Here is a 69,192-nt window from a genome sequence, read left to right as displayed (position 1 = left end):
ACCAGAGCACAACAGATCCCTGCCACGCCACTGATAACATGTATGCATCAGCACCCTTGACTAAGGTGGGAGATGCATCCACAGGAAACAGCACGGCCTGATTTACTCCTTATGGCTGGACACTCAGATACCCTCTGGTCACAGGGTGCTGCTTTCATCCCCAGGGCATAGCCAGTCACCTAACTCAGCTGTGTCTTTCAATCTTCCACCCAAGAATATTGACTTCCATGTTCATTCTTTACCTTGTTAAAACTCAAAGATACTTATTGTGGCAAAAGCCACCCCTTATTAAGCTTCCAAAGGATAGAACAGAAATACTGGATTATTGTCAGAGGAAACACTAAGATATACTTGAAAATACCCCTCTAGTGGTCCTTTAAAAAGAAGTAGCAGGAAATACTCAGTAAATAAAGATGGTCTAGGGGACCTTATCATAGGTCTCAGGAAACAAAGGTTCAATTCCTTCCACAAAACACTTCCTAGGTGAGAAGTCCCCAAGGCCCCACTACACAGCATTATTTAGGCCCTGGACACCTATTAAAATCAATTCTTTTTGCAATGTGTATTTGTTCCACTGTGCCTCAGCTTCCTCTGCCCAACTGTGCTGCAAGGATAACTACAGAAGAGTGTGAGGTATTCGGATACCCGAGGGGCTGGGCTGGATAATTACTACAGAGAGAGAACAGAGGCATACGTGGATGATGTGATAAGGAAGGAAAACTCTAGTACCAAAAGAGCATAGCTGTAAGAAAAGCAGCAGCAGTGCAGGCTCAGCATACACAAGGAGAAACACAGGACAGACTCAGGAAGCTTCTTGAGAGTCTCTGGCAATTGGTGTTGACTCGAGGAAGCACTCAAGGACACCTCTCCAATTGCCCAGGCCTTACTCTACTGTGTTTTTCAGGAAGACTGCAAAAGGAGACACTGCTGCACATGGCAATGTGCTGTGTTGTCCCTGCACTGATGGCCTTTGTCAGGGTACTTTTCCTTCTGGATGCTCCTGGTTTGCTGCCCTGTATGCTACTTGCGACTTGCACTTAGAGAATCATAGAATGGCTCAGGTTGGAAGGGACCTTAAAGCTCATCCAGTTCCAACCCCTGCCATGGGCAGGGACACCTTCCACTAGACCAGGTTGCTTCAAGCCCTGTCCAACCTGGTTTCTTTTCCAACCTCTCCTAAAGGTTCCTCCAAGAGGGACCTGGCCTGCCATGAGCAGTCTGCTGCTACTGCCTGAACAACCTCCCTCTCCCAGCTCAGCATCTCCAGGCTTCTTCTGAGTGATCTCTACAGCACCTTCAGCCAAAGCAGAAAGCTGCACCACTGATCACAAGAAGACCAAGGTCACTGGAGAGGAACAGGTAGCAAAATGACTCAAAGAAAACCCTGTTTCAAAAGAAAAACTCTGCTTATCCCAAAGAAAATGAGTGATCTACAGAAATGCTCACCATCCACAGCCCCACTCAATGCACAGAGGATTAAGGGCAGGAATGGTAGCTGATTGTTCACAGCGTGTCTCTGAATGCTGAGGTAAAGGCTTATACAGAGGAGCAACAGGTCTGTCCTTAATCCGCAGGCTGCCAAGTGACAGCAGTAGGAGAACAGCCTTTGGGATGGCAGCCTCGCACACACGTGGAAAAACAGGGGGAGACTGCTGGGAAAAGTTTCCCATAGCAGACACTCCCCAACAGCAATCAGTAAGCATGAGAAAGACGGATATAAAACCAGCCTCCCTTATCTTAACAGCTCACTTCCTGGGAAGGATGTAATGCTGATCCTTGTGGCCGAGTCTGGGGAAAAAGGAGATGGAAAGTTTTGGGCAGTGGAGCCACGGTACACTTTTAAAACAGACAACGCAACTGGAGTTTGAATGCTCTGTAGCTATCAGAGGAGCAGGCTAAGGACAATGCTGGAACCAGCTAACAAATACTATAGCTGGAGGCCACGGTGCCACCAGGACCAATCCTGTTTGCTCCAAGACAAACATCTGAGCAAGGGCTGAGCCCTGATAAACAGATAAAACAGAGCTAACTGGGGTAAGAAAAGGGGAGATCAAACAAGCTGAGCAAACAGGACAGCAGCAACCACCAGGTAAGCTCCAGGAAGTTTCATTTACATTCTGAAGGGATACATAGGAGCAAAAACAACTAGGCAAAAGAGGAGAGGTACACAGTAAAGCTCTGGTTGAACATACAGAAAAAACTGGATTAAGGGTAGGAACAAACCAGTCAGAACCGGTCAGGACATCTTTGAATGTCCAAGAAGGAAAGCAGCCAAGGCTGCTGCTACCATGGTCCCGCCAGCTGGAGACTCTGGCTTACAGTTCCCTGCATTCCTTTCATTTTCCAAACCCACTCAACTGAAGGGAAGAGATATCAGCTAGATCCCAGTTCTCCGAATGAGGAGATGGTCCTCTTCATAGCTTTGAGTGTAAAGAATGACAGGGCAGTGACCTTGGCAAATCCCTGTTTTCATTTCTTCCCTTCCCACTGAATTCTCTGGCCTGGCTGGTTCCTGCTTAGGCCAAGCGGGCTAATAAGAATTAAGGACACAGATTTTTACCCCATGACTACAGCCACAGGAAACTCAGGGACACATCTCCCACACTGACCAGTCAGGCTGTTCCCTGACAGTGCAAAGGAAAGGGTGCCTTTAAGCAGGCAGAAGAGACCTTACCTGCGGTAGTGCTTTTCTTCAACTGGCTGCCCTCTTCCTCCTTCTTGGCTGAGCCCCCAGGGACTTCCCAGCCTTGCTTTGAATTCTGACAGCTCCTGACAAGATCCGAGCTGGGGATCAACTTCTTCATGAATCCACCAGATGAAGCTGGATTAAGAAGCACAGACAGGTTTGGGGTAAGCAATTTCAACCCTCATCTCCCAAAAATCCCTTTATTGCCCAGCATCTCTGGCACTAATCACTAGCTACCTTCATTTCGAGCCCTAGATGACAGGGAGGGGCACAAACCCAAAGGAAACAGGGAGAAACCACCAATTACAAGGCCAGAGTAGGAGATGGGTGGAAGAGAAGAATAAATGGCTTGGAACCACCATGGGGTTTTCTCACCATTACACACTTATGCAAGAGACAGTAAGTGAAATCTTGCTAGAAGAAGGGCACCCTGTGAAGACACAGTCCCTCTCCTTGGGGAAGCATGTCTCTCCAAATAAAGTCACCACAGGGCCAAAGGAGGTGCAAAGAACAAAGGTTCCTGAAAGCAAGGCACTATTTCAATCAACACGTTACCTGTGCCTTGCAGCACCTAATGTCTGTCCCCTGCCTAACTAGCAAAATGAAGGCAAAGCTTATATCCTTCATACCAGAGTCCTGCTTTGCTGATGGGACAACTAATGGGCTTGGCTTTGTCTCCTTGTGTTCTGGACTCCCTGTTCCCACCTGGGAGCTACCAGTAGGTTTCTCAGTGCCTCTTTGGTCTCTGCAAAGAAGAAAGACAAAGGTAGGAAACCATCCCTCTTGCAGAATGGTCTACAGGAAGAGTTCTAGACATCCTAGGCTGGTTCTCCAACTGGTCTCACTTTTCCAATCAGAGTCCAGCAATTTGAAACATGCTTTCCCTCACCCAGAAATGAAAGCCTTTCCCTTTTCCATCAGATTGCTGAAAACAGAAGCATTAAAACACAGGAGCTCTTTCCTCCTATGTGCACGCAGACCTGCAGCAACAAACACAGATGCAAGCCTGGACATCTCCATTAGCCTGTCATGGAGAACCACCAGCTCCAAGACACTCACTTGTATGCTACAGGCTTCAACCGAGATCTCCAGTCTGATGGGCTCTCAGACTTGTCTTCACCAGCACTCATGCTTCCTAAAGAAAGGAACATAGCAAGATAACAGCAGATTCAACCAAAAGAAACAAGGAGATTTAAGTCTCAGGAGGATCTTAGGAGCTAAGCCATGCACTGAGGCAGATACTTCGATGTTACTGCAGCAAACCAGAGACAAGGAAGCTGGGTGAGCCCTAGCTGCAATCACGGAATCATCCTGAAGTTTCATCAAGTTCTCCCATGTGGAAAAGTGTACTTGAGCCTCTGAAATCCACCATGATCCCAATGTTTGTTGACAGCTAGCACAAATTCAAATACCTGGAAGTCATCAGAGTAGAAAAACTCACCATGCTAGAGGGAGCAATTGCACAGGGATAAGTGGAGCCCCAGAACTCGGAAAACTCTTATGTGATGGTACAGATAGAAAGTATAAGAGTCACTGACACATTCATTGTACTGGTCCAGGAGAAAGGCGCAGAGATGGCGTGCTGGGTCCAGACAGAGCTGTATGTGAATCAGTCATCCTCACCTTTGATGCCTTTTGACTCTGGCTTGTGCACAGAGTTAACAGGTTTGCTGCTGGCAGCTTGGCTCTTGGGCAGAGGGTCTGTAATCTTTTCCTGTTTTAGTGCTGTGTACCCTATTTTGCTGGGCTGTGCTTTTGGAGCTGGACTCTGCCACTGAGAATTGGTGGGAGAAAATTTGCCACTGCAAGAAAGAACAACCTAGTCAGTCTTTTTGAAAGGATGGACCTTTTTGTTGGCCTCTGTTCCAAAGACTTGGATTAGCTCCTCTACATGTCTTTCAATCTCAGCCACAAAAGCAGGCAGGGAAAAGGGAAGAAAGACTGGGACTTCTCCAAGTTACCACAATGATCATCTTGGGACTAAGAAGGGAAAGAGGAATAGTACTCACCTGCTGGATGCTGAGAAGCCAGTGGAACTGAGTCCTCCTGGCTTATTTGGAGAGGTGTTTGATCCAGCCAGAGCCTGTATAATATGGTTACGTGCCTGTTCCTTCGCAGCATTCACTGGACGGACCTCAGTAGTGGTTTTGGCAGAGGAAGTTTTAGCAGGGCCATGAGAAAGGACTTGGGTTTTAGTGTCAGAGGGTTTATTGCTGGAAGACTCCAATGACTGAAAGAAATGTTCTCGGGCTTGCTGTGTTTTTGTTGTGGAGGTTGTCCAAGGAGGTCTTGGGGGGGCACCTTCACGATGATCTGGTTTATTTCCTAACGGGGTACCTTTGCAGTCATCTGATTTATGTACAGCTGAAGAGGACCATGGAGTATTTACACTTTTGAAGCCAGAGCTTCCAGAAGATGAAACAGATGGCTTGGTTGAATTAGCAAGGCCTTCCTGGCTGGGTTTCTTCAACACCTGCTCTGGTTTCTTGGGTTCTGCTGCTTTCTGGAAAGCCCTGGCAGCAGAAGGGGCTGGGGTACTCTCAGGTTTGCTCCCAGTGCTGCGGAGACCAGAGATCTGGACACTGTCTGGCTGCTGGTGGCTGATACAGATGAACGTGTTGGGCTCAGGCCCAGGTTTGTAGCTTCCAGGAAGAAGCATGTTCCAACACTGCCTGCACCTGTGGATACAAAAATCTCAGCAAACATCCTCCAGAGCACTGGGAAGCCATTGCCATGCAGCTGAGAGTGCAGGCAGGATTCCACTGTCAGCAGAGGGAGGGTGAAGGTACCACACTGGCAGTGAGCAGACCCTGTGTGCACATTCCTCAGGCACCAAAACCAGGAGCTGCTGATAGCAAGGTCTGAAGTGGGAAATGTGTGGATGAAAACAGGCCTGGGCAAAGGGTTTCCCCTATGGACAGGTCAAGAGCAGGTCCAGCTTGCCTCCACTCTGACAAAACGTCCCACACCAGTCTCTCTCCAGTCCCAAAGGAACCCTCTGCAATCAACACATCCCAAATCCGAAGAGCTGTACCTGAAGCAGTTCCTGTGATAGAGCTTCCCATCGACCAAGCAGCGCTGCACCAGATGTACATGGCTCCCACAAACCCCACAGCTGCTGCTTGGGATATTCCCGCTGTCTGCCAGGACCCCTTTCTGTGGGGAGAAGCAGTGGTGAGTAGGCAGCACTGTGGCCCTACATACAGCTATGGAACTCCCATAGTCAGGCGAATGTTTGGCATGATAGCTGGCTAGGATAAAGAAGTGATACCCAGAAAATCCCTGCTCCCACCAAACCCTTGCTCATACAAAGAGGAACAGCCCTCAAGAAGGTAGAGTAAGGGGGACTGGTTCCCACAAAACCAGAGGACCAGGGTGTCTGGTGCTGAAGTGCAGAGGTCTCTGATTTGAATGAGCTGGGAAAGGGCTTTACCATTTCGAGAGCGGATCTTCCCTTCTTCCACCCTGTTTTCTTCCCTACTCTGTCTTGAAACTGTTTTCAAGAATTTAATCAATATAACACATTCCATTACAAATCTCCATCCCCAAGATCTAGGAACAGCACAGCTGTGTCCTATGACACCCATGTCCTGTTCACCACGAGATGAATCCCAGCTCTCTGATGGATTTCCCACCTGAATCTGTGCAGTAACCAGGCCTCTGGATTAAATCCCCCATAGCGAGCAGAAAATTTAGAGATCAAGTCCTTACCACTAGGAGCACTGAACTAGCCCAATATCCTAGCTCATTGAGCAGATTTAAGGTATAAAGAACACCCCAAAACACATTTCTTACCGTGGTGACGGGGGAGGTTTCTTTTGGCTTAGCTCTGGCTGGTGGGTGGGCAGGAGGCAGCTTTGGTGGCACTGGCTTAGGAGGCTCGGAAACAGCTTTCTTCCCAAGAGGCTGCTCCTGAGGTTCAGAGGAAGGACGCTTGATTCCAGCCATGCCTCCAACTGGAAGGAAGAAGAAAGATCTGAAGGAAACATAAGGCAAACCCATGGGCTTAGATGGAGTTTACAATATAAGGAGATCCAGAGGTGCCTGATGGGTAACAAGCAAAGCATACAAGGAGACACAGGCTTCCTTCACAAGCAGTTCTGTTGTGGATTGAGGGACAAGAGGCAACAAGTGAATTTTAGCAACATTCAGCTGAAACTGCTGATTTTTTATTTCTCAGGGAATTCCATGGAGGGGGATTTAGAAAGTGGAAGAATACAAAACACCATCCATCAATGGTGTGGACAGCACCTTGGGTTTGTACCTCGACTACAGTTTGGCTGGAATTGATTAGCACTGAAACACACACTGCTGTTAGGTATTACAGCTGAGGAACTGAAGCATGGAGAGCTTGCTTTGTTTAGGTTACCATGCTCCAGGCTTCCTACATACCCTGAGCCTTCACTGCTGTGGATGTCCATCCCACACCCCAGCTGGGACTCTCGTGGAGCATGCAGGTTAAATAACAGAAAAGACCACCAAAAATGGGTAATTCCACCCAATCCTATTTTCTTCGCAGGTGAAAGAGAAAACCCTCTAAATTCACACAAAGTGAAGAAAAGAGAACCTCCAACACACTTCAGTCGAGGAAGGAATGACACCCTGCGCCCTGGAAAATGCAGGGAGAGTTCCCTGGGAAATAAGGCTTCAGGCACAGCTTTTACAGACAAGACCCCTCATCTCTCTCATGGGGATGTTATTTTTGCTCCACTTTTTATTCTGAATGTCTGTTTTCCTTGTGGGATATTTGAGTCACAGCTTCACTTTAAGAGTGTCCAATTAAATGATCACCCATCTAAAAGGAGATTTATACCCTTCTCAGTAAAGAGAGTCTGGGCAGAGAGCAGAGAGGAAGCCCAGCTCCCAGCAGCCTTCCCTCAAGAAAGCCAGCTATCCAAATAAACACCCAAGGCTCTCTTACAGCAGCAACCAGTGGGCTGGTGACAGCCAGCCCAGCAAAGGGTTTAGTCTCATGCTGCCTCCTCACTTCCCACATGTGCCATTCAGTGAGTTCCCAAAGCCCAGCACAAAGATTGGTGGCTTCAGCTCTACTCTTCCATAAATGCATGACCTCAATAAAATACTGGCTGCTCACCCTCTCTGGCCTCCTGTGTCCTGCTTATTTCATGGTCCTGCTGGAGCCCTTTCAAAGGGCACGACTATGATACCAGGGGTCTGCTTAGTGTCAGAGGGCACATTCCTGGCTGGTCTCGTTTGCAGACATGTACATTCACCCCAGCAACAGGAATGCAACCAGAGTGTTGTGTGGGACACTAGAGAGTATAAAAATGCGCTGTGCTTGATGACGTGGTATGTAAGAAGCTAGAGGGAAAGGGGTAAAGACCTCAGACTGACCCAGATTCTCACCACTCGGCACAAACACGATGGGATTTGTTTGACTTCAATCAGAATGGGTTTAAGGCAAGAAACAAAAGTAATGAAGAGGGAGAGGGAAGAGGTTGTGAAGGAAAAGGCATGCTTAAATGTGTAAAGAGGTGGAGAAGGGGGAAGAGTTTAGACATTAAAAGCAGCTCTCAGACTGAATTGTGCTTCTTTTTTTTTCCCAAGATATAGGACATTTTCAATACATATCCATCTTCTCCATCTAGGTTCACCTTAACCAGTTAAGTCATTCATGGCCCACTTTCTGAAGTTTCCTCTGGAGGAACCTGTGAAATTGGCTTATCATATTATTTCATTTTGTATGAGCTTAGAGCCAAATATAAACCAAGCCTACAACAACGCTCCTGTGAGCCCACATAAACTCTCCAGTACGTGAATATAATGCCTTGACAGCTCTGTTTTATGTTTGAAAGAATTGTTATCAGTATTACACCAGTTAATCAGAGAATCATCACAGACTGGTTTGGGCTGGAAGGGACCTTAAAGCTCATCCAGTTCCAACCCCTGCTACAGGCAGGGACACCTCACACTAGATTATGATGCTCAAAGCCCCATCCAACCTGGCCTTGAACACTGCCAGGGATGGGGCAGCCATGGCTTCTCTGTGGCAGAGTGTCACCACCCTCACAGGGAAGAGCTTCTGCCTAAGATCTCATCTCAATCTCCCCTCTGTCAGTTTAAAGCCATTTGCCCTTGTCCTGTCACTACCTGCCCCTATAAAAAGCCCCTCTCCAGTTATCTTGTCGGCCCCTTTAGGCACTGGAAGCTGCTCTAAGGTCAGGAGACCTGTAGCAAACCCACACTATAATGTCACCTGTTCATGTCCTCCCTTTAATCCTGACCCATAAGCTCTCAGTTGGTTCCTTACCCAACCCCAGGACCAGCTCCATGCACTCCACTGGTCATTGACATAGAGCCATCTACCCCAGCTTGGCAAGGAGCTATTTTCTTCTACTCCCTTCTATCATTATTGCTTTGTTGTACAAGCCCTACCATTGATGCTGTTCCGTTGGCATAACCTCACAGACAAGCTCAGCCTTGTTAGACTCTGTTCATACCAGCCCTCTGGTGTGGCAAAGACTGAAGCAGGGATGGAGGTGCTCAAGAAAGGAATGCTGAGATAGGGAACATGGAGGGAAACCTTCAGTGTTCCCGACTGGCTGGACCATAAGAAGTTTTAGATTGTATTGCATGTTTTAAGGCATTAGTTTAAAGACACTGCATGGCCCCGTGCCCTTCCGCTGGTGCTACTGTAGTCTGGTGTGTAAAGAGTTCAGATCCCCCACTGAAATAGTTGTGGTACCAAAAGGCCTCTGTGCAGTCTAATTTGCTTTTCCAAGCTGTTAAGAGGCAAAAGGAAAGCACAGGATTAAGCCCTGATCCTTCCCACCCCTCCAGGGAATATGGTACTTACTAGGAGACCGTCCATGGAAGTAGTTATAATACTGGGAAACATAGGTGAGGATGCTCAGCCTGTCTGGCACCCTCAGAGCAACCATATCCTCTGCATCCAGTAAGGCTGGGATCCCCAGCTCCTCCTCTGCCACTCGAAATGCCTAGAGAAGGAAGGAGAAAACAAAAGGGGTCTCGTCCAGCCCAGGCAACAGAACTGGTCCTCATCAGAAGTAGGAAACATCACTGCAAACGGCCCCACTTGAATAATAACTCTACTGGGGAACAGCTGCACCAGTTTAACTCCTACATCATGCAGGAACCAGCGGAGTCATGGCTTCCAGCCACTGCATTGAGAAACCCAGGCAGGGAGCCAAAAATCTGGCCTGGCAAGCTGGCCATAGCTCACTGCACAGGAACTCACCTGGGCTTCCCCTGCTTGCCTCCAGCCTGCCTCTAGCTGGCTAGGCACAGCTGCCGAGAGCGAGGCCTAGCAGAAGGGGATGTGTCAGTCCAGGCTGGCAGACTCGCTTCCAGGCTTCCAGCCCAACCTGGAGGGCTCCCCAGTTAACGGTGCACTGCTGGGTGTTTGCAGGCAGCTCTCTACCTCCATGTGCTGTGCAAAGGTTAAAGCTTCCTGCCTACCTCTGCCTGCTCTTCCCCATCTAACAAAGGGGGAATCTTGGGCTGCAGGGGGGAGCCCTCTCTCCCAGACTATAGAGAGGGAGAAGAGAGGAATAATGCAGAATTCCTGATGCTTATCTCCCTTCCAGCTTAACCATCTCCACGCTGCCAATATTTGGGGCCAATATTCCTCTCTGTGTTGCCCTCTGCTTTGAAACTGCAGGATCAAAGTCAGATAAAGGAGGCAAAAGCTATTTCCTTTTTGCCTCTGAGCAAGAGCCTTTACTAGAGGACAAAAAAAATATTGCAACATCCATAAAGCAGCTTTGCCCTTGCTCAAATCACTGTAGGGCTTTATTAGGGACTTTCTCCAGCCCTCTTCCTTCCTAGCTTTTAGGCAAAAAATCCCTTCCACCTCCTTTTGGAGCATCCCGTTGGAAATGCCAACACAACAAAGGAAAACAGCCCTTACAGAACCAGAGGATGGCTACCGCTGAAGCCCACAGTGAAAGGGTTAAAGAAAGGCTTGAACATATTAAAACCCTCCACATCTGACCTCTGGCACGGACACACCACAATGTTGGTGTACAAGCCAACCATTCCTGCTTAGAAGAAACAAACAGCCACTCTTTTACAGCAAGATAATTACCATTTTTTTCCATTGGGTAGCCCAGTAAAAATGTAACTGAGCTGACATTAAAAACGCTTTCAGCCAGTTAGCTCTGGTTGTGTCGTGCTGCCAGCCCAGCCTGGCACTCGCCTGCCTCACAGCCTGGTACTCCATATATTCTTTGGGGTGTTCCCCTCTGCACTAGCTGCACAACTGGTCTGACCAGTGGAGTTTTCTTGCTGGACATTCCCAGTGTGCAGTCTAGCAGCAACACAGACCACGCCACCTCCTGCCACACAGTGCCATGGGTGAGAAAGTGCAACGGGCATAGAACAAGTGTGAGGGCTGCCTGGATCTCAAAGAGGAGGATGCTCCATGTACACAACTGGTTTGGCCAGAACCAGGTGAGCACTGCAGAGAGCAGCATTACATGTAGTCTCCCCGGTGCCTGCAGCATCCTTGTGCTCCTGGGAACTGCTCTTGCCTGGAGATCCAAGATCACCACCTAACATGGCCCAGTTGCCCTCTACCTGCCTGCCCAGGCTGGCCTTTAGAGCAGCAACATGTTATTTCTGCAGAGCGTTTTTCACCACTGCAGCTCCAAGTGCTTCACAAGGAGGTAAATGCCACTGCTGCCATTGTGCATAGGGGAGGCAAAGTGATAAAACTCGAGGCCATTTGAGTCTGCCTCATCCTGTGACACAGATCACCACTGTATCTGCTGCACCATGCCACCGCCCATTAGCACTGAAAAAACTGGACCTAAGGCTGCTAGAACCCTTTCTCCTCTTTATACATATTTGAAATCTTAGGCAAGAAAATGCCACCAACTGGAATTTTTCTAGGGCTTGTGGGTTGTTTTTTTGGCACTCGAGAAGTGACAAATTCCTCCTCAGCAGAAGACCTTATATGGCAAACTGCAGCTCAAACGAGGTTTTTAGTTGAATAATGCAGCTTCTAAGAAGTTACTGAACAGTGAGGCATCAAAGAGCGCCTCAACAATAGCAGAGGAATAGCACTGGGAGAAATCAGACCCAGTCATATCCCAAGAGCAGCCAGAGCAAGTGTAAGAGCTAGGATGGAGATGAGTCTGAGAGAGAAGGCCAGCCCGGGAGCCCACAGGGAGATGGAGGGGCGAAAGCCAAGCTAGCAAGATAGCAGCGGTGAAAGGGTAACACAGACAAGTCATCTTACAGCAGGGGTAATAAGGAAGAGAGCAAAATAAAGGACATAGAAGAAACTAAGAAATGAAGGAGTGGGGGAAACACAGGCTGCAACAAAGGAGGCAGCAACTCTTTATATGAGAGGCACAAAGCAGCTTTTCATTAATAAAAGCACTGGAGGCAGCTCATACAGCTCATTTCCCAGAGACAAGCAAAGCTGCCAGCAGAGGAGACACCATCAGCGCAGCTGGGGAAGGAGGAACACTCCGTGCTCCACAGCACTCTGGCCAGGATGACCATCCATGGCAAAGAGGCCCTGATGCCAGCCAAAAACCAAACCTCAAGGGCAAAAACGCGTGGTCTGACTCTCACCTAGAGGAGGGGAACATGCAGGGCTGAACCCCAGAGGGTGTGAATAACTGGTCCCAGCCTGCAGCCCCAGGCTGGGGAGAGAGGGGTCTGCCACAGGCACTGTGAACATGGCTGGGGCTGAATGGGAGTGGAAGCTAAGGAATGCAGAGGGTGAGTTTAGCTCTCCCAGAGGCAAGGACCACCTCAGACAGTTCACTGCGTCAGAGGATGTCATTCCTCCAGTCCAGACAAGAGTAAGCTGCCGTGGTTCATTCACATCCCAGGCTCCTGCCAAGCAGCCACGAAGCTGTGTGGAGCAATGCCAAGGGAAGACAAGCATTTTAATGCATTGGCTCTCTCTTTGTGAGGGAGAGAGGGAGGAAAAAAAAACCTTCCTTGGAGCACTAAGCCCATGCTTGAATCCAGTGCAGGAGGGGGCCTGGCCTGCTCAACTGCTCTTTTCTTCGTGAAGAGAAGAGAAACTCAAATCCCATCCTGGAGCGAAGCGTCCAAAGGATGAGGTTTTAGGATGTCTCCACCTTCTAGCAGCTTTCATCCCCTGTGCCAGTAATGAGAACTGGGGGAGGACTCCGTGCACTTCCCTTCTCACACCAGCTACCTCCCAGCTCCTGCTTCATCCCTCAGGAGCATCGTGTGCTCCAGCATTTCTGAGTCCCTGCTGTCACAGGACACACTGGACACAGGAATCCTGTGAGGCCAGTGAAGAAGTGTGAATGGTCTGACGGTGCTTTCAAGCAGCCAGCAAGCCTAGACATTGCCATCTAAACCAGAAGGCTGTAAACATGCAGAATAAGGCAAAGGATTTGAGTCTAGCACACTCAGCACACTGCACCTGCTAAAGCACATAAGCAAGGTGCCAGGTCATGGACTAGACCACAAGTAAAACATTAAAAGTCACTTACCAACTTGTTGTTCTCGTACACATTTTCTTTACTGAGGGAGTTGAAGTTTCTGAAATACAGGAAGAAGAGAAAAATCTCAGGTTGGTGATGCTGCTTCCAGCTTCTCAAGCCTCTCCGAGCCCCACTGGTCCAGGGGACAGAGCACCTCCTCCTGCTCTGGAGGGAGCACTGTGTCAGATCCCATCCAAGACACTCACAGACCTGCTATACCTCCCAGGACAGAGAGGTGCAGGAGGCTCAGCAGGCATAGCCATCTGCCCACAGGCAGCACAACACATTTCTGGCACATCTACCCTTGCAGGGCTGCCTCCCGCAGTCAGGATGTGCTGAGGCCAAGACATCCCATGCAAATTCAGAGCTTTTGCTGAGACAGACAGGAGCAACCTCTAACTCATGGAAAGCCTACCTCCTCTCCCACCTCAAAAAGGTACACTGGTGCCTGCCAGCCAGATTTGCAACACTCTCTCCCCAGAAATACTTTCCAAACCGTCACATCCATGCTCTTTCCCCATCTTGTAAGTTGTCTCCACACAGGGAGACCCCAGCTCCAAGTTCTGGTTTCAAATCCTCTTTTGTCCTCTGGCAGAGCTCCACAAAACCAGCACTAGGAACGTGCCTGGGAAATACGTCTGCCCACAACACAACAGCGTGGCTGATAACACCAAAGTTGCCTGCAGAAATGTTATTCTTCTTTCCCTAGGGCTGTCTCCTTTGATTTGTAACCAGAACCAGTAACTGAAAAGGAAGAGACAATTACTGTTTGCAAGTTACAAGCCAAAGTCAACAGTCCTTCTTCCTTTCTGCTGTCCCCAGACATCACCTCCCTCCTCCCCTATTACAGATTTGCTCTCTCCCTCTCTTGGTCCAACCCAGATGCCACCTCCCTCTGTGCTGTGCTGGGAACTCAGAAAGTGGAGACCGGGCAAGACAGGCAAGAAAACACTGGGAAGAATGAGTTTGTGCTATTGGAAGTAGAGCCACAACACAATGCGCTTTCTCACCCATAGCAGAGCATGTCCCTCGCCTAGGAAACAGCCACCGTCAGCTTTGTTTTAAAGTGACTGTCACTTGCTAAATTGGGAATACAAAACTGCCTGTTGGCTGCCAGCCCTGCTCTCCAACACCGCTTCCTTCTGCCCAGGCAAGCGGGCAGGGTCAATTCCTTTCTGATAACCCAGTTTCACTTTACAATCCTTGTACCTACTAGCACAGAGCTGAAGCAAACGCCTGGTATCAGAGAGGAAATTCTCACTGATAAGCAGAAAAGGCTAGAGACCAACTTTGCATTTTCGAATGTAGCACCTTCATAACCCATGTGGACCTACCCCTGTTAGCCAGCCTCTCAGCTCTAAGAGGAGCCAGGATAACAGTGTGAAAGCCAGGGCAAAGCTGGCCCACAGCAACCTATTCATGAGACAAACACATGATCTGGAGCGCAGCAGGGGAACTTTTTCCATGACTTGTATCAGCAAGGAGCAAGCCAGGTCCTTTATCAACTTACTACAGAAAGTGGAGCATTACATTATACATAAGAGAGGCACATTCAACTAGGTTTGTCCACCATACCACAGCCTGCGCCTCCTCCCTGCTTCCTGCATGTGGAATTGCTACATGGGATAAGGAGAGAATGAACGACAGATAAGACCCAAAGGCCAACCTCCCCCGAGAAGCACATAAAGACAAGGCACATCCCACCTCTAAATCATATACTCTTTCCTGTGCAAAATCAATGGGACTTGCAGAGCTTTTTCCTTCAAGCAGCGCTCCTGCCCGGAGATTTCCCTTCCCTGAAACAATGGATTAAAAAGAGCAACAGAAACAATCACAGAAAGTTTCAGTGGTAAATACAATCATCCTGGTTGTGTCAGACAAGAAAATCAGTGCTCTTTAAGAGCCAGCAGAATGAGATGGTTGCAGCACTTGGCCTCACTCCTGGTTCTGCTCCCAAATAGTCTCTGTAGCAGGGATATGCAGGAAAACACCTGCAAGAGCAAAGGGGAGCTCCAGCTCACTCGGTCATGCTGACACATAAGACATAACATACTACTCATTGTCGGTCAGTGGCCTTCAGCCACGCTGAATGCTGTTTGCTCTGCTGGTGTGCATGCAGCTTCACATTGCACGGCATGTAAGAGACCTAAAACCCAAATCTCTTGATGCTGAATGTCTGAAACCCCAAAGGAGAGTGCAAACAACCAGGTTACTTGGTCATTTCAAGAGCCTCCTGCCCGCTCAGCATCACTTCTTCCCTGGCTAGTCAGGTGAACTGCTTGCACATAATATTTCTTTTGGAAATTGATCTTGCTGGTGCAACTCCTATCTTGGAATATCAAAGCTCTCTGGACCAATGTAATCCTAAGAAAGCAAAGATAATACAAATGGAGAAGGAGTTCTCCGCTGAGAAAACACAGGCAACTGAATTAATTGGAAGAGGTGAGAAATATAATCTGACCCAAGAGAGGGCCTCCAGTGCTGGAAACAAATCAGAGTGGAGTTCACCAGCGCAGGAATACAAGTGAAGCTTTTAGCTCCCCAAATAACCCTTCTCTTAGCAAAAAGAAGTGGCCCAGTGCTCCTCATGACCACAAACCTCCTTGACCACCCACAGCTCCAGCTGCACAGACCCAGTACTCGCAAACCACATGTGCTTCCAGAGGAGGAATCTCTGCTGCTGCTGCTGCAATTACTAACTAGGTTGTAAACTTGACCTTGGAGGAGACTCGGGAGGGGGGGAATCCCAGAGCAGTGATGGTACCAAAAGCTTCTGCCCCTCAGCACTTTTGTACTATCTTCTCTCTAGATAATAAGATATTTCACTGAAAAAGAACGAAACACCCTTTGCCAGGGTCCCAGTTCTGGAACAGAGGGCTCAAATCCAGCATGCTCTGCTGGGAACAGGACCTTTCAGCTGTGCTCTTCCTGGAGGTGCAAACAACCTGTGCGGAGAGGACAGAGCCGGGAATCCCAATTGGAAGATGCCCCAATGCGCTCATTCTCCTCTCAGCAGCGCCTGCTCCACACTGCTCTGTTCAGTGTGCTGCTGGGGGTAACGAACAACTGACCCCAGCACCCATCCTCCTCTTATCTATGCCCATCACACAATCCACAACCCCATGGAGGCTAAGCGGGCAGCAGTTCTGCTCCACCCCAGCCTTTTGCTAAGGGGATGGAGAGTGCAACCCATCCTCAGCACAGCCAGGGCCCTTCCTATCTGTATTGATGACTGTCGGCCCCATCCTGCCCTGCTGAGCTGACAGCAGCCCAGGAAACGCTGCTGGAATAGGCACCCTGGGCTGCTGAGCTGCCAAGGGGGATTTCACAACCAGTCCATTCCCAGAACGTGGAGCTGAACACCAGCCCGCAGGCTGGGAAAGAGCAAGGTCCCACGGAGAAGCAGCTTAATCAAAACCTTTCCTTGACATCTGGCATTAATATTGGAGTGAGGGCGCACAGCTCCCCAGCTTCTTCTAACTCACTTATCAGCCAAGGCCACTAAAACTTGCACAGCCATGGCCATCGCATGCAGCAGCTCTGATCTCAGCCTCTCACCACGCTGCTGCGAGGCTGCACGTCCCTCTGATGAGAGGAGCCTCAGGGCTCTGCAGTCACCCCAGAGAATGGGCTGGGACCTGCCTGACACACGTGCGTGCCTGGCTGGGGCTGGCTCTGGAGCGTTCTTTAGCTGGGACAAAAGAGAAATGAATTTCCATGGTGATTCAACATTCATCTTCACTCCCCCACAGCATCCTTAGGTGAGTGGGAAGAGAGTGGGAAATGCATTTCTGATTTTACACAGCCTGCCCTGCTCACTGGTAGCATACAAACCAACATCAGGCAAGTCTGAGGGAAGCTATCATATTTTCCATATGCTTTCCAGCAAGAAAACAGGAAGGGGGAGGAGAGACCCCCAGCAGCCCCATACCCTACAAGAGAAGCCTGTGATTATGACCATGTTTCGTAATTGCTTGAAGTTTTCCTGGGAACTTCTGCAAGGAGAAATCCCCTGCACTCCTCAGCCAAAGAATGGCATTTGTGTAAACCATGACAGAAAACTCACTGTTGCAAAACTCTGCTGCCGTGACTGAATCATGTCCTGCAAGTGATTAACACGGCAGAGCTGCTGCAAACACCAGTTTATCCTTTCCTAGTTTTATTCGCAGTACAATGCTTTTAATCTTCAACCAGGATCTTCACTAGAAGCAAAGGGGAGAAGCTCAGGGCAAACCACTTCCAAACCCTTGGGAAGCAGGGGTCACAGCCACATGTGCACCCAGCTGCACTTCTCTGCCTGTGGCTCCTGTACTATCAACACTGAGAAGCTTTTAGAGCTAGATGGAGAATGGCAGAGGCATTCAGTCCCAGGATCCAACACATGACACCCAGCAGCCCCAGCCACTTGAAAGCATAATTTCCTTCCAGCAGGACTTTGCCCAGCCAAGGATACACCTGGTGTTTTCCTGCATTACACCACTGACACTGATGAGGGAGGCTGCTGATAAAAGCTTCTCTTACTTTAACTTCCAGGCAGTCTTTGCTGAGCTGGCCCCAGTCAGAAGCGCTTCTGTAAGGTCCTGAATAAAGCCAGGCAGAACTTCCATCATAAAAGAAAATGAATGGGAACAGGGAGACGCCACAAGGAACATCTTCCCTCTTCAGCACAGGAGGATTTATTTAAGATATGTGTATGCACAGTTCAAGGATTATAAACAACACACTAAACTGATCAACAGGATTATTCCAGCTCTTCAGCTGCTGAGCCCCTGTGTAAACCCATGCTCTGGACAGACCAGCTGCAGAGTTGGCCAGGAAGCAGTCACGATCCCTCTAGGAGCACCTCCTGGTCACATCAACCTTTCTGCTCTGGTATTCTGTATCTTTGGGACTGTGAATCAAAGGAAGGAAAGGAAACATCTGGAGTCATGTGGACATGACGGCATGGCAGGAAGCCATACACAGCAACACCATGGTGACTGCCCAAGCACTGGGACTACAGAAGGTGTGCCTTAAGTGCCTCTGCTAAGTTTCAAGAGGAGAGAAGACCAAGAGAGCTCGGGATTCCACCAGAAGCAACAGACCTGTCAGAGATCTCTACACACAAACTCAAGCGTCTGGCTGTTCTGGGAGCACAAGGAAAAAGGCGGAATTCAAGGAATAGGAGGAAAACCGCAGCACAGACAACCCAATGTGGTCCTCTGCCTTGTGGGAGAGACCTAAGCTTAAATCAATAATCCTGGGCAATCTTTGTGCACATCCCTTGCCTTGACCTCCCCTCTCAACTCCCCCACAACTCAAAGTCCAAAGAGCCCAGAAGCAACAAAACAAAACAAACCCAAACCAACGAGGAAGCAGGACCTACGTCTCCCTTTGGCTCTTCACCTTCCCAGATGTTAACACTTAGGCAGCAACAGGTCAAAAGCCGCAGGGCGCCAGCAATGGCACCGGCAAGGGCTGGAAAACACTTCACCTCCCACAGACAGAGCAATAGATCGGAAAATGGAGTGATGTGCAGGAACCTGAGCCCTGCCCTTCTATTGTATTTTGGTCAAATAGCCCTCGCCTCCCCACACACAGCCGAGCTTGCCGTCGGGCTGCGCAAGGAAAGCCCAGCCTAAGCAAACACCAACAGCAAAGGAGGAAACGCTTCCCCCCCAAACCAATGTCTGGACTTGTTTTGCAATGGAAAAAGACGCTTTTAAACATGCATAACCCAGCCACGGAGGGAAGGAAAAAGGGAAAATCTTGGGGAGGGGAGGAATGCGTGTGGGTAGTGAGAGCACAGCTCTCCACTTGGAGAGCCTCAGCGTGGGTGCTATAGCAGAGCTCCTGGCGCCAGCCGCCAGCCCACAGCATCTCCCCATGAGGAGCTGGCATCGCGGCTGGGCTGAGGGAAGGCGAAGGCCCACGGTGGGCTCTGCTCCGCGGCTCGACGGCAGCCCATCGAGGGTCCCAGCCCCGGCGAGCCGGCAGCCCAGGCCTTGTCCTCGATGCCCATCGCCGGTACTCACATGAGGTCGGGCCGGTGCCGGTGGAGGATGGCGCAGAAGGCGAGGCCGTCGCGGAAGGAGGTGGTCATGTTGGTGATGTTCACATCGCGGTAGCCCTCGCACTGCTGCTTGCACCACAGCTGCAGGTTCTGGATGGCCGCCATGGCCTCGACGGGCCGGGGCAGCCGGCGGCAGTGCTCAGGGACCCCCTCGCCCTGCCCGGCCCGGCCGCTGCCCGCCGGTGTGTGGCGTCCGGCCGCGCCGCGCCGCGCAGGAGGCGGGGAAGGGGCGGGCGAGGGGCGGGCAGCGAAGGCCCCGCAGGGCCTCGCCCCGGGGCCGAGCTTGGCGGAGCCGGGGGAGAAGCGGCGGGGCGCGGGTATACTGCGGTTGCACCCCCGACACGGGGGTCCCACACGTTGGGCTTCTGCCGTGTTTCCTCCACGCCCACACACAGAGAACCAAGTGTTCTTCAGGGAGGTGTGAGGAGGAGGAGGGAGGATGGAGCACGGGTGCCCTGAGGCCTCGTCGTGGCTAAGGAAGGAGGGGAGCCGGCCATGGGCTGTTACCATCACCTGCGGCCACCTTCAGCCCCTGTCCCTGCAGAAGGGGACGGATGGGGATGGGGGGTGAGGCAAACACTCGCCTTGGTGCTGTCCTGGCCACGGCTAGCATCAGCATCAGCATCACCAACACAACGGCTGCCCCATGACATGCACATCACACGCCGTAACTCACCCGGCCTCATGCGGCTGACAAAAGAGCAGAAGAGACAAGGTAACGCTTGAAGAGCTGCCTATAAATTAGGTTAAAATAATTAATAATACATATATTAATGGTGTTTCTATGACATGATATGGATAATATACATTAATATCTAAATACCTCACAAATAATTCAGTGTGTTCTCATTTCATCAACAATCACCGGCCAATGTATTTACTTTATGGTAAGGATTATACATTTCATTATAAATGGCTTGCTGGGCATGTCAGCAACTTTTACATCTCCATTCACTTTATTATTAATGGTTTCCTGAACAGTAACAGCATAATAATGCACACAATGCAGCATGAATATTTGATGCGGCATCTATAGTCTCCCATTTATCATTTATAACAGGCTACAAAAACATTATAAAACATTTATTACAAATTTATAGATCACTTTATACTAAAACAAAGCTGTGTTATAAATACATTATTAATCCTTTATGCCATTTATAGGAATCCCTTGTAATAAGGCCTTAGCATATGTTGCTGCACAACCGTAACAAGAACGGTGTGGCAAGGAGGAAGCACAGTACAGTTAGCCTGCTCCCGAGCACTGGGTGTATTCTGTGAAGGAAAGCATGAACATCTGCACTCAAATTTAATCAGATTACCAAGGGGCCAATCAAAAGAAATGCTGGATTAACTCAAAAGGCTTTTTTTTACCCATTCCCTTGGAAAAGATGCTTGCTTTCTTGGAAACTTTCAGCACTGGAGCCCTGGAAGCTGAGCTGTCCTGCTTCATTTCCACACCACCTTTTCATTAGATTGATAACAAAAAGCCAACTGGCTAACGATAGGCAGCCCTTCCCATCTTCTGTCATCAGGTAACTTAGGGCTTGAAACACAGAGGATGCAAAGGGGTTAGGAAATGCATTTGGTGGGGTTTCTTTTTGTAAGTCTCAAAGACTGTTTTGTTTAGCAGTGTACAGCCCCCTGCCGTGCTTGCAGTCGATACAGTGCAGCACTGGGAAATGAGGAGAAGAAAATGATGTTTGAAAATGGGAGTTGTTGCCAATCGCTGGTAGTACAAACAGTGAGGAGCAGCTTCGGCGCTCAGCTTTGACACAGCTGTAGTTACCCCTTTCAGATTTAATGGCCCAGATGGGGCACGGCCCAGGGAATGATATTGAGCTTTTTAAAAACTATATTTGTTTAACATGACAATCTGTCTTCTCACAAACCCAGCTTAAAAACTCAGTGTGGTTGGTCCCTTCTCATTACCCTGTGCTTCGGGAAGGGGCAGCTGGGGCTGGGTAGCAGAAGACATAGACCCATGGAGCAGAAAGCCAGGCTGGACTCCTGAGAGCAGCTGTGATGTTCTGTGCGTCCCAGGCCACTGCATTTCACCTCATCCCTCCCTGCACTGAGCCTGGTCATCTGTGTTTGGTCACAACAGTTGTATCAAGAAGGCAACCAGGCTTGCAAACACCAGAAGAAAGCTATTAGCTGCTGGCTTCAAGCTGTGCATCCCACAGAGGGTTAGGTTGAAGGTACAGCCCTTGCTACATCAGAAGAATCAGGTCCGTATTATACACTAAGGTGATTAAAATGACATTGCTGAAGGAGTTAGCTAAGGCAGTAATAGTATTACTACTGGCCCAATAATGGCTTTTCAAAACACAGGCATCAGCTACTTGTGCAGTGTTCTTAGGTGGTGATTAAGGAGAGCTCTGCGGGAGTTTATAGCAATGATGAGTCTTTAATGTACCAACAGGTAAACTAACAAGCACTCGAGGGAGGAACAGGGCAGGAAGGGAGCAGAGCTGCCTGTGCAGCTGCCTACTATTACCCACAACCACTCTTCTCCTAGGATATTCCTCATGGGATGATGCTTACAAATCCCTTCTCTGTGTTGTACTTTTCCCTTCTACAACTTTTCCTTGTAGGAGCCTTATATATCCTCATCTGTTTTGTGGACCTTTCCCACACCTGTTGGGCTGTTCCCAGTGCTGCTGGGTGAGATTTCCTACCAGTTCACTGCCAGCTCATGGGGCAGAGCATGTCCTGCAAGCACAGGATCCCATAGATCCCTTCCTAAGGCATGTTTGGAAGCTTGTGGAAGAGTAGCAGTCCACAGACATGGACTGATTTATTCTTCTCTACTAAAGGAGACATGTCTCCTTTTCTTTCTCTTCCTTTTCAGTTCTCTTGCTAGATACCAAACTGCAGCAGAGAAATGCTGAGTGCTTCCTGGTGGTTGTTTTGACTATGAGTGGTGGGGACCACACTCTGCCATTGCCTCTTAAATTTATCCTGGTTCCTGTACGCAGCAGACTGGACTTCAGTGTTAGTGAGAAAAAAATCTTAAATATATGACTATGACCACTCTAAAGCCCAAAGAAAAACAACTAATGTTTTCCATGGATTCCTTATACCAGGCAATGTGGGGCCTCATGAAGCTGAGAATGAAGGAGTTTGTTTCGTAAGAGAATGAAACACTATAGAAAAACCACATCTTTTAACTACTGTGGGAAATCAGCTGATCAAATTGAGCTACTTCGTCATTGTGCTGCAGGCTGTACACAGGGCTGTTCACTCCCAACAACAGGAATTGTGTGTCGTAGCCAAAAGCTCTCATACGTTCCCATGCCAGTGACCTGTAATAAATGGAGGGATTCAAAATGAGAAGGAAAAAGTATGTGTCTCATCAGTAACATGCCTCATCAGCTCTTCCCTCCCAGAAGGCAGCCAGGCTGACTCCAGAGAGACAGAAAGGCCCAAGCCAGGGAAAAGAAAGCCCCAACAGTTTCACAGCTACTCACACAGAGCAACACCCGCCTCCCCTCCGAGTCTGGCAGTTTGACCTGCAAAGTAGCCCAACATAAATAAAGGTATTACAAAATGCAAGTCTGAGCACAAATTTCCACTCAAATAATGGGAAAGTGAAATGTGAATTTATAGGAACAGGCACTTCAGTGAATCTCTCCATGACATGTGCCCCTCAGAAGTTCATCAACAGCAAATCCATTACCCTAGAACCTCAAAACGAGCATGGGAGCTCACTGTGTCCTGTCACCCAGGTGCAACACAATGTCACAGGGAAAAAAGTCTTTCTCCCTTGTTTTCCCTCCTGCCCACTGGCTTTCCTGTCCCCCAAAACAGTGAGGTGAGGTCAAAGTCAGAAAGTGATTTCCAGGCAACAAGGATGAGAAACTGCTCCTTGCGTGCCACACCTTATAGTGAGAAGGAAAAGGCCACTAACGGCTCCTTGGTGGGGTACCAGCGTATCCCAGGGTGCTAGAAGCAGCTCTTCAAGGACACTGGGGATTGGGGTTTGTTTTAGGTGACCTCCCCTCCTCTTCCAAGAAGGCTGAAATGGGTGGCGATGATCTCCAATCTCTGCACTGCCATGGCAGAATGGCCCCCCATCCGCGTCACTGTTCTTATCAGAAAGCGAAAGTGAAGGTGTGTTTTGGTGATGAAAACCTGTTTAAATACAAGACTGAGTGAGGTGACCTGTATTTCTCATTGCATCACCATGGGAGCAGGACCCACCCTGGCTGCTTTGAAGTGCTGTGCCTTATCAGCAGAGCAGAGTTTAAAGCCTGCAAACCAATAATATTTGTTAGAGATTAACGGCATTAACATGTTGAAACAAAGAAGCACTTTGTCTCTTCTAAACTCACTGTGAACATGAGTAAGTGAGGTCTCCATTTCCTAGTGGTGGGGATAAACAAGAACTTGTTCTCATTTCTCAGGAAGACAAAGACTGCTCATCATTCAACTTACTGCTGACCTCCAAAATCCAGCTGGAACCTCACTTGGAAGAGAGTCCAGCGCTTACTTCAGGTTACTAACTTGATAGTGATGAAGTCCTTGAGATAACATTTTGTCCTGAATTGATGAGAAAACTTGACAAATTTCATTATTTTCACCCAGGAAGAAACCCTGAAGCACCATGTGCTTTATGTGGGGGAGAATGGGGGTGCCCATGAGTAAAGAATTCAAACTCTTTGGTCCTGGCCTAGCAGTGTGACCACTGCATGGTCCTCCAAGGCCATGTGTGTCTCCCTATGTTGAACTGATGTAGAACAGGGAAGCACTACAAGCTCTAGAAAACACCTCATGGTAGATGCAGTTCAAGGTGTCTTACTCACATAGTGCTGAGTGCCCTTAGAAGTCTCACTCTTCTCTTAAGATGCTCCAAGTAAAACCATAAGCATCACTTTAGGTTTTAAACCTCATTAATGGTTAAAGAAAAAAGGAGAGAAAAGGAGGTAATTTTATTACTCTTATGGTATGTTTTCCATTATTTGCATAATTGTTTAATGCTAATAAGACAATTAGCAATTCTTACAGCTTAATAATTACCTAGCAGTGACGGGCCTGTTGTAGCTTAATGAATTTTTTAATTGTTGCTGGGGGTCTTGACGGATTTTTGCCCAATTTCTTCTTGTGTTAGAGATGCTGTTCATGCAAACAGGGTAATGCCAAAGGCAAGACAGCACCAGCTACACAGGGCAGGCAGATACAGTATTATAAAGGTCTCTTGAATTTAAAAGGAGGGGAAAACACAAGCTCTATATTTGGCTGCTTTAGGGCCAAATTAGCTAAACACACAGAGAAGCAATGCAGAGATTTAAAACTCAGTCCCCCTAGGTAAATACTATCCCCTAGAGGAGCCAGGCTACTCACAGCTGGTGTGGGGCTGGCTTTGACATCCCCAAAGCTAAAAAAACCTCTTTCCATTTTTTAAGCTTTTGGTGAACAATTGCTCACGTTAAGCATGATGAATCACACCGTCCTGAACTGTGGCGTGGCCAGGAGGAAGTTAACGGAGGGCAGGCAGGAATGGCGTTTGTCACTGACAGAGGTCACGGATAAGGTTGGCTGGAGGAAGAGAATGGTGGGGCCCCAGGGACCAGGAATAGTCACCACAGCCCACATTTACTCCCAGACAGTAAGTAGTGGAGTTGGCTTTCCTCTTCTCCCCCCCACCATGAGATTTCTTGCATGCTGTTACTTGCAGAATGAGGTTCTCTTTCTCTTCCCTTCCTCTTTTTTAATGGCTGGCAAAACTCTGAAACCATGAAATCCCAGTTGCTGGCTGTAACCTGTACACCTCTCCCTGTGTTTCCGCTGTTGACGTAGCAGGTTGAGCAGATTTGCCTCTGAGCTCAGTGCTGGGACTCTTCCAGCTCCCCACCACCAAGCATGCCCCAGAGGCAGCTGCCACTGAGTCAGGAGCATGCATTAGTCATTACCTCAGATCAGCTCCCAGTATCTGAAGGCAGCCTACAGGGATGCTGGAGATTATAGTGATAGGACAAGGGGTGATGGGCTCAAACTAAAACAGGGGAAGTTCAGGTGGGATATAAGGACAAAGTCCTTTACTGTGAGGGGGATGAGGAACTGGAACAGACTGCCCAAAGAAGTGGTAAATGCCTCACCATTGGCAGTGTTCAAGGCCAGGCTGGACAGAGCCTTGGGCAACAAGGTCTACTGTGAGGTGTCCCTGCCCATGGCAGGGGTTGGAACTGGGTGATCTTAAGCTCCTTTCCAACTCAAACCATTCTATGATTCCATGCCCTGCACCAGACTTGGCAGAAGACGGTATGGTCAGGTTAGATATGCCTACAGCCCGTGCAGTAAAGATCCATCGTGTGCATGCTGGACAAGTGTCCATCTCCCTTCAAAGGCTGCTACATCTGGGTCATAAAAACATTTTATCTCTGCAGCAGAGAGAAATGATTTGCAGCAGGAAACCATCACAAAAGCTGCCTGGTGTTTGCAGGGGATTTGTGATCCCGATTCCCACCAGGAGGTGGGACCTGGTCATCTCTGTGAGGAAGCAGCTGGGCTTCAAGAGGACCTGACCTGAATGCCATCACAACATGGGCGAGGAGACATCATATCCCCCTCCTCTCAAGCCTTGGCTCTTTTGCTGCAGCCTGCCTGCACCATGCCACCACCTCCACAGGCTGGGCCAGGAATAACCCTGCAGATCTGCTCACTGCTCCTCTCCACCAGCTCTCCTTGAAGACTGAGATGGCTCCAGCTCCCAGGAGGAGCCCGGCAGACCCATGAAGGATACCCCTGTCAGCTCAGCAGGGATGGGAGGAGGCAAAGCGCTCAGCCAGACAGAGATGAAAGTTACACAGCACAGATTAGAAGGCGGGCGAGTGTCAGGGCATCAGTAACGCCGTCGCTAAGGGTTTTAGAGCTGTCACAGCTGCCTTCTCAGACAGGAGGGACGAGCTCCTGCCCTGAGCTGTCTGCACAGCCAGGCACCCCCTTGACAGCTCTGTTCTCAGCACTCATCTGGTTTTGGTGACATGCTTCAAGCCAGGACAACCCGCTCAGCTCCACTGCGTCCAAGCTGAGGGTGGCAGCAAAGCAAATTCATCATGGGAACACTGAATACAGCAAAAAGGAGAGAGATCAAGAAGTTACAGGTGATGCTTCTGTACTGGGAGATCTATGGGAAGGCACAGTTCTGCAGAGTAACTTCTTCCCATGTTCCTTCCCTTTGAATTTGATTCCTGATCTCCCAAAAGATGTCTGCTGCTGCTGATAGAGATGCTCCTTTCACCTTCTCAGACATTTCTCTCTCTCCACACTGCCCTACAAAGCCTGGCTCTTCTGATCTGAGGGGTCATCAAGTAGTTCTGCCAACACCCAAGCATGCCCTGCTCCTCCAACCTGGCATCCTGGAGGTAGTCAGCTCACAGCAGGCATCACCAGAGTAGAATTTGGGGCCAGCCACACAATTTGTTTTTACACATAAATGTCTCTAGTAGTAGCCCTGGAGCAGGATTTCTAGAAAGCCCCATATACAGGAAGGATCTTCACTAAAGCACCACTACTTTGACTCGCCATCTTTATGCGGTAAGCCTTGAGACATCATTCTTGCTCCTTTATTCAAAGTCCTGTGAAAAGCCCTTTTCCAGCCAGCCCCACAAATTCCCAGTTGCTCTAGGTCCACAGCAGCACCAAAAGAACCACCTCCCTGCTCTGATAGCGCAGTGCCTTAATGATGTCTGATAAGGGACTGAGGTAAGAGGAGTCAGTAATCTCACTAGGAACCCTTTAGGTAGGCATTAATCCTGCTGCCACTGAGCCCCTCAGGAAAACTGTTTCAATTACTTGATCTTCAGCTGTTTCTCCACATAATTTATATGTGGCTAATTGCCACAGTAGTGGCTCTAGATGTGAAGCAGATGCTGCTGAGGAAAGGAAGCATGTTGCATCCTTAAGTGATGGCTCTAATCTCTTTATTTAAAGGCAAGGCAACTTACGTTTGATGGGAGGTTTGGATCTCTCCCTCTTCTCCACCTCTCTGCAAAGCCTGCTGGACATTCATTCCTATTTTGGCAGAGCAGCACAAGGGCTCAGCTGTGGTGCTCCTCATTTGCAAGGATGGACGGTATTTCTCCACCCATGAGGGCACAACTCCTGCTACCAGCAAGGAGACACACTTGTCTACAACTCTCTATCCACAATACTACACAAATTCTCTACTAACAAAGTGGAGTGCCAGAGAAATAGAGACAAACGTGAAAGCAAACTGGTGACTAGAATTAAGCAAGACTGGAGAACAAACATACATGGCAGTTATTTCTCTGGAGCAGAGGGAAGGAAGACACCTCCTGTTCTGTCCTCAAATGACAGCTGGCAAGTAAGCCACCATCCCTATCAGTACACAAGGACCAGAGAGCAGAGGTCAGAAGAGTCACAGGGAGGAAGTGGTGGATCCCAAAGAGGAAACCCAACTGCTTGTTTGAAGACTCCACTGTGATAGCAACCAGTTGCTGGGATCTTTGCAGAGGTACCAAGAAGTTTTCTGCGGTTGTTTTTAAGAACCTCTTAAAAGTCATCCTGCCAGCAGCTGGTGCTGACTAAACTCACCTATGACACCTCACTGGCCTTTCTAAACCTCTTTCCCACACATTCTGTGAAAGGCCAGAACAGCTCTGTGAGCATTTGTCCATGGAGACAGGTCTTCCAGAGATGCTTTGTCTAGAATAACAAGAGGCTGAAGAACACAGAGAGAGGGATGTGAAGCTACACCCAAGGCAGCACAAAGCAGAGCAAGGCACAATGGAAACAAAGAGAATTTTAATTAAAAAACCAAACACCCATCCCCAGAAAACAAAAAGATCTCTCCCCCTGCACAGATCTGCATGTTGCCTCCAACAAAGACAGTACAGACTTTAAGTGCAAGGGCCAGCCCTCCCTTCTGCTCTCCCAGCAGCTCTGCCCTCTTGGAGACACAACAAAACAACCAACCAACCAATGGCCACTGCCCCAAGACCCCATGAAGGAAGTGGTCCCTGTTTGGCACAGTGTTTAGGAGATGAGCAATAATGTCTTAGCCAGATAGACTGCCCCTTTCTGCTCTTCATCAGCACACTCTCCTTTTCCAGCAGTCTGGCTTGCTACATCACCTCTTTGATCCTCCAGCACATGGGCTGAGATACACTGTCTTCTTACAGGGCTTCAGTGCAGCTGATGAGTCCAGTTCAATTAATTCCTCTAGAATTGGAGGTCCCAGAACCACATGTTCATATCATGGCCTCCATGTGCAGAACCTTCAAGGCCTCTGAAATCTGAGAGCTGGTGTCAATCTGGCCGTACATCCCCACCAGGAAGGCTCTGTGCAGTAACACTGCTGCGTGCTCTGTGAAAGAGAAAGAGAGCGTGAGGACTGACCCAAGAGCTCCAACATGCCAGCAAGAGCAACCCACCAACAAACATGGGGATGAATGCAGCTGTGCCACAAGAAGATGGCACAATCCACCATTTAACAGCTCTGTGGTTATGTGATCACACAAGGGATCACAACTCAGAAAAGGTTATACGGGATCAAATCTACTCCAAGGAAGCCTTTCTTGCCTCTATGACAAATCTCCCCTGTAATGCTCAGATCAAAGCTATTATTGATATCATCACCTGCATATTTGATGGCCTGGTCTAGGCAACCCTGACCCTTGGCAATTTCCCAGGGAGGCTGTTCCCAGCCCAGGAGCCCAGCTTGGACCCTTGTGAGGCCAAGCATGCACCAAAGGTGGCAGATATCAACTTACCTTGGCAAAGAAGTGTGTATTCAGGCAGGTTTCTCAGTGCTGTCTGCACCACCTCAAAGTCTCGGCTGCCAAGGCAATACATGAAGGTGGGAAGGAAGTCTGCAGCAATGCTGGGAGTAAAACATGACAGTGTCAGTACAGTCCAGATCACCATCAACAGGCGTTCAAGGTGGGCAGCCAGTGCCCATCAGTGACTTGGGACAGCTTGAGTTCCAGTGGGCCTCACCTAGGGTTGTTCTGAATGGAGCGCAAAGCCAGGCTGAAGGCCAGATTTCGGCAGGACTCCTCTGATGAACTCATCAGCTTCTGTAGGTTTGTCTGAAAGAAGACGCACAAATTAGGATCACAGGGCCAGCCAGGACGCAAACACTCCTCACACTTGCATTACTACCCCTCCAGCACCAATCCAGCCCAACACACATCCAGCAGGTACTGGCTGAGCCAGAAAAGCCCTCTTTGTAAGAAGGATTATCCTGTTTTTGAATACTTTAAAGCATCCTTCTGTAATCTTATTCCATGTGGGTCAGCTGAGTTTTCCCCCAGCTCCAGCGTTTTCAACAGAGCTGTTTTGCTGTCTCCCCAGTACTGGGAAGAGGACAGAGGGTTAATTCTTCCTCTGACAAAAGTTAAAGTGAATGATGGCAGACCCAGTATGCAAGGGAGAGAAGATGGTAGGAAGCAAATACTGCCTGCTGTCAGAAGGCCTAACTGAAGACAATGCTCCAACCACGACCCAAAAAGCAGAGGAAGGGTAGTACTTGAACTGGTTGTGCAACACAGACTCTGGTGAGAAGAGACTCTTCCTTCCAGTGGCAGTTTGAGACACTAATACTCACCGCAAAAAAGGACAGAATTTCTGGCCTCCGTCTGGACATCTCATCAATGTCTGTCAGCACCTCCAGGATGTCTGGTGGAAGACACAGGTTGAAAGAGGTGACTGAAATTCACTGATCCAGCATAGGATCTTTTTCTTTTTCCCTACAAATCCAATCTCCCAAGCAGTCAAGTTTTCCCACCTGTCCTTATGACACAGAACTAGTGTAATACAGACAGTCCTTCAAAAAGGAAGAGATCAGGTAAGTCACGTGCCAGATCAGCACATCCCAACCTGCACGGCCAGAAGTCACCAGCACTGTCACGCTTTGGCAAGGGAAGGAGTGGGGTGTGAGGTTTCAGTTCCAGAACACCCTCTTCTGAAGTTAACTGAAGGATCTTTATAGAAAGGCTCTTTCAAAAAGATGTCCAGGCAGCATTTCTTCCCTTTATTTCTAGTGTGGAAAGAAAACCGTCACCCCAATACTGGTCTGAACACTGGACACCTGCAATTTCAGAGACCTTTGGAGAAAAAGCACGTTGTTCCCATATGTCAGGTTAACAGCGTTTTCTTCCATGAAGGCCATTTGGGGATTTGTAAAAAAATCCTGCTTCTCATCAGTTTGGTATTTTCATATCACTAAAAAAATGGCATTCCTATGAGCACTGCAGATCTAGCTCTACAAAAACTGCTTGAATTACTTCTGTCTTCCAGAGCACTTACAAGATGCTTGAAGAGCCCCAAAACAGAGGAAGTTGCAGCACTGCTAAGTGATAACAGCATCATCATAAGCCTCTGTTCACAGCAAGTTATGGACAATTTCAACCAAAACAAAACCATGTCCTAACTGCTGGAGACTTCCAAACACAAGACTGAAACAGGAAGCTAGCCTATAGCTGACAGGTAAGTCACAGGTTTGGCATATGCCTGCATTTGCCCTGCATCTTTGTACAGCTCTGCAGGTCCTCACTTACCCTCAACTGTCTGGCCTCTAGAGAGCCTCTTCATGTATGGGGCCATTTCAGCTGGTGTGAGAGGAGTGAAGAGAGACACACTGACCAGAGGGAGAGAGCCGGCTGCTGCTTCATCTGGAGGAAAAGAGAGAGACCAGGTCACTCCCCAGAATCCATGTAGCTTTAACAGAGAGACAGGTCCAGTACTCCCTACCAGTACAGCGGTGTATCACAAGCCAACCAGCAATACTGTAATACAGTTCCTGGCCTTCACACTGTCTATAGCATCACTGCACCTTATGGTACCCCTCAGCTGACACAAAGGAACCTTCCCAAGCTGTTTCAATACTGAGTATTTTGCCCATGGAAGTTGTAAAGAGTGGAGAAGTGGATTTACCCTTACAGTATCCTGATCGGTAAATCCTTAAGTGTAGCTAAGGAAGGCAAAATCCACAACAATGAAACTTGCCTTTGTTAAGAGCTGTTCTTCTGCTCCAGTAATCATACCACTGACCCATCCCAGATACTGGTTCCAAACTGTTGAGTATACAGGTGACATTCTCCACTTTAAATACCCTTTCATTAGGCTGGTATGAAAAGAACAAGCACAGCATACAGCTCATAAAAGCATCTGTGCTCCAAAACATATTGCAAGTTCAGCTGGAATAACATTCCCCTCACTCAGACTCACCATCCTTCTCTTCATCAGAGCCCCTATCCAACACACCGCTCTTACTAGGCAGACTCAGGCCAGCCAGGAGGGACTTCAACATTGCAAGGTCACTGTTGTCCGATGACAGGTCACTGGGAGAAGAGATGTTAATGTTTCTTTCAATAGCAATAAGGGCATGAGGAGAAGTAACAGCACATGTATGTACACTAAAATGAATCATTTCTCAGAAGCAGCAACAAGACATTTCATTTCATCATACCTGGAACTCAAATGCATTTTCCCCCTGTATCTGCAGGTGAGACCCTGCAGCCACTACTCAGTGAAAAGATCCTCCTGCTGGCCCTCTGGAAATGACTCTAGGGCACTATGAGGCCTCAGTAGGATGTTTATGCCATTATGTGAGTTGAAATCATTATCTGATCTCCTTGGACTAAGCCTTCACCAATAAGAAGGAATATGCTGCTCATCTCAACAGAGGCTTCAGGGAGCTAAGGGTGAAAAAGTGCCATATTAATAGCTACTTTGTCACATTCATATGCTGTTTTCTGTCCCATTAGCTCATGGCAGCCTGACTGTGCAAGTTCTCCACGAGATAACCATGGGCTAACTGGAGTAAGGAAGCTTACTGGAGTGGATCCGAGTGCTTCTGCAAGAAGGAGACAGCTGCCTGGGCATTGCATGTGATGTACTTGTGGATAAACTGCACAAACTTGCTGATGAAGGCAGCCAGGTGCCGTGAGGACTTTCTGTAGTTCTGAGAAAGGATTGAGAAGATGAGAGTTAAAGAAAAACAACAATGATGCACTGTCCCATCCTGCACCTCTGAGGTACCAGGGGTAGCTTCTTTATCTCCTGCCTCCTCTTTAAGCTCTCCAAAGTACTTTCTTGTTCTTAGGAATATGAAAGTTTTCTCTCCAAACAAGAGGGAGCTGGGCTCGCCCTGTGTTACAGGAGCTTCTCCACCTAGTGGCTGGCAACCCGAACGTGTGAAAGGGGAGCAGGGACTTTCCTACCAGCAGCAGACGAATGAAGGACAGGAGACAGTCCCATAGTGCCGCCTGGTGCTCGTTCTGGAAGACCTGCGGCTGGAGCAGCTCCAGGATCCCCAGGACGTGGATGAAGAAGGTCAAGTGGTTCTGCTGCCTGAACTCTTGGAAATTGAGGTGAACACGGCCGTGCAGCAGTGCTGCAATCATTGGCAAGTGCCTGAAACACCAAACACAAGAAAATCCTGATCTAGCCTCTTTCTAGAAAGAATTACATATTGTTACACCTCAGTTCCTGGAAGAAAGTGTCCCTTATCCTCTTCCCAGGGTTCTGGATTTCATCCTGGTATCCATAGAATCAGCAAGCCCCATTTCCCACTCACATTCTGTTCTCTAGTCTCCAATTCCAAGAGGACTGTTCCTGGACAGGCATAGAGCCAAAATAGGTGCTGCCTCATAATAAGAGGTATCACTTTGCTGCCCTTGAACATGGATTCTGTCACAATCACGACGACTTCAGCAAGGTTGTTCCCCTTCTAGGACATGGGTGAATGCTTCTCAATGAACGCCAGCTACACAGAGGATGAACGGGAAGAGCAGTACCTGAGAAGTAGGATGGGATGAGCCACAGCTAGCTTCCTGCAGGCCATATTGGCATCCCACACGCGGCTTTCTGATGACTTGGAGTCATTGGTGTCTGCAAGGAGGTTAATGAATCTGTGAACCAGGGCATCGAGCTAGAAGAAAAGCAATGAGTACACAGTTAAGAAGTTTAAAGCACAAGCCCCTGGCTATTCAGCAGCGTTTCCCAATTCCTTTCCAGCTATAGAGGGGGGTAACAGAAATCAGTTTCAAGTAGAATCTGCGAGCAGATGCAACATTCCAGCTGGCACAAGATCTGAAATCCACAGTCCCTACAGACATCAAAGCAGGATCCAACGCCTGCACACTTGTGCTTTACAGAAGCTCGTGGAGCTTAAACTATTTTATAGGAAGACACTGCAAAATGAACCAGATCTGAACCCTCTGCTCCTAAGAGTGCATGGAGGGAGGGAGCAACAGAAGAGCAAGGTAAAGAAACCAAGTGACCCAGGAAGCTTTTGCCAATCCTGTCCTTTTTGCCAGGACTGTCCTTTATGCCAGTTCTGGGCATGAAGATAGCATCCACTCTGGGTATACAACTAGAAAGGGGCCTTCCTATGCCTCTAACTTTACCTTGCAAGTGCTGCTGTCTCTGGCTCCTTCACTAGTGAGAAGCATCTCAGGCAAAGGCACAAGGAGCTCAGGTAGTTGCAGGTACATCTGAAGCAGAAGGTCCTGGCAGCATTTTCCCACAGAGCTGAAGAAAAAAAGGGAGAGGTCAGCAACTTGTTACTATATTAGTTCCAACATCTCAGACCCATCAGATTAGTAACAGCCTTCCTGCATATGGCCAGCAGACCATGTGAAAGAGCAGCCACTGATAATGTGGACCAGTGTTTTTTCAGTCCTTGCTTCTTCTGACCTACTCAGATCATTCACAGTCTGCAGGGATCCATCCACAGGCTATGGGTATGCATCATTAGGCCATCTGGAGTTAGAACACCACAGTTACAAAGGGGCACAGGACAAGAAAGCTCTGCTTACATCTCAGGTGAAGAGCTCCTGCATGTGGTACTCATGGTCACCCCTATCCCAATTGGAAGAGTAGTCAGAATCAGAACTATTCAGACCAGCTAGCATCTTCTCTACACACCTGCCCTCCATAAAACCCTGGCACAGTCTGTACTGGGAAGCAGTACAATGCAGTGGCAACTGAGATTACTCAGTATCTTTTCTAACACCACCATAAATGAGGTTAGAATTAGGACAGTTTGTTTCACTGCCACAAACACAGCATCCTCCTGTTCTTCCCACAGTGCTAACATAGCTGTTAGGAAGCAATCTAATCTCCATTCAGAGAGCAATCACAATGGTACAGAAGCAGGATGCATTATGAGCAGTGATTCAAGGGATGAGTAGACAAGAAATCCCACATAAGGAAGCAGTAATTAAAAATAACCATTGTCTTACAAGGAAGAACAAAAACAAGCATGGCAAGCATTTCATCCTGATGTCCTAAAAGGGCCCTTAGACTTCACTTTTAAAGTCACCTTCCTGGTCCAAGTACTACTTAAAATTACTTATTATTCCCAAAAAAAAAAACATCTGGGAGAACAGCACAGACTTTTCATATGGACTCTGGAACACAATATTTGTCATGAAGACATGCTAGCAAGTCTCATCATTACCTGGCTGCCCATGCCCAAGCAGAATTACAGTAGACAGTACTCCCCATTTGCAACCCCACCTGCTTCCCCATTGCTGGATGCAGCTGGTCAGATACTCCGTCACTTTCTTGATGCTCTCAAGGTCCCCGTGAGAACAACTGAGCAACAACGGCAGTCGAGACTGGATGAGTGTGCAGGAGGCCTCTTCAGTGTTCTGGTATCTGGTTTCTGCTTCAGCCAGGATCAGCTCCACCATGCTGATCAATTCTGATGCCTTCAGGTGGAGCACAAATTCCTCACGGCGCTTCTGTAATGCAAGAGAAAACCCAAAATGAATCCACAGTAAATCCCTAGATCCCTAATTCCTTCTAGTCACACCTTCCTCAACTGAAATGGAACATCTCTTAGAACTAGACTTAAGAACTGCCCCATATCTAGAGCTCTGAAATCACGCTTCACAGCCCCAAATGAAATGTCTTTACCTGTCTTCTACTTCTGAACTCATTTACTTCCATTCCAGCATCTGTGATGGGTCAGAAACCATAATGCAGTCACCAAACCAAAGAAATTCTGTGGCAAAGAGATGCAAGCCCCTTTTCTTTGTAAAATGGGAATTACCCCACACTGGGTTTTAGCTTGCTCACCACTGTATCCTTGTTCCTAGACTTTTAACAGACACTGTGGCTGTTACTGTAGGGGACATGCCAAGTGGGTAAACTTATGTGTGTTCACACCAGCTTTTTGGACTCAAGACTGCCACTGTAATATGTAACATAACAGAGCAGCTAAATAACCAACTGAGGTACAGGCAGCAAACTTGGCATGCTGCACCTCTATGACTCCAGCCATCTCTGGGCCATGGGAAAATCAGGCATTGTCAAAGTATTGTCTCTAACTCCATCCAGGGAGGAATCTTGGAAGAACTGAACCACTACCTGAGGAGTTCTTTGGTCCCTCCCCTGCCAGATCCGAGGAATGTGAATACAGGCCCACAAGAAATCCAAGGATGCAGTTGGGTCAAACCTGCCAGAAGACAAAAGAAGACAGATTTGCAATTAGAGACAACACAGCCCTCAGGCAGCACACAAACACATGGTAGTGCCTCTAAACATACTGAGCGCTGTGAAGAAAGAAACATCTGCAAATGTAAAAATAGGATCCATTAAGTCCCAAGAAGGGGTTTGGTTCTGTTCCCAGATTATGACTAAATATTTGTTTCAATAAGCACAGCACAGGGTACAGAGCTGAACAAATGACATTCAGCAAGTGTGCAGCTACATGGAGTCTTGCACCACAAGTTGGTCATCAACACAAACAATTAGCACTGTCCCAGTGAACGGAACATCCTTATCCTGGCTGTTATCCTGGACTGCAGAAATGAATTAAGTTGTTAGTGAGCAAGAGATCAATAACAGAGTAATTAGCAAACTGAAATACTACCAGCTTTAGAAGTCCTGCTAGTTTATTCAGTCCTGAATTACTGCTATGAGGTGTTAACATTATCTGGTCCATAAGTGTAACAAGTTTAAGCAAGATAACTACTACAGTAGCACTTAAGTATTTGAGAGCAATGGTATAAGAAGCTGAGAGCTAGGGCTGCTTTAGAGATCAGAACTGGGAGACTGATGCAAGGAAGGGGGTTAGAGAAAGACGGGTAATGGAGTTTAGCACAACCAAAGGATCCAACAGAGCCTGCCCAGGTAGTGACTGCTGTGATTTCACTATCCAAGGCATCTCACAGACCCCATATTCATAAAGATCATCAACAAGGGCAATGCTAGATGGATTACCCAGTGATTAGCACTTCCTGTTTACAACACAGCCAAATCTTTATGTACTGCTTCCATCAAACAGCAGGCAATATTTATATCAAGGTACACGAATCAGCATGACTGAAATCAGCATCCCTCTCACAAAGCCTGTTTTTGGCTGGGTTACATCTCCTGGCAGATGCACCGTGGAACATGGCAGCTCTTGTTCTCAACTCCTGTTTGTTCTCTCCCAACACAGTGAGTCACCCAACTCAAAACTCCTTGCTAGGCCTGAAAAAATTAAGGCTCACCTTTGCTCCCTGTTTCTGCAGAGCAGAAGCCTGATGCACTGGTGCAGTGTGGTCCAACTGGACTGGTGAGTCAGAAGAGCCAAGAGATACGGGCGGAAGGAGGGTACCTGGGACCCTGCCTGAAAGGACCAAACAAGGCACAGATGTAAGAAATGGATCCTTGCTGCAAGGTGGATGTAGGAAATACTATGTATACTACAGAAGGATGATGATCCAGGCAGCACAGAAGACAACAGGTGGATTTCAGGTTTTTTTTCTGCAGTACTTTCTAATAGAACATGGCATTGGCCATGTGATTTGGTTTTAGTCTTAACCTTGACATAGCACTTCTGGGGAAGCTATTATCTGTCTGCAAAAATACCAATGAAAACACAGCTGGCTGAGTTGTTAGGGGACTATGTTATGTCTGTAATGCATTTCAAGGTCCTGAAAAGAACACAGCTCAAATAATATAAAGATGAAACATAAGCCTTGCATCGAGAAGGACACACCAGACTCCCCCTCCTAGCTATCTTGTACTGCTTTGGAACTGATCTACCAATATGTGGGAAAACACAGAACTACCCCTTGCCCTGTTTCTAGGTGCAGGTCAGCACCCCAGGAAGGTGGTTTCAGCACAGTAGTCCCTCTACCCAGCAACTCTTACTTTGTTCCAGGAGAATAATAGCTTCTGCTGGCGGTCAGGGCAACTGCTGATCACCTCTGGGTCCAACATCTCCAGCCAGTCATTAAGAAGGCCAGAAGAGGGCCCTAGCCAAGCTGCTTCAGTACTGAGGAGGAAACAAAGCCAGTATCAATAGTGATGTGGTGAACCCAGACCTATCAGTGAATTCCCATCATTGTCTTAGGCTCACCTGCAACTGTCCATCTCCTTCTTCACTGGTGTTTCTTCTTTGTCCTGGAGCAACAAGGAGCTCACCACAGCAATTGGTTTCATGGCAGGAAACCTGGCCTCAACATTAGCTGAGAAGAGGACAGTCAGGAGCTCCTCCAAGTATGGAGAGTGAGTTTCAATCAGACCTTGAAGGACTAGCAGAGGGAGAAAGATGTCACTCATTAACTTCAGGATGTGGTGAAAGCTACAGAATCTTATAAGAGTATCATGAAAGCAATCAGCCCAGCATTCCTGAGAGCCTGGCTCAGTAAAAAGGGAATCTGACTTTTATTTATCTTCTATTTCTCATTTTGTTAGTAGAAACAGCGCTGAGAGACTTAATCCCAGCCCCAGATCACAGTTTACAAACCCACATACCAGTGCAGGGGTAAGCAGGTGATACAAGATAGGACCAAGTTTAGATCACGTTTTCTGATCCAGGCAGAAGGTAGCTTCCCACAGCCTGCAGAGTAGGCACTCCTTTGCTGGGCTGGAAGTTCAACCTGCTGCTGCAACAGGGGAGCAGAGCAGAAGGACAGCCATACCTTTGCTGATGAGCTCCGACTCCACATTACACTTCTCTCCTGATTTGAGGGTTGCAATGATGGCACGTACTGTGGAGCTGATCAGATCAGGGTCATGACGGAAAGTCAGAGCTTCTGTGAGGTGCAAGAAGCCACCTCGAACTGCAAAGAAATCACAGCATTGGCATCACAGGGCCAAAGCAGCCTCACATCAGGCTACTCTTCTTGAGATGTCCACGAAGCTCCAGGGCACAACTACTCAAGAACACACACTACACTACTGCCTTTTTACTCCCACCAAAACTCTTGACAGCTCTTCTACATGTTACAGGGACATGTGGCTACAAGAAAACTCTAGAATCATAAACCCATTTCCCATTGGTTATATACTCCTTCTCCCATGAGATGGCAGATGGTAAAACAAGCCATGATGTGACCTTGTTCCACAGGCACTCTCTCATCTTTCACGACTGCAGCTAGCACAGAATTCCCAGCCTGAGCAATTGGAAGTTTCCCTGAAAGACTTGCTGTGCTGAGTGAGATGCTGCCAGTTGTCTACTGCAAGCCCCTAGAGCTAAGTCACTTGTTTGCCTCCCCATGGAGTTTATACAGCACACGACAAAACCTCCCTTTGCTATTCCTAAGCATACCTCTCTAAAAGGCAGCCCACTACACTTTCTACCCTGAGGGCAGTTTTGTTTCTGTCCCTTTCTTGTCCCACTTTGTCCACTCTGAGTCCCATAAGCTGCACAATGCCAGTACCATCACTGATTCTGTGCCTGGAGGAGTACTGCACAGCAAAGGCCTTCAGCTGAGAGCGCAGAGGACCATCTTCCACCGCAGGGTTCTCCAACCACTGTAGCATCTGCATGAGGACTTTGAAGAAGAGCGAGGAGAAGGCAGTGTCTTGTGGCATGCAGCGCTGGGGAGTGCGGCAAAAGACACTTGCTTATACACATTTCAAGAAGACAACAAAAATAGCAGGAAAGACAGAGCTAGTGGCACATACTGCCAAGATTAAATAGAGCACACCTACGCTGTTGGACCACAGCTCACTCATAAGGCAGTGGTTCCTAGTGTACAAATGCAAAGCAGAAGACTAAGTCACACACACAATAACTCTCCCAGCATAACTAAGAGTAACTTTGTGCCTTCTTTCATCATGACAAAAGGAATGAGTTATTTCATTGGATAAATGTCAGCCTGCTCTGAAGACTTCTTTAAGGAACAACAGACTCAGTTCTCAAGTTGTCTGCAAATGCCCTGGCTTGCAAGACACATCCTTCCTCCAAAACAGCACAGGCTAGAGATCTCAAAACCAACCAGCTGCTAATCCACCATGCTAAAGAGCTTCCAGACTAGGTAAGATACACCTAACCCTGCATGCAAGCCCCAGTTCTCAGCAGGGCTAGACTAATGTGGCAAGCCTGCACCCAGATGTCTATGTCCAGGCAACTTAACTCCCTCTGTGTCATGCTCAGCATTACAGAGGTAGAGAGTCTGCACAAAGCAGAGCAGATGAACTGCAGACCATTTCCTCCTCATCCCTCTTTGTTAAATACTACAGAGATCCTCATCTTAACACCGCTCACCTGATACTGGTACAACTGGCGCAAGAGGGGGCAGGAGATGAAGTGGTTGCGATGCATGGCCATCACCAATGCTCCACTGTGTGGCGAGTTCATGAGTGCAGCTACTGCCTGGAGAAGTCGTGCTGTGATCCCAGTCACCTGCGTGTTCCCTTGGCGGATGTGAGCCAGCTCCTGCCCCAGGGCCTGCTGCAGTGATAGGGCAAGCGGGCGCAGGCTTGAGTTCTGCCATCGTGGGTCTGGGTTTAGTGGGAAAAGCTGGTAGAACACAGGAAGGAATAAGAGATGAAAGAACTTGCTATACCATGAACATCCTGAAGCAGAGGACCGATCTAACTTGTACAATTATATTGACTGTGGTCTAACAGGAGCCTTCTGACACAGCTTATTTAATGTTTCAGTTCCTGGTACAGGAACATACACAGCATCTATGCAACCCCAAAATGACAATCAACACTAACACTGTTATCACCATACCACCCAAACACTGGCGACTAACTTGGCCAACTAATTCCCTGTAGACTCTTTCTGGAGTCAATGAAGAGAGGAAGGCTCTGCAAGCAGGCAAGACAATACAAATGGTATCTGCACGCTGCTTTGCTGTCTAGGCCCTGCGAGCATGTCACAAATCCTCCATCTTAGTGCTGAGAGGAAAGCCACTATACACAGAGAAACAAGGTACAGAGACAGTAACATGCTAAGAGGCACTGACAGCATTAGGCATAATCAAAAGCCACATCATGTCCAAACTAAAAGGAAAAATCCTTCCAGTATCAATCCCACCCGGCTGTAATGGCACAGCCTCACTGGATGCAGGGCTCTCATACTTACTGTCTGCAAACACTGCAGTAGGAAGGGTCAGAAGACACAAGAATAAGAGAAACAGATTTTGTGAGCCTGCTGCAGGGAAGCAGTTTATCAGCTAGAGGTTATACAAGTACCTGCAGGAAGATGCCTGCCAGATCATCTTCTGGGCCCAGAACTCGCACTTGGCTTAAGGCCCGGATCCGGCTCTGGCCTTGAGAGTTCTCAGGACTGGATTTTGACCTTGCAGTCTCAGCACTGTCTGCAAAAGGAATAAAAGAAAACAAAAGATAAATGCTGTTATGACAGCTAGCACTTGGAGCCCCAACACTGGATCACCTTCAACTTTACAGTCTCTAACTAGTGAGGAATTTAGTAGCTTTTCTCTTGAGGCCAAGCAAGACCTATTATTCCATATCACTCACAACAACTCATTGTAGTAAACTCCAAAAATATTGCAATTTCTCCCTTTGCCAGGAGCAAAAATCCCTACCAAGGACTGGTGTCTAACTGTAGCTTGCTGATATATTGCCACACAACCCCTTTTGAAGACAGCTCTTCCTGTCCCTCTCAACAGCAAGGAAGTTTGGAAGACGACTTTGATATTCGGCAGTTTGAGCCATCTCAGGCAGTACCTCGGCGGGCTGGTAAGGAGGCAGTGAGCAGGGAGTGGAAAGTCTGGCCTCCTGTTGCTCCTCTCTCATGCTGAACCTCTACAAGGTGAGCCATGTAGTCTGAAAAAGGAAAAAAACATGAACACATCATCGTCTTGCCCTCTTTAGTAAACCAGGACTGTTTGCTGTTTGTACAGCTCCCACAGTAAGGGGAATTTGCTGCTCCTGTGGACTTCGTGAACACAATGCTTTTACACCTTGTTTCTTTCATAAGATAGCTGCCAAATTACTTTTTAGACTCTTTACAATCTAATCTACAAACTCCTTCTTCTATTTCAGGAAATACAGCCATAGGCCATCCAGACAAGCTCTAGGGAGATATCTACAGTGACAACAGGGTGCCAAAGCAGCCTGTGCACACATTTTGCTGAACTAGTTTTGATTTTCCCAAAGAAGTCACATGAGATACCTGTGAAAACCATTCAAGTAAAATGCTTTGCCAGCTTTATCAAAAGCTCTTACTCTTGTCCATGATGTTCTGCTCCAGTGTCTGCGGATCATGAGACACTGCCTGATCCAGGTACTGCAGAAGTTTGCTCATGCTGGAAACTGGAATTCCAAAGGACTGAACAAAGAGAAGCAGCTGCTGTGGCTCCAGGTCCTGCAGGGCTGAAATACACAAACACTGAGTCCTCAGACCTCTGAATTGCCCACAGATGGTCATCTCTATTACCTGATCTTTGTGCTTTTGGCTGGACCAAAAGTGACACTTTAATGACAGGACTGAAGAGAGCCTAAAGCCAGAACGTCTGACAGCTGCCTACTATGCCTTCTTTCCTCTGCAAATCATTGCCTTCTTATTGCATCTTCCAGTTAATTCACTCACTGTTTAATCTGATCTTCTGTTTAACTTGATCAAAATCTCAGTAACCCAATCACTCATATTAAAAAATAACTTCCACCCTGTTGATGGCTGCAGGCAGGAATTATTGAATAATTCAATCACTGTCTATAGACAGCTGTCATTTAATTAGTAAGAAAGGGACGAAAGCTCTGAATACTAAGAAGAGAAAGAGCACAGATGAGCTGTGCAAGGACAAAAGTAACTAGAGGCACAGCTTACATCCTTCAAACACTGCTTTCCACATTGCAAGCACTGCCCTATGGAAGCAATGCTGTGCTTTTTGTTCAATCTGAATTGTTGTAATAAAGATGGGACTCCAATTCAGAGTCCCTCATTTCCTCTAAAACATTCAGAAAGCATAACATCCATACTCACTCCTCTATTTTAAAAGTAATAGTGAATGCATGCAAAACCTGGCAAGATTCAGCTAGATCAGAGTGGGAGGAAATGCAATTCATGCTGCAGTAAGAAGCTCTACCAAAGACACTGACCTCCCCTTTGGACTCAGATTTCCCCGAGTTCTGCTTTTAATGCTGTAGGGATTAATCTGTGGGGTCTGATGGTTAGTGAGGTTGTACCTGTTTCTCAAACCCTTGTACATGAACTACACATCATGGCTGAGCAGGGAATCACCCTGGGATATCCCTTTACATCCCATGCCCACAACCAGCTCGTACTCTGTATGTCTGTTTGGCAGCCCTAAGGGATGTAGCAAAGAATCTGTTGTATGTTTAGACTGCATTTAAACACACTCCTTGCTAAATCCAAGCTCCCTGAGCAGCTGCAGTGTCTGCAGTGACTGATGACCCCATCCAAAGGCATCCAAATATGATAGCTGGGTGCACAGAGGATTGGAACAGGGAAGCCTCTCGTTTTCCTTTCAGGAGGGTCTGAACCAGCAACAAACATGCCACAGGCTCACCTGCATCTACAAGACGTGGGACCTCGGAGCGGATCATACGCAGCTTTAGCCAGTCGGGGAGCAGCAGAGCCTCCTCTGAGGTGTCAACCAGAAACGCAGTAGGAAGGGGTTTCTTCTCTGGGAACCATATATCCAGTAAGGTGTAAAAATCACCATCCCCTGCTTAAGAGTGGATACAAAATTATCTCCCATGTTCATAAGCACCCAGAACAGCCTGCCCTTCTCTGTACAGATCAATACACCAGAACACTTCTTTGTTCAACTGTCAGAAAAACAACTTGGCAGTAAACAATATCAAGTGGAAATATGAACTACAAATCTGAGTGCCCAGTTCTCATACTATAGCAAGTCTCGGAGTCCCTCTTGTTTAGTACAGAGGGAAACAGCATTTTAATACTTCCTGTCTACAGAAGGCAAAAATAATAAGCCTGCAAATCACTCTGTGCAGCAATATTTCAATACCTTTTACAGCTACAAACAAGAACTGCAAGGGACAAGGCCCTGAGTAGAAGGATTAACACCATGACCTATTAGGAGACAGCAGATAGAGAAGACTCTGTATGCCCATGGCCCCTTGAATATATCTGAGCACATTTCACTAACCTTGAGGTGGCCCTAGTGTCAGGAGAATAACCATGGCATGAACCACCAGGATGTGCATAGTGGCTGTTTCCCCACTAGTCCAACGAAGGAACACCTGATCCTGGGATTCTGACTGGGAAAAAACAGGAAAAAAACAAGGATGAACAAAGGCGGGGAGAGAAAGGAGAATGGGATATGTGACATACAGATGAAAGGAGAGCATGATATTGGACAAATTTAGTCAGATCAAAGTCGTCCATCCCCCCAGCCCAGTATCTCCAACAGTGGCCACAAAATTTACTCAAGGAAGTTAAAAAAAGCTTTTTATGACTGGCTCTGATATTATGCCAACATCCAGTTGAGGGAATTCTTGAACCAGATGTGGTTTATACCCACAAAGGGCTTCTCTTTTGTTAACTTGTCTGGTTTCTTTTACCCGCTTAAGACAGGCAGGAAGGCACTCACCCAGCTATACACCTCCTCGCCCTCCTTACTCTGGCGCATGCGTTTGATGTAGCGAGAAAAGATGGAGAGAAGAGCAACAAGCACTGCATCTGACTCAGCACAGTATGAGAGCTTGGAGAAGAGGTGAGACATGATAGTAGAGCGCTCCACGATGAGTCGGGCTACATCCTGCAAGGGGAAGAAATCCCTGAGGTCTTTACTGAACAACACAGCCAGGTTCTCCTGTTCATTGCATCATATTCTCCAGTTTCCATCATCATCCCAGTTAATACCACTCTGAAGATCAATGTGTAAAGTCAAGAGTAGAACTGTCACAACAGGGAAAATGCCAGTGCTTTGCATGCATCTTGTGATAACATTGCAGTGTCCCAGCTGTAGCACAGCTGCATTCTGATGCATCCCATAACAAAGTGATCATTACCCAGTAAAAACATGCATTTCTCTAAAGAAACGGACCTATTGACTCTTATCAGTTAACCTTCTCCATGTATCTAAACAGATCTATGGAGGGGGGAAAAGTACATGAGCCTTAAAAGCAATGAAAAAAAGCACCTGGAGACAGAAAAATGGAAAACCAATAAATTGATAAAAAAATAAATCACCAAAACCTTTAAAAGAGAAAAAAACCCAAAAATTTTGGTGACAGGGAAATGCACAGCCCATCACTACTGTTCCGACTTCCCATTCTCTCCCCAGATACATGAGACTACAGGTTTAGCACCTGCTTGCTCGTGAAACACTGCCAAGTGATGGGTTTCTTTCAAACCACTATTCACTCTTGCATTCCCCATCCGATGGGCAGCTGGACTGGAGGTCATTGCTCCAATATCATTTCATGATATGAAACCAAAGCCACAGGTTACCTTCCAACATGTACACAGTAACGCAAACATGCAGTTACGATTCACATGCTCCCAAAACACTCATCCTGTTGGTACAGCAAGTCACCACTGTCCTGAGACAGGGCAGGTCTCCCCCATGCAACCCCTCTGCCCCAACCACCTGGCCTCTCACCAGCGCCAGGTCATTGTGCTGTCCCTGCTCCTCCACAGGGGCATGCTGGGAGAGGTACACCAGGTAAGCACTGATGGTCTGGGGATCCGTCTCCATGTGGATGGCCTAGAATGAGAATTCCTCTCGTTAGAAATCAAGATTTAATCAAAACAAGCATCAGCATAAGAAAAATTCTTTGTGAGCATATAAACATGTTGATATCGCACGTTTGCTCTGATTCATTTCAGCACGAGTAGGACAAACAGCAAGCTGGTCACTTAACCTTTCCAGCTACTAACACCTACCTGCTGCAAGGCAAGAGCTGTTGTTGCTCTAACACTGTCAAACAGTGGCAGCCTCGGGAGGTCTTTCAGCAGCCACTGATATCCCTGCAGCAGTTCAGAATCACCAGAGTCTTCTTCCATGGGGTGATCTTTCTCCTCTCCATCACGCAGTCCCCCTTCTGACAGCACCAAGGACAGGCCCTGTAGAAGTCACATGGACACAATGGCTGCATTTGAAGCTGCAGCTGGACTACTACTTTCATACTAATACAATAGAAACAAGATTCAAACGTTATGGAGCAATCCGAATCCAGCACATAACAGGTTTCATATCTCAAATAATGTCTTTGCTTGACAGCTACCTCCACTTGAAGTTTCAGTCTTCTCCAAGCATATTCTGTTTGAGCCCTGTGTAATTGTACTTGTCTTGACTATGCTCTAGAACAACAGGCAGTCACCCATTTACACTGCCCATTGGCTCCTGCCAATTACTCCATGGAACACATGATCTGTGAGTCTACACCTGAACTTCACAGGAAACAGCAAAAATCTAGATCTACCTTAAGAAAAGTACTACTTGGCTGTTGAACAGAGAAGGTTTTTGAGCAGTAGGGAGCAGAAGTGCATTTCATGGGGTTTGAAGACTAAGACAAGTTATGAAGAAGGGTGGCATGAAAGAATTTCACTGTGCTGGGTCTTAACTCATAAGAACCTAGGACTCTGCCCTCAGTTTTGGACAAACTTTAGTCAAGAAGATTTTCATTCTGCTCACCTTCATGGCAAGGACTCGTGAGGCCACCTGGGAGGAACTCAAGCGTCGCAGGAAATAGTCAAGCACCTCACAAGTTGTCTGTTCATCTGCTTTGGGACCCAACAGCAAGTCTTGCAGGCGTCCAAGCAGCTGCCTTTGTTTCTGTTGTCTCTGTGGAACAAGAAGTTGGCCTTTCCAGTAAAGTCAAAGCTGGGATGCACAGAAAGGAGGTAACAGAAGTGTTAAGAGAATACTCACCTGGCGTTTCTTGGCACGCTGGTCCTTACTCTCACCCTCCTCCTCTTCTTCACCTGAGGTTGACTCATCAGCAGCATCATGCAGCAGGAATTCACAAAGGCACTGCACGGGTAGGACATCCAAGGAACCCTCGCTGGACTGAACCAGATCTGCCAGCCATGGCATTGACTGTGATGAGGCCTAGGAAGCAGGAGAATAACAATGCAACAGCAGCAGAATATAGATGCAGCACACCGATCACTGAATTCCAGAGCAGTAAACCCCCTTCCCCCTAGCTTCCTTTTGCCCCTCACTCTGCTCACATTTGAGACAAGGGATCAGATCCCAACACAGCCAAGCCATCGAGGCAGCCCACCTGTCTTTGGATGATGTTGAGAAGGAAGTCAGGATGCCGACTGCGGCACAGGAGGTGGCCCAAGCGAAGCGACTGGTTCAGGCTTTTTACCTGCTCCAGGACATGTGGTGGAGGTCTCCGTGGGGGGCCCCTGCCAGAGAAACAAGAAGTTATCCACCATGCAGAATTACCTTCACTCTGGTGTTGATGAGGATCAGTCAATTCAGAAGTGTATGAGTGGGACATGGAGGTGGCAACAGAAGGACAAGGACCTCAGGCTACCAAATCTCAGGGCTCCTCTTGCCCACATTAACCACCCTATGAGCAGTAGCTTCCTGATGAGCATTAACTGGGATTTCATGATGGCACCAGCCGGCAGAAGGTTACTTACTGAGGGTCCAGACTTGTCAGCTGGGACAGCAAGAGGCTGCTGCTCTCTGTAATGGTTTGTTTCGTGGATGCAGCAGCCAGATGACCCTCAAATGCAAGAATCTCCTGTTTTTCTCTCTGTGAGATTTGGAGTTCACGATTGATCATCTCTGTGCGTGTCTCCTCATCCGTCAAGGTACATTGAGGATAGGAATAATTACTGAGAAAATAAGTTGTAAAAGAAAATTATTATCTTGGCTTATTCAAAACTCATGAACCACGGGCAGAAAGTCCTCAGAACCTCAGCTTCCATTAGGCAACATAGAAAGAAACAAGACAGCTTCCCAATGGGGCCAGAGAGACTGAAACCTTTTCAGCAATACACACCACAGTTATCCCTCCCTATTTTAAGTTTTATTCCTTACTTCTAGTATTTCTGTTGGGGGAAAGTACCTTTCCCACTCAAACTGTGGTGCTGCTGCCAGCCACGTTATTTTACATCAGTCCTACTGGAAAGGAATGAGCCAGGTGGCACAAACTTCATGTAGACATAAATGTTTTCAGTGGTGGATTTGACCTATGTAGAGGTTTAACCATACTAACTTGGTCATGACCATTTCCATGAGCATCTTTAGAGAAGGGTACTCCTCCCAGGCAGCCAGACCTGCAGCAGAGAAAACAGCAATCAGGAATACAAGGAAAAAAAGTGAGGGTCTTTATATATATTCAAACACACTCCAAAATGGGAAGACACACAACAAGCTCACTTCAGAACAGCCCACCACACTTCAGAGCACAGGCCACATGATTCCAGCCACAAGGTGGTCTAAACCTCCACACTGTGTATTTTTGCACACACAGGGAATACACAGTTAGTTAACCGTGGTTATCTCATCAACCCAGCACATGCCTTGAACACAGGCATCCAGACTTCAGCAGAAAGCACCTTGGGCAATTTTTGCAGCAGAAATAGTAACCTGATTGATGTCCACACTTACCAATGTTTTCAGGATTGAATGCAGCCACTACCAGCAGGAGAGGCCAGGCTTTCCAGTAGAGGGTAGAAATAGCTAGATTTGGAGGCTGGTACCTGCAAAAGCCATCCACAAATACAAACTGTCAGATCTGGTTACTTAAGCCCACCTCAAGGCTGCTTTTCTCCTTAATCATGCACTGATCTAAAGATTCAGCCTCTTTCAAGAGGGACAGATAGATTCAACTGAAAATATCACGAGCAAAAAGGTCAGAGTCCTTGCAGAGGAAAGCCCATTCTATGAGTCAGGTCTTAATTAGGTCTTAATTGCTCTAGAGAAATTCCCAGCTGAGCAGTGAAAGGTTTCCTCATGACTCTCTTATTACAAACTCAAAAGCAACTCAAAAGCATCTCAAAACCTGTGAGTTAGGACTGTTAGTCACCAAGTGAAAATGAGCTAGATCACAACAAGATTGTCTATGTGATAAGCCTTACCCTGGGGGTAGCTGGATATTCTCTGGGTGGTGGTAAGTGCACAGATTTAAGACTGCATCGATCAGCTGGATTCTTTCTACCCTGAGGACCTCGACATCTGGAGGAGAAGAAAAGACTAAGCAAGTTATTGACCTGTCTACCTGGCTGAAAGTCCTTCAAGAAAAGCATTACAGTATAAGAAAAATTTCACTTCAAGCAACTAGGTTATTGTGGACTTGTTCTCATGATATTACAGGAACAAAACCCAACAACACTTTAAAAAGCAGCAACACTTAAAAGTTGTAAGTCAATATATAAGGATATCGAGCTTTTCAGCTCCAATTTGGTTTAAATTCTTAAGGGCAGGTTTTTTTCCCCAAATGCATCCAATATGATACCTGTTTCAAAACTCAGATAAACTTCTTCACATAAGCAGTAAATCTGCTAGGAACTTCTGGGGCTCAGAGGAACTAAAAATGCTATTCAACTTTGTTGCAAGTTTTCAGACTCACTCCAACTCCAATTCTTCCAGTATCTGAAATGGTGCAGCATTTAATATGCTATGCTGAGAGACTGGACATACTTCCACAGCAAAGTCTAGTTCATTCCACTTGCACCGGATTAGACTTTGCTATTAACCAGTGAGCACTAAGAGCACGTAAAATGCTTTAGAATCAAACTCTGACACAAACACATGTAACTCAACTGAATGAGCTCCAAGGATGACAGGACAAATGCTGAATGAATTCATAACAGGGGTTAAGAGTTAAGGTTGCTTTTGTAACTGCTGTTCTGTAACAGTGTTTGAATGGAATTATGAGGAGCATGCTATATGTAGGTTAATTACCTTAACTTCCAACCCTTTCATTTTGCATGGCCTAAAAATTTCTACTCATTTTACAGTATGTCTAAAGGACTAAACTGAATTTTTAGATGTTAACTCCAAGCTTTGGGTGGTTATTCACAGTCCTTCATCCTCAACACAACCAATAATTTCCCCAACACTCCATGACACAAAATTAGAAACAGAGAGAGACAGCAGTAGAAAATAAGAAGCTTCTCTAGTGAGAGAGCAACAGCAACATGTGCCTGGCTTTGAGCCAAATGCTTAGCCACCCCGACTAAAACATGCTTTAGGTGGTGCAAAGGCTCTCTGGTATGTGATAGGAGCTACCACAGCCAGCTGTGGCAATAACAGGACATGAAGACAGGAGAAACCACTTGCTGACTGGAGATTTATGCAGTCTTACCATCTGCTTGCACAGCCGCAGCCCGCTTCACCAAGTGGTCAGCGAGCTCCATAGCATCCGCAGGGCCAAGAGGAAGGTCCCGCGACAAACCGATCACCAGGATCCGCATCAGGGTGTCTTCAAGGATGGGCACCTCGGAGCAGAGGCGAAGGAAGAAGCTGCATGAGACATGAAACATCAATCAGGTTTCTTTTGACAGCAGTATGAGGGCTCCTGAAACACTCCACAGACCCTAGAGCTCATCTGAGCAGAAGAGAAATCACAGCTTAGTTCACAATCCCTTCCCAAGTATCCAGCTCCAAATGCAACTGCCTGAAACAAACTGCGTTATGGAATATTGCTCACATTGCCTCGTACCTCTACATTTCAGCCTGCTTGAGTCTGAGCTTCCTAACATTACCCCAGTAAAGCAGACAGCACAGGATGGCCCTTCTCACAATTACAGCATCAAGATACAGAATAGCCTGGCACAGGGAATAGGAATAAAGGAGGAAGAGGATCAGATGGAGAATGGAGCAACATCCCTCAATCTTAAGGCAATGTAACAGATGAAGAAAATCTAAGCATAGTTCCAAGTCTTACTAACACAGAGCTATATAAGGAACACCAGAAAACACCCATTCCTCTGCCTCCAGCTACAGCAGCTCCATGCCAGTACCCAGCTATGGGTGGAGAAAGCACTCACTTGCGGTCACTCTCAGGGGGCCAGTTGTCCCATTTGTAGTAAGTTTCTGGCTGTTCTGTGAAGAGCACCTTGTGAAGGCTGTAGAAACGAAGTGGACAGTAAACATGATCTGTGTGATTCTCAAACACACATTCAGCAGCCCAGTCTCCCCAGACTCCTGCTACTGCTTCCCATCTTACACATGAAGGAGCCCCCTCAGATAATCTAGTCTAGCAAAAGCAACAACATGAATCATAACAGAGAGGACTGCACAGTATGGGCATTCAGCTTTTATACTTTCAATAACACATCCCACTTGCTATTAATTCTGGCTTGACCTGCTACTGTAATGCCTTGTGCCAAGAGCCCAGGATACAAGCTGTCTGCCAGAAGCAGGCAGGAAAGACACCACTACCTATGGAGCCTACAACCATACAGCCTGAAAAAGAACAGCAGACAAAGGAACAAGGAGTCCACAGGGATCATGCTTCGTCAGGAAACTGGAAATTCCCTATTGGGTGGACCCAAATAATTCAAATCAGAAATATTTTTCATTATATATTTCTGGTAAGAGGATGGATCTGCAGAGGGGGAGACAGTCCCAGTATAAACGCTGCTAAAACAGTTTCTGTTCCCTGTCTGACAGGAGGAGAGAAATCCAACCAAACCCTGGCATACACATGGCTTTTCACAAAATGTCATACACTGTTGGGAAAGGAACTGCCTATGCATTGCAGATCACCAAGCTGTGTTTCTTACCAGTGCACATAGTCCTTTGGAGCCAGCTTGCTGATAGATGGAACGACCGTATGAAGCCACCAGACAGCATCTCGTTGGATAGCAGCAATCTGGTTCTGGAAAGAGCGCAGCACTTCCAGGTCTGAAAAACAGCCAGGTTACAAACTACACATGTATGAAGAGCATCTTCAAGAGCCAAGCAGGAGAGGGTGGCTGTTTTAAGAGCAGATAGTAACCAGGGCTCTGAAGCATCAACAGTAAACTGGGGAGAGGTATAGTGGGACAGCCTTGAGTATCCCAGCACTGACACCACACATACTTTGCTTTTGGATGCATGGTGCAACAAAACCACAAGATGTAGCATGGACAAATTAAGTGTAATACCCAGGCAGTCACATCAGTGCCACCCCAAAGGTCTGTCTTCTCAGCATTAAATACTCAGTAATCCTAATGGCTGCCCCTCCAGGCTTGAGGCCTCTTCCTACACAGTTCCCTTTCCCCAGCCTCTCAACAACTACTTCCATAGATACAAGAATCACCCAACCATGGAAATGTCACATTCCCCAGCTCTGTCAGTCTCAGGATGATAGCAAGCACCCCCATGCTTCTGTTTAGAATGGAGACTTTCACCTCTTCCTAACCCTAGATGCAATGTTCCCCAACCTCAGGGGGAGGTATCTACTAAGCTGCCCATCTTCAGAAGGAACCTAAGTTGTTCTACTTACTCTTTTTTTCTCCTTTGTCCCAAGCAATTCCAGCCTCCTTCACTTGGGCTGTAATACCAAGCATCATGGAGACAGCTAGCAGATCAGTTATGTGGATGACAAATCGCTCCTTAAAAAAAGAAAAGATGAATTGAGCCAATAATATCCAAAGCTGCCTTCTGGAAAAGTGTTTTGTCATGCAAGACTATGATCATGGATGTTTGAAAATGGGATATGGAAGCAATGCTACAAGACACACAAATATTGACTCACTCAGGTAACAAAGAACAAAAGAAAGAGCAGCCAGAAAAGCAGCTACAGAAGAGCCCAGTACACCACTGGTACACCCAGCAGCACAGCAGTCAGTACACCACTGGTACACCCAGCAGCACTAGGGTCAAACAGTGGTACCTTAAACTCCATTTCTGCATACTGGGCCTCTTTGCGTTCCTGCATCAGACCCAGACAGAAGGCCTGGAAGTTGATCTCATGCTTTGTCTGTTTGATGATCTCTCGCAGCAGAGCCCGTGAAGCTCGCAGGTAATCGTCCTTAGTGGTCAAAAGATCCTGGAACACCATTGCTAGGTACTAAGGCCATACAGAAAGAGAAAACTTTCAGTGAATTGTAAGGTATCTTCATCCACAAAATAAAATGACACAAGAAAACAGTTCCTGTCCTCGAGACCCCCAGGGAACTGTAATAACCATTCTCTCATGCAACTTCATTACCCCAAGGTTGGTCACCCAGAATGTGGGAGTTAGAAAATACCCATGTACATTTATTCCTGACAAGCATAATAATGTAAATTTCAAAACAGTACAATACAGATCTCACAGTTGCATGTGAAAAGATTTCATTTGAGACTCAAACCAACTAAATCTCTCCGGTGGGGCTCTGGGAGTACCATCAGTCACACAAGACCCTACACCTACCTTTGGAGCTTGCTCTGAGCTATGCTGAAGCACAGTGTACAGGATCTGCATATTGTTGGGGTTTCTTGCATTTGACAGTTCGTTGAAAATCACAAACTTGATTGTGGTGCCCAGGTTATCCCTGTGTGCATTCAGCAGCTCTCTGCAATGGAAGACCAGAGCTATCAGAGCTGATGTTTCATTGCAGCTAGACCCACTGTTTTGATTTCTCTTTGAAGTATTTAGCACATGAAAGTGAAAAGGATGGAGCAGCACATATGTCCAGCAATATTAAAGGATTACAAAGATTTCCAGGCCACTGAAATCCATTTAAATGTCACACACAACACCCTGCGGTCCAAGCTGGTATTTAAAACCACTCTGCAGAGACACTGAGCCCACCAGGGCCCTGGGCACATCTTCCAGAGTGCTTCCCTTCCTGTTACAGTCCCAGTCACTCACCTGACACACAGCATGTAGTGGTTGAGAAGGACTTTCGGCTTGAGACGAATTTTGATCAGGTTGGAGATAACATCCATGTCCTCTGAGCTGTGGGTGTTGCAGTTCATACACACTGACATCAGCAAGTCCTGAGCTGGCTTGGTCAACTGCAAAGAAAGAACAGAAAGGCTATTGTCACTTACCATTACAGCTCAGAAACTTATGCAGTGTACAGTATGCAGCCCTCCTGGATTCCAGACCAGGTCCAGAAGAGTTGTGCTGCTTCAACAGCTTATATCCTTACCTTTGGATTCTGCAGCCACATCTCCAGCCTCTGCACAGCCGTCTGTCGCACCTCTTTGTAGCCACAGGTTGCTGTTAGCAGTCGAAGGAGGTTCCTGGAGACATTGTCCATTGGCTGGCGCCGGTTGAGTTGGTCCCGCAGCATGTCTAGGACATATTCCTCCACACTCTCTGCGAGGTCTTCATACCTGGGCCACACAAACTGCCTTTTATTCGCTTCCACAGAAGTCAACGCAATCACACTTTGCTATGTTCAGAGATAAGCATCCTTTCTTGTTTGTGGTACACGTTACGAAGTCTACTCTTTTCTCCTACAACCAGTTTTATCTGATGCTTAACATCCTCTAGCAAGTGCCATGGGACAGATAGTGCAAAGGAGCTCCCTGTTGCAGCACTGCAGGAGTGGGTGAGCACAGACAGATCTGCCACACAGCTACATCAGAAGAGCAAGAAGCACTGTACCTGGGCATGAGCTGGCCTGCCTGCTCCGGGCTCATTTTCTCCTCTGCAATCAGCAGCTCACTCTGGCTATCTTCCTCCTCTGTCATGGAAGGGTGTGGGCTGCTTCCTAAGAGAGACCAGCACACAGCATGCTTCATAAGACAACTCCTTTTTCTACAGAGCACTCGCTCATGCTCTCATGTGTTTAGCTTCTTCCAAGGATCCCCTTCAGCAGCACTTAAGGAAGCCACAATTAGTTGCTTCCTCACACTATACCACACACACAGAAGCACATTCCCCAGACCTCTTTCACTGCCTGCCCTCAAACGTCCCCAGGAAATGAAAGAGCCCCAAAGAGAGGAAAAGCAATGCCTGGAACTCAAAGTCTATTTCATCTGACACCATCAAGTAACAAACTATTCTACCAGTCAATAAGCTCACCAGGCTCCGTGCTCTCCCCACCCCTCCCTGCTCTTGCTTCCCAAACACCTTCTTACCAGCACTAAGGTCCCCTCCGCTACGTCCAACTTCTCCATGCAAGAGCATGCTCTTAGGAGGCATCTTTGTGTTAAAAGCTGTTTGGATGTTATCCACAAACATCTTGCAGTGAGGGCTGTCCACCCAGATGCGCTCCCCAAGGGAGTCCTCAATGTAAACCTGCAGAAGAGATCACAAACCATGCTCAAGCTGTTATTTTTACTGATTAATCAAAGGAGTACTTGTGAGCTTCCCCAGATTTTATTTACTTCCAATATACAGCTGCAAAGTAGGAAATCAGCATAACCACTGCACGAATGGAAAACAGATCAGATGACTGCAAGAAAGCCACATAAGAGCAAAAAGATCCCAACCATCACAACCCAAATTCTACAGGCATCAACCCTCTCAAGCAACACAGCTGATTAATCCTTAGCAAAGATTTTACAGCTTCTACAGCCAAAATGTAGAAGCTGGTCTTTCAAAAGCTTAGCCTTTTAAATTAATGGGCTGGTTTAATTCCTACAGACAAATTAGAAGACCCTGCAACACTTGTATTTCCCAACTCTCGCTGGTTTTACCCAGTCTGCCCACCACTGCCTCAGCCCAGCAGAAGCACCCTTGGTTCAATAACCTTGACAAAGATCTCCGGCCAGTTCTCATCCTCTTCATAAGCTGCCATCAGAAGGTTGCAGGCCAAGACAGACACAAGGCTATTCCCTTTGGCTTTGAAGTTGATGGAAGCATCTCTTCGGAGCAGACTGCACAGTGCCTGGAATACCATCCACAAAATTAAAGTAATAATCAAGCCCTCAAGCAAGAAAGCATACAGAAAAGCTTTACAGAGAGAAATACAAATTGCAGTAGCTTGCCACAGATATACAGTATTTTAAAGACACGCAGATTGAGCTTTGACCTGAGGGACACTGAACTGTGCTGCAATGATACATCAGCCTAAGAGGCACAGCCCTCACCTCAATAACCCCTTCAGTGGCAAAGATGTTTGGCTTGATTTTGGCCAGGTACATGAGGCTCAGGTACAGCGTGGTATCAGGTTTGGCTCTGTTCATCTTCAGCTGCTTCACAGCTCCGCACAGCACCCCCTCAATACGGTCATCATTGCCTTCTGCCTCTGCTGCCTCAATTTCATCCAGCAGCACCGTGGGGACAACTGCAATCACCAACACACAGGCATCAGCATTTACCTTCAATAACTTGCCCTGAGGTGCTGGCAGGGCCAGTCACCAGGAAAGCAGAGCGCAGACCAGATCACCTTTAGCCCTTGCAATGGCTCTTCCCAAACCTTATTGCTATGAAAAGCTCTGATTCACACCTCACAATGCCCCTTGGTTGTTATTCAGTTGGTTCATGCTAGCATGCTCCCCTGCAAACGTATCAAACAGCAGAAAATGGAATGGCAATTCAAAAAGCAAGCCCCATTCAGATCCAGACTCTGCTAAAGAAATATATCAATAAAACACCACAATCCACACTCAAAGACGTCCCCAGAGAGCCTTTTGATGCTGCCATTAAACACCTATCCGGCAGGACAGTGAGCACAAGCGAATGCCAACAGGAGAGGAGACAAAACTGCGACCTCAGCCCTACATCCAGCACGGGAAACCCTTAAGGGCAGCGCACAAAGCCAGTGTGTGGGCTCCAAGAAAGGCTCCTGGGCTGAAGCAGTAGGGAAAGGAAAACTCGCATCCCCGACCTGCCTGTGTCGGGCAGAAGCACCCTGAGGCCTCACCTTCGATCGGGATGACGGACGGCTCCTTGATGGAGGGTGAAATGGCTCTCTTCTCCGCCACGGCCGCCTCTGCCAGGCGTCCCAGGGCGCTGAGGGGCGGCGTGGAGGACAGCTTGGGCCGCTTGGTCAAGCCGGTCAGCCCCGCCGGGCCCGCTAAGGCGGCGGCCGCGTCCCGCTTGCGCTCGGAGGGCAGCCCGGGGGGCGCCGACTTCAGCAGGGTGACGGCGGCTTTACCCTCGCTGCTCTGCCCCTTGGAGCCCAGCGCGATGAAGTCTCCCGGAGGCGGGTGCGCTGCGAGGGGACACGGGGCAGACGTGACAGCGCCGGGAACCGCACAACACCGGGGCCTCCCTCCCGCCGCCCTCCTCCCCGGCCCGGCAGGACTCACCGGAGGGCTTGGGCACGGTGCTGGGCCGCCGCACGGCAGCCGTCTTCGGCCGGTTCATGATGATGATGATGATGATGATGATGGGGCCGCCGCCACGGTCGGAAGCGGAACTTCTCGTCCGGCCCCTCCCGGAGGTGGAGGCGAAAGACGCTCGCTCCGCCCTCCGCCCCGCGGGACAGCGCCGCCGAGCGGGCTGGAGGGAGACCTGCACCCAAAGGTGGGGGAGATGGGAGAGCGCGGGGGGGCTTTCTGGGGGAGGGTGGGAGGGGGGGGTGACACTGACCAAGGAGCTGGAATCGGGGCTGGAACTGGAACTGGGGGAGTGGGATGTGGAGTTGACACTGGGGGGCTTAGATTAGGGATGAGATTGAGCAGCTGAGATTGAGGGGGTGAGAGGACTGAGATCAGATAAAACTGGAGGTGATCAAAGCAGTTGGCTGCCCCCCGCCCTCATCCCCCCCATGCCCTCTTCCCATCCCCATGTCATGCTCCCAGGACAAGTTCTCCACGTGTCTTTATTGCAGCAGGGACCGCAGGCGCACAACACCACCCATGGGGGACACGGTGGGCAAGCCTCCCCTCCAAGGCTCCCCATCCCCAGCCGTGCTGGGGCGGGGGGGGGTCCCCATGGCAGGATGTGACAGTCCCCACCGCCTCCTCCATAGCAGCATCCCAGCTTCAAGGGCTGGAGCACCGAGCATCTTCCAGACAGTAATGGCTAGGTGGGGGTGACCCCCCAGCCTCCTGCTCACAGCCACTGCAGGGAGAAGCCCTGGTTGAGGCTAAGACCAAGGTCACTCACAGTGAGAACCTGTGGGAGGAGAAGAAACATTTTGGGGTACAGCCTCAGCCTGGGGATGTGGAGCATCCTGTCCCCTTCCCAGCCTGCTTGAGCTCCACTCCCCCTGAACACTGACATGGCAGGACAGCCACCTCGTCAGCCACTAACCCTGCCTGTGGCCCTTTGGGCTAGAAGAGGAGGGATGGATACCCCCAAGGATGGGGCTTCCCCAGGACAGGGCACCCTGAGATGCAGCCATACCTGGTTGTCCAGGTAGGAGAAGGGCTTCTCCTGGCCATTCAGGAGGACCTTGCTGGGTGGTTCTCGCACCCCAAAGATGCTCAGTGTGCCAATGGTAACTTCAGTGGCCTCGGCGCTGGCATGGAGGACAGTGGAGGTGAAGATGTTCTGCAGGAGGGGACAGCATGAGCTCAAGGTCCTGGGTACCATCAGACCCCCCTACCCTCCCCACTGCATCCCACCTGCGTGACATTGAACACCACATAGGAGTAGTTGCCCCGCTCGAAGGTGTCCAGGCTCTCTCCATCATCCCAGAAGAGGTCCCCCCAAGCAGTGTCACCGGAAGACATGGCCACGATGAGGCTCAGGGGGTTCCTTCGGGTTGCCTCGCTGGTGGTCCCTGGTTTCTGGGGTTCAAAGACATGGGTGCTGGAGGGCTGTGAGCACACGGGATAGGGGTCTGGGAGCTGAGGTGCAGGGGACACACACACACGCTGTGGACAGCTCTGGGGAGGTGATGGATGGGTGCTTACCTGGGTGGGCAGGATGGCACCTTCCCGGATGTGCAGGTTGAGGTGATCCAGGGGGGCTGACATCTTCACCATCTCCCCACTGCTGTTCACTGAAGAGCCCTGGGTAGGCAGTGAGAGATAAAGGTATGAGGGGGTCAGGGGCACAACACAGGGCTTTGGGCATGGGTCTGGGATGGACCAGCTATTCCCACCCCTTCCTCCATTAGGGCTTGCTGGGCTCAGCTCTGGCTTCCCATCAGCAGACCCGATATGGTCAAGCAGGGACCATCCAACCCCAGCCGAGCGCTGCAGTGCTCCTCACCGTGTAGAAGTCGTACCACGTGCCTCGGGGGACATAACCCGTGACTGAGTCCACCCCAGGATCCAGCACTGGTGTCACCAGCAGGCTCCGGCCCCACAGGAACTGCCTGTCCAGCCCCAGTGTGGTCACATCCTGGGGGAACCTGTGGTGCGATGGAAATGCCGCTTGGATCAGCCACTTCTCCATGATCCAGTGTCTTCCCAACTCCTGGTGGGGATGCTCTTACTCAAAGAACAAGGGCCGGGCGACAGTGTCCCCTTGCAGGTGGGCATGGTGGAAAAGGGTGTAGAGGAAGGGCAGGAGGGAGTAGCGGGTCAGCAGCACATCCTTCATGGCCGTCCTTGCAGCAGGGCTGAACACCGTTGGGTCCTGGGCCTGGGGGAGACAAGGAGAGTCATCCCCATCCCCAGCCTCGCCAGGCATCCCCACTGCCCCTGACCTGCATCCCACATCCTCCATCCCACATCCCTCATCTCACCCATGGAATGCCTCCCACTGACCTTCTCGTTCTGGGTGTTGTGGTTGCGAGCGAAGGGGTAGAAGGCACCGAGCTGCATCCAGCGAGTGCACAACTCCTCCGAGGTGCTGCCGGAGAAGCCGCAGATGTCCGCCCCGACCAGCGGGATGCCGAAGAGGCTGAAGCTCAGCAGCCCTGAGGGCAGGGACAGGGAGTTTCCGAGGTGTCTCTGAGCAAACAGGAAGCTTGATGGAGCTGGGGGTGCCGGTAGGGAGGACCTGCGTGCTGTGCCACCCACCTGGGATGGAGTAATACATGTCCTTCCACTGGCTCCGGTTGTCACCCAGCCAGTGCCCGGAGTACCGGCCCTGGCTGGGGAAGGTGGAGCGGGAGATGACGAAGGGGCGCTTCCCCCGGATCTGGATCAAGGCGCTGGGAAACCACAGGGAGGGACAGAGGCAGGAGGTGAGAGCAGCCCCTCACCTTAACCCATAATAGAGGAGATAGAGGTCAGCACCATGGTAGCCCTACAGTGCTAGAGGGTTGGCCAGAATACGGCAAAGGCTCAGTGCCCAGGACTGGCTTCATCCCCCGTATGCAGTGTCAGCTTCCCTCCTCTGCTGGGTTATCCCATCCCAGAGGCTGTCAGCAGCCACAGCATTTGCCCTTTTGGTCAGGCACTCAAATCCCCATCTTTTCCCTACACAGCTGTGAGCAGCAGGATTTCATCCCATCCCCAGGCCGGCAGGAAGCGGGATGCTTGGGTACCTCGCTGTGGCTTTGGCTTCCATCAGCCCATAGAGGTTGTGGAGGTTGTAGTGCACCGAGGCTTTCTGCTTTGCTGAGGCACACACTGTCTTTGCAGAGAGGGAATCGCCCAACACGGCTGTCAGGAGGGAGAGATGCTGTCAGCACACGGTGAGAGGGCTGCAGGGGATGCAGATCCCATTACCCTGGTTGCTGGCTTTGGGGCATCCTTCCCACCACTGCCAAACCGGCACCAAAAGCTCATGCAGATGGTCCTATCCTGGTCCCTGACATGGCCTGACAAGTGTTCAAGGGCTGGGTGCGGATACTGGCACATGGAAGTAGGGATGGAGACATTCAGTGTGAGAAACAGAGATGTGATGTCTCTTAAAAATGGTTTTTCCCTATCACACCCAGTTGCCAGTGATCTTCAAGCACACAGTACCTACCAGCACAGCCTTGTATTTCATCTCCTTCCTTACCTGGTGTGTAGGGTGGGCTGTCGAGCTCTCCCGATGGGCAGCCTTCTTCAGACCCATCCATGAAGTTGGACGGCTCATTCATGTCCTAAGCAAAGAAAACAGTGGAGCGATTTCAAGAGGGAAGGTTTTGGGGATTTGTGGATAGACTGGAAAAACTGCATTTGAAAGGAACAGACGGTGTGAGCAGAGCTGCTGGCAGGGAGTGACATGGGGGCAAGGAGGGACTTACGATCCAGAGGCCATCGAAGGGTACATGGGCATGGAAGCGCTGCAGGTTCTCCAGCCACCACTGGTGGGTGTCCGGGTTGGAGAAGTCTGCGAAGGCAGTGAAGCCAGGCCAGACCTGTGGGGACATCACAAAATGATGGCTTCAGTGAGCAAGCGGTTTGTGGGGTACCACCACACAGAACAGGGGTGTGAGCATGCTGGAAGAACCAGGGGTGAAACAGGCAATAAACCCAGTCTGACGGCTTCGAGTCCTGGATGCTGCATGCACAGCATCCCTCCTGCCTCCATGGTACCCTAGAGCATCAGGGTCTGGTGGGAAGTGGCAACTGATAAAGCACCTGCTCTGCCTCCTCTTGCACAAGCCCTGACACCACCTAGCCCAGGGCATGCCACGGAGAGGCCATGATTTCTCCGCACTTTTCCTCACTCCAGGAATTTTAGTGGATTCATTTTTCCCCCCGTTTTCAGGCTACATTAAAAGCCTCTTCCTTGTAGATAGCAAGGGAAAACTGGTGAGAGCAAATGGCCAAAGGGGACAAACTGTGAGGGAACCACTGCGGAGCAGATCCGAAGGCACATGCCCATCACAGACTTAGCCTAGAAGCAGGAAGGGACAGAAATCAGATGACCAGATTAGGCAGAACTGCCAACTCCATTAAGCTCATATGACATCCACGGGCTCCTCTGCTGGGGCAGGGGCTGGCTCCCGAGGGTGCTGGAGATGACACATAGGGGTGAGAGCTGAGCCAAGCCCTGGCAATCATCCCGGAGAGGTCCCTTGGCCCCTTTCATCCCTCCAGCGTGAGGGATGAAACCTCAGCCCTGCTATTGCTCAATGCCACAGGGCTGGGATTTCCCTGCAGAGCTCCTCACCTGCCCGATGAGCGTCTGCCCTTGGGTGGTGTTGAGGAACAAGCCCCGGCGCAAGCCTTCATCGAATGGCCAGTAGGAGCCGTTGGGGTTGGTGCTGCTGATGCCGGGATCCTGGGGATGGAGCAGAGCGTTAGTGCCATTCCTGGCAGCCCATAGCCTCTTCCTCATGCCAGACTGGTGTGATTCAGAGAAGAGGACAACCCAGACAGGGTCAGCCAGAGCTCACACACAGTGGCTGTTTCCCCCAAGGGGAACAGAAACTTGCTTCAACACATCTAAAGCACCACTTCTGCAAGTCCCCAGGACCCATCAGGGTGTTTTAGGAAGGGGGGACAAACGCAAGAAGTCTTGTGCTTATGCAAGAAATGTCAGGTCACAGATGGGCTTGGGATACAAGGGGGAGTTCAACAGGGAGGGAACACAACCTTTCCCTTCCCAGGACCCCCAGCAAGCAGAACCAGTACCCCCTTTCCTTGTGGAGGGAAGAAGGGAGACCACAGTCAGGTCATGAGATCCCAGCACTCGTGCGGATGTAAGCACCACGAGTTAAACAGCCTGACCCGCAGTTCCTCCATCCTTTCACCCACGGGGATAGGGGCATCCCTGTGCTCCCACAGCAGAAAGGAGCACAACACAATAACCTGCCCCATGTCTCTGTGGCCCCTGCACAGGGGGATTTTCCAGTGGCAGTTCCAGTAGGGATCAGTCTTGGATAAAAATCCCTGGGGATGAAGATGACCACGAGCTTCCCTTACGCCTCTGTATCACATCGTGGCTCTGCAGCCAAAACAGCACAGCGGGAGAGGAGGAGGAGTACCAAGATCATAACGTAGTGCTGCCCATGTTTGTGCAGGTCTTCCACCAGCGACGGGAGGGAGGCAAATTTCTGGGAATCGAAGGTGAAGTCCCGGTACCCGTCCATGTAATCGATGTCATTCCACTGCGCATCCTGCGGGACAGAGGCTCAGGGATGGGTCACGGAGCCTGGAACCGCCCCCCTGCATAGGTCTGAGGAGCTACCTGAGGGATCTGGTAGTTCCTCATGGCTCTCACGGTCTGCCAGGTCTCATTGCTGGATCCATAACCCCAGCGGCAGAGGTGGAAGCCGAGTGCCCAAAAGGGTGGCATGGCTGGGAAACCTGCAGTGGGAAAGCAGCAGCATGGATGGGGTGTCCCAAGAGAACAGCAGCACCTCAAAAGGATGGGAAGGGAAGGGGAGATGGGGGAAAGGAGGTGACTGCTGACCCCTCCCTAACTGGGAGGGCTGGGGGCAGTGGTGAAGCTGGGGTGAGACAGAAATGGGGCACAGGGAATGTGCCAGCAAATGGCCACACTGGATGCAGGCACTTACCTATCACCTGCTGGTACTGCTGGATGACCATGTTGGGATCGGGCCCCAGGAAGATGTAAAAATCCAGCACCCCCCCGATGGTCCTCCAGGTCAGGCCTGGAGCAGGTTGCAGAGCCACCTCTTTGGTGAGGGGAAGAGAAGAAGACAGTGACAACTGGGGAGCAATCCCCAGACCCTGACCCCCCATGGCAGGGACCGGGCAGCACCACAGGCAGTGGAACACAGAAATCCCTGCCTTGCGCTTAGTGGATGCTAAATGGGCATCTGGAGGCTTAAATCATCACTGGCTTATGTTGGGAGGTTGCTATCTTAGAAATCTGCTATTTAAGCCTAAAGCTGCACCACTCTCCCAGCTTCCACTTAAAGACCAAGCACATGCAGGGCTTAACTTTCACATCCTCCTGCAAAACCCCCTCCTTAGTGAATCAAGAGCTACCTGTACAGGTGAGCAGCTGGAAGCAAGGGCTTTCCTAGAAGGAAAAGGAGAGGGCCCTCAAACGTCAGCTCAGGTGGCTGCATCTCGCAGGAGTTCCTGCTGTGGAGCATCCCTGCACTACAGCGAGCGCAGCTGGAGCTATGAGAGATGCAGTGTCACAGCATCAACCCAGCTGGCTGCAAGCGGCGTCTGCCGGGGGGGACACGGGTGGTTGGCCATGCCATTCCCGACACGGCAGGAGCTGCTGTGCTACCAGCTGGCTGATCCCACAGCTGGGAACAGCGCGGGTGGCAGATGGCATCACCGGCTGCACCCTGTGCCACACTGCCAGGCCTAGGGGCAAGGATGTCATGGGTGGAGGGGGAATGGGCACAGACCCACACACGAGGGACTTGCTTTTCTGATGGCAACTTGGCAGCTGGGTGTGTGGTTAAACTGCTCAGCAGTTGCTAAAGAGCCTCGCTGTAGCCAGGAAACAGATGGCGATGCTCAATAACGGAGCTATCAAACCACATCTTTCCTTTTCATGGCTTCCTCTCGCCCCAAGTTCCCAAACCGGCCACTCCAGCATCTCCCATGTGGCCCCATCTGCCAGGGACAAGCTGGTCTGGAATGTCCCAGATCACATACCCATTGCGTTGCTGTTGAGGAGGAAAACCCCATGAGCATCTCCACCTTCCTCCATCAGCAGGTAGAAGGGGTGAGCACCATACAGGTTGAATGATTCCTGCAAAGAGGAGGTGATGGCTGAGAGAGAGCAGCTCTGGGGCAAAGCAGGAGAGCCCCTACGTCACCAGGGATGAAGAATGGCCCCAAGTTGCATCTGCAGCCCATAAAGGACAAGGCGAAGGATAAGGATGGTTTCAGAGCTGGTAGACTGCTTCTTTCTCACAGCTTTGGGGCTGATAGCGAGCTGGGCGAGGGGGAAACCTGCCTCATCACAACATGTTGCATGAGCAGCAGGGTGGAGCAGAAAGCGCTTGAAGTGCCAAGAGCATTTTGCAACGGCACTGAAATCCTCCTGGTATGTGTCTGCCTGCCAGCCCTGACCACCCCCTGCCTCTCCCACTCCTGCTTCCCACCCCCCTGATGTGCTTTCCTAGGGTGGTAGAGAGTTGTACCCCCTCTCCTCACCCCCTGCATCCCCATGGGGAGGGGGGGGGAGATGGTACCGTGGGAGATACATCGCGGGCCCACAGTGTGAGGGTGCTCCAGTCCATGCTGTGCAGGAGGGGGCCGCGGTGCTCGCCCAGCCCATAGAGGAACTTCGACGGGAGTGATGTGGATATCTGGAGAAACTGGTCAGCGAAGATCAGTGGGGCCACTGTGGTGTTGAGCCTGCCAGGGTGACATGGAGAGAGAGAGAAGGTCAAGAGGGGAGATGAGGGGTGGCCATGGGGGTTAGGGGTGGCAGCTATACAGTGTAGGGCCACTGTGAGGAGGCAGATGAGGGGTGGATGGGACTGGTGACTGTGAGTGGGCAGCCCTAAGGAGAGATCAATTTGCCCTTAGTGATACGGTTTAGTGGTGGGCTTGACAGTCCTCGGGTAATGGTTGGGTTCGATGATCTTAAAGGTCTTTTCCAAGCTAGTTAATTCTATGATTCTAAGAGAGGATCCTGGGATCCATTGGGATCCACTTGCCCATCAACAATTAACCCCTTTGCTCTTGAAGCATCCCAAGGGTCAGTGCAGCATTGTGTGTCCCACACCACATCCAGCCCCAACACGTTGGCCCAGGCAGCAAATTCGGGTCTGACTGGACATGAGGCACAGCCCAAGGCTGAATCAGCCTGACCCAGCATGGCACAGCCTTTCCTTTGACACCAGAAGTGTTCACCCAGGTTATTATTAACCATCAATGGTGGTGGGGTTTCTCAGCCTGCTGTTGCTGATAAGCACCTCTCAAGGATGGACAACAGGCACCAGCAAGCAGGAAGAAGGAGGAAAGGATGGGATCCCAAAACACCCTGGCCATACATTGACCAGCTGTTGATGCTCACCAATAGCTCAGGGTGGGCAAAGGTTTGGAGGTGACTGAGCAGGGCAGCAAAGCAGTTCTTTTCCACAGAAAGTCTGGAGCTGTGTGTGTCCCTATTGCTTGGACAGCCAGGGAAACCCAAAACCAGGGTGAAACAGGCAGAGCCACAATGCTCTTGTGGCCCTTTCCCTGAGCCACCAGGTCCCTTACTGGTGATGTGCTGTGACCTGTGCAAGGGCTGCTGTAGGACACGGAGAGGAATTAGGGCACTGGGAGGTTTTTGGATGGGTGCTGATCCCACCCAGTCTTGCCACAGTCACAGCAAGAACGTGGCCAGCCTGTGGGGGCAGAAGCCACATACTGCATGGAAAGATGAACACACAGAGTAATCATTGGCTGGAGATCTTGTAGTGTGGGAATTCCCTCTGGGAATGATGCTGGAACATGCCTATGGTGGGATGAGCTTCCCCCCACCCATTGCAGGACACAGAGGAGGTGGGTTCTTACAGCACCATCCCTGTCGCTCTGCGCCGCAGCACCACCCCAAAGGGATCCCAGGAGAAGTCCAGGCTGTAGATGGGATTTTCTGCTTTCTTCATCACCTGGGGAACCTCGAGAGGAACCTCGTACCGTGGGTTGGCCGCATCCGTTATCTGCAAAACGGAGAAAACATGTTTTACAGACCAGCAAAGCAAGAGGGCAAAGGGCTGGAGATGCTCATTGGCCACATACAGCCGTGTCTGGAGCACAGTATCTTGCAGACTCCGTCTGAGCAGGGTCACCTATGGAACGGAGGGATGCAGCAGAGCAGCCAGCGGAAGGCTCACCTTGATGTGCAGCCGCGTGTCCGTCTCAAACTCCACATCCAGCCTCAGCATCTCGATGTCCCGAGGGTAATAGGCCTTCTCCCGCCGCACCAGCAACCCCACCATGCCCAGCGCTGTCTGATTGAGGCTCTCCAGGGTGTAGCTGGGGAAGTCAGGGGGGTAGAAGCACCAGGGCACCCCTCGCTTGCCCTCCGCCGGCGGTGGGCTCTCGATGAAGCAGCACCCTCGGCTTTCGCAGAGCTGCTGTGTCACCACCACGCGCCGCTCCGGGTAGCAGTCAAAGCGGTGGCTTTCGGGTACCAGGAGACACTTGGGGGGCAGCGTGGGTCGGGGCCAGCCCACTGATACCTGCTGCAGCACCCAGACAGTGATGGCACTCAGCAGCACGGCAGCCACCAGCAGCACGCTGCCCACCCAGCACGGGGCCAGCTTCCCATGGCTGGCGGGCGCTGGGGCAGCCCCTTCCTCCTCCAGCCGGCATGCTGATGGCTGCGTCAGCTTCTGGTACGACTTCATCGTGCTGGTGCTGGAACAAGGGGGGAGAAGGAGGCAAACATGAAGGAGATGGAATGGAATGGAATGGAATGGAATAGGGGAGCTCATCGAGCCTCAAGAATGGCTTTCCCATTCCCAGTGCCTGTGGTTCAGGCAGAGCCTGCCCACCTTGGCACCCTGCACCATGATGGCTGTGCCCTTGGCTAAGATTATGTGCAGCAAACTTGGCAAAGGATGGCTTTGCCAGGGTCGGGTGGGCCTGACCCTTCTGGAATGTGGGGAGATGCTGCCCTATGACTCTGACAGCCCCAAGGAACAAGGCAGCACCTGCCTGCTCCTGGGGTTGTAAGAGAGGCCCCTCAGGTTTTCCCCAGGTCTGAATTTATGGGCTGCAGCATTTCTTGCAGCTGCAAGCAAAACCGAGCTCCGTTTGCACATGGGAACAGAGCTGTGGTGCTGGGAGCTGCAGCTCTGAGGTGCAGAGCATCCTCTGCCATCGCCCAAAGCCCTGAGTCAGAGCTTTTAGCCCCAGGAAGGGCTGGGTGAGGGATGGCAAGGAATATGCAGTCAGCCTTTGCCTCCCACTGACAGACCTGATTTTTACAACCTCTTAGGCAAACATCTCGTAGACCGTAAGCAAAGGAGACCCCCGCGCTCCTGCTGAGTGCAGGGAGCAACCTCAGCACCTTAAATAAGAGCCACAACTTTTCTTCTCTGCATCTCCCTCCCAAGCCATAAGCACGCAGACCCTGCACCCCTCCTCACCGCAAAGGCTCAGCGAAACGGCTCTCTCCAAAAGGCAGATTTTATTCCCCGACACCACAACGGCTCAACCTGCCACGGCCTGGCTCCGAAGCCTTATGCAAGCGCCGGTCGCTTCCCCACGCGTGGGTCCCCCGGGGTAGGAGCACCCACCCTGCATGCGAACCCCGGGCTCCTCGGCGTGCCACCAGCCCACGGCCCCATGCTCAGGCGATGCTACCCCGCAGCCGCGGCACGCACTGGGGGGACCGGGACACCCAGCGCCTGCGGCCGTGGGGTCCCCAGCCCTGCCCGGGGAAGGCAGCGCGGTCCGGGCCCCGCCTGCCCCGGCTGCCCGATCCCCGCTCCGGCCTCGCCAGGCGCTTACATACACGTGTCTCCTCTTGACATTGTGGCTCCGGGGCGGGCAGCGGGCAGCGGGCAGCGGGCAGGCAGCAGGCAGAGCTCCCAGCCGCCGCAGCAATGCCTGCTCCGCCGTAAAAACCCTACGAGACGCCCGGTCCTACCGCTCCTCTCTAGTAGCTGCGCCTCCACACACGCCTCCCAGGGACACTTGCCAGCCGCTTGCTTGCTCCTCTGGTCTGTGTGCTTTGTATTGGTGTGTTTTAATACGTATGTATCTACACGCAATGTTGCTCGAACGCCACGAGGTGCAGATTATGGGAGCTGAGTGATCGTTTAGATTTTTCCCAGCCTGGATGCACTCAGGGTCATAGAACAGCTTGGTTTGGAAGGGACGTTCAGAGGTCATCTGGTCCAACCCCCTGCAATGAGCAGGGACATCATCAAATAGATCAGGTTACTCAGAAGCGAATCCAGCCTGGTCTTGAATGCCTGCAGGGCTGGTGCATCCACCACCTCCCTGGACAGCCTGTGCCAGCGTTTTAACACACTCATTACAAAGAATCTTTTCCTCACATCCAGCCTTTTAGTTTAAAACCATCTCCCCTCCTCCTATTGCACAGACCCTGCTAAAATGTCTCTCCCATCCTTCTTATAGACCCAATTTAAGAACTGAAAGGCTGCAATAAGGTCTCCCTGGAGTCTTCTCCAGGCTGAACAGCCCCATCTCTCTCAGCTTTTCCTCATAGGAGAGGTGCTCCATTCCTCTGATCATTTCTGTGGCCTTCCTCTGGACCCATTCCAACAGGTCCATATCTTCCTGTCCTGAGGACTCCAGAGCTGTATGCAGTACTCCAGGGTCTCAAAACCTGGAGAATTAATGTTTCCTTTCAGGGTAAGAACACTGCACCCAAAACAGCCTGAAAGAGGTGCCTGCGCTGAATCCAGCACCGCGCTTTCGGGGAACTGTGATGCTGGATGCGCTTTAAGCACACGGGTGGGCTAGACCTAAAACAAAGCCATTTTGCCATCCAGGTTTTCACCAGAGGTCCTTTATCCTATGCACTCCTGTTCATCCTTAAGTGTCTATAACTGCAGGGAAGCCCAGGCTTTCACACTCTCAGGGGACTGGAGAGCTCTTCGTTGTTTACTATAAAGGGCATTGCAGTCTAAAGGTCAGCAGCAGAGGACAACAGACCTTTGGAGCAGAGTTGCTTTCCATGGGGAATTAAAACGGAAAGTAAGAGCTGTTGAGAACAGGGCGATTCACCCAGAAACAGGACTTCAGGCTACACAACATCCCCCCCATGCCATATGCGACCTGGCAAACCCATGCTGTTGCAAAGACAGCAGAAAATACCTCAGTTGTGGTGAGCTCCATGCGTGGGTCTGTCACCACAGAAGGTAACACCCCATCCAGGACACAGACAGCCCATCCCTCCTGCTCTGGGGACCATCATTGCATGGATGTCCCAGGGAAAAGCCCTGGATGATGCAGGATGGCTCCAGCCACTCCTGGTTATGCCCACCACAGGGGCAGGTGGCCATGCTGGGGACATCAGTGGCCCACGGCTCCCACCACCAGCATCCTGCTCCTTGCTTGTCTTGACTCCCTGAGCCACCAGGACATAAACGAGATCTGGAGACAAATCTCAGAGGCAACAATGGGGACCATGGGGATGGTTGAAATCTGCCCTCCACCCCAAGCTCACCCTGTCGCAGTGCCCAGGGCAGGTTTTCAGGCAGAGTCTGCAGCTCAAGGAGAGGTGGAAGCCAACGCTGCTGTAGTCACGCTGGGTGGAAGATTCATGCCACCACCTGGGAGCTTTAACCACCCTCATTACTCCAGTCCCAATAAGAAATAGGGGTTTCTTAACAGCAGGGAGGTGCATCTGCCACATGCAGC

The 69,192-nt window shown here is 49.5% G+C and overlaps 3 protein-coding genes across 7 annotated transcripts in view; all 3 read right to left on the bottom strand.

The window, feature by feature from the left end:
- Positions 1-19,424, bottom strand: part of MICALL2 (MICAL like 2) — a 24,269-nt gene extending 4,845 nt beyond the window's left edge. The window contains exons 1-10 of one of the 2 annotated variants that reach the window (XM_062607954.1): positions 19,158-19,424; positions 13,153-13,201; positions 9,504-9,645; positions 6,482-6,642; positions 5,721-5,842; positions 4,696-5,364; positions 4,310-4,488; positions 3,746-3,821; positions 3,316-3,431; positions 2,675-2,821 (exon numbers count right to left, since the gene is read on the bottom strand). In XM_062607954.1, the coding sequence (XP_062463938.1) occupies positions 2,675-2,821; positions 3,316-3,431; positions 3,746-3,821; positions 4,310-4,488; positions 4,696-5,364; positions 5,721-5,842; positions 6,482-6,642; positions 9,504-9,645; positions 13,153-13,201; positions 19,158-19,300 (1,804 nt within the window). In that variant the 5' untranslated portion in view covers positions 19,301-19,424. The remainder of the gene's footprint in view (positions 1-2,674; positions 2,822-3,315; positions 3,432-3,745; positions 3,822-4,309; positions 4,489-4,695; positions 5,365-5,720; positions 5,843-6,481; positions 6,643-9,503; positions 9,646-13,152; positions 13,202-19,157) is intronic. The other variant, XM_062607955.1, reaches the window with a different exon arrangement.
- Positions 19,425-27,947: 8,523 nt separating this feature from the next.
- On the bottom strand, positions 27,948-56,510 carry INTS1 (integrator complex subunit 1). Of its 2 annotated transcripts, none has more exons than XM_062607952.1 (47): positions 56,452-56,510; positions 56,064-56,354; positions 55,288-55,484; positions 54,948-55,085; positions 54,334-54,493; positions 53,858-53,963; positions 53,397-53,583; positions 53,114-53,259; positions 52,673-52,814; positions 52,151-52,327; positions 51,761-51,869; positions 51,057-51,177; positions 50,319-50,396; positions 49,634-49,791; positions 48,405-48,501; positions 47,935-48,026; positions 47,540-47,600; positions 46,959-47,156; positions 46,589-46,718; positions 46,234-46,413; positions 45,997-46,146; positions 45,246-45,425; positions 44,962-45,066; positions 43,948-44,115; positions 43,504-43,615; positions 42,901-43,062; positions 41,597-41,743; positions 41,096-41,194; positions 40,598-40,722; positions 39,660-39,914; positions 38,830-38,989; positions 38,089-38,229; positions 37,524-37,698; positions 37,316-37,439; positions 36,670-36,788; positions 35,543-35,630; positions 34,688-34,914; positions 33,574-33,697; positions 32,962-33,095; positions 32,386-32,578; positions 31,999-32,126; positions 31,391-31,503; positions 30,721-30,834; positions 29,769-29,839; positions 29,159-29,250; positions 28,933-29,042; positions 27,948-28,526 (listed from the first exon to the last, which is right to left on the bottom strand). In XM_062607952.1, exons 1-47 carry the CDS (start codon positions 56,507-56,509, stop codon positions 28,411-28,413), a joined length of 6,558 nt encoding a protein of 2,185 aa, XP_062463936.1. In that variant the 5' UTR covers position 56,510; the 3' UTR covers positions 27,948-28,410. The 2 variants fall into 2 exon arrangements, with proteins under 2 accessions (XP_062463936.1, XP_062463937.1); XM_062607953.1 differs by having other exon boundaries at positions 42,901-43,059.
- Positions 56,511-57,002: 492 nt separating this feature from the next.
- LOC134158215 (lysosomal alpha-glucosidase-like) lies at positions 57,003-67,710 on the bottom strand. Of its 3 annotated transcripts, none has more exons than XM_062607949.1 (20): positions 67,451-67,710; positions 65,688-66,213; positions 65,368-65,513; positions 64,053-64,218; positions 63,511-63,607; positions 62,445-62,564; positions 62,114-62,232; positions 61,911-62,042; positions 61,094-61,204; positions 60,222-60,335; positions 59,993-60,077; positions 59,532-59,649; positions 59,062-59,195; positions 58,807-58,958; positions 58,533-58,681; positions 58,307-58,448; positions 58,006-58,104; positions 57,715-57,879; positions 57,494-57,640; positions 57,003-57,262 (listed from the first exon to the last, which is right to left on the bottom strand). In XM_062607949.1, the coding sequence occupies exons 1-20, from the start codon at positions 67,693-67,695 to the stop codon at positions 57,200-57,202; spliced, it is 3,030 nt and encodes a 1,009-aa protein (XP_062463933.1). In that variant the 5' UTR covers positions 67,696-67,710; the 3' UTR covers positions 57,003-57,199. The 3 variants fall into 3 exon arrangements, with proteins under 3 accessions (XP_062463933.1, XP_062463934.1, XP_062463935.1); XM_062607950.1 differs by lacking the exon at positions 67,451-67,710 and adding an exon at positions 67,312-67,428; XM_062607951.1 differs by lacking the exon at positions 67,451-67,710 and adding an exon at positions 67,316-67,421.
- Between the last annotated feature and the right edge of the window lie 1,482 nt (positions 67,711-69,192).

The sequence above is a fragment of the Pezoporus occidentalis genome, unplaced genomic scaffold, assembly GCF_034315485.1.
Source record: "Pezoporus occidentalis ecotype Australia unplaced genomic scaffold, CSIRO_AGI_Poc_V1 ctg128, whole genome shotgun sequence".
NCBI lineage: Eukaryota > Metazoa > Chordata > Aves > Psittaciformes > Psittacidae > Pezoporus > Pezoporus occidentalis.
Note: the sequence above shows the minus strand (reverse complement) of the source record. Positions and strands in the feature narration are given on the sequence as shown.

Bases quoted from the DNA above. Each gene is read 5' to 3' on its own strand.
- INTS1 (XM_062607952.1), bottom strand. From the start codon at position 56,509: ATGAACCGGCCGAAGACGGCTGCCGTGCGGCGGCCCAGCACCGTGCCC. The intron at 41,195-41,596 runs GTAAGAGCTTTT...TTCCTTTTTCAG, and splicing joins GCAGAACATCATGGACAAGA to ACTACATGGCTCACCTTGTA. The intron at 32,127-32,385 runs GTAGGAAAGTCC...ATCCTTTCTCAG, and splicing joins CCTTCATTCGTCTGCTGCTG to AACTACAGAAAGTCCTCACG.
- LOC134158215 (XM_062607949.1), bottom strand. From the start codon at position 67,695: ATGACCTCTGAACGTCCCTTCCAAACCAAGCTGTTCTATGACCCTGAG. The intron at 66,214-67,450 runs GTAGGACCGGGC...CCCTTGTTCCAG, and splicing joins GCAGCTACTAGAGAGGAGCG to CACCAGCACGATGAAGTCGT. The intron at 59,650-59,992 runs GTAAGGAAGGAG...CCCTCCTGACAG, and splicing joins CAGCCCACCCTACACACCAG to CCGTGTTGGGCGATTCCCTC.